The sequence below is a fragment of the Ochotona princeps genome, chromosome 23, assembly GCF_030435755.1.
Source record: "Ochotona princeps isolate mOchPri1 chromosome 23, mOchPri1.hap1, whole genome shotgun sequence".
Taxonomy (NCBI): domain Eukaryota; kingdom Metazoa; phylum Chordata; class Mammalia; order Lagomorpha; family Ochotonidae; genus Ochotona; species Ochotona princeps.
In genome coordinates, this window is record NC_080854.1 from 38,862,573 (window position 1) to 38,928,606 (window position 66,034).

General features: G+C 61.5%; 3 protein-coding genes across 6 annotated transcripts; all 3 read left to right on the forward strand.

The window, feature by feature from the left end:
- Positions 1-13,950: 13,950 nt before the first annotated feature.
- Positions 13,951-27,201, forward strand: LPCAT1 (lysophosphatidylcholine acyltransferase 1). The gene is made up of 14 exons (XM_036493773.2): positions 13,951-14,202; positions 17,820-17,962; positions 18,488-18,702; positions 18,935-19,047; positions 19,593-19,653; positions 20,832-20,890; positions 21,389-21,423; positions 22,173-22,227; positions 23,717-23,799; positions 24,706-24,831; positions 25,381-25,528; positions 25,759-25,857; positions 26,632-26,773; positions 26,882-27,201. Exons 1-14 carry the CDS (start codon positions 14,062-14,064, stop codon positions 27,064-27,066), a joined length of 1,605 nt encoding a protein of 534 aa, XP_036349666.2. The 5' UTR covers positions 13,951-14,061; the 3' UTR covers positions 27,067-27,201.
- A 7,334-nt stretch (positions 27,202-34,535) lies between these two features.
- On the forward strand, positions 34,536-48,565 carry SLC6A3 (solute carrier family 6 member 3). Of its 3 annotated transcripts, XM_004597922.2 has the most exons (14): positions 34,538-34,985; positions 35,514-35,645; positions 37,107-37,362; positions 39,441-39,579; positions 39,858-39,992; positions 40,451-40,554; positions 41,658-41,782; positions 42,426-42,538; positions 43,254-43,382; positions 43,799-43,898; positions 44,517-44,617; positions 45,989-46,156; positions 47,678-47,749; positions 48,377-48,565. In XM_004597922.2, the coding sequence occupies exons 1-14, from the start codon at positions 34,595-34,597 to the stop codon at positions 48,398-48,400; spliced, it is 1,989 nt and encodes a 662-aa protein (XP_004597979.2). In that variant the 5' UTR covers positions 34,538-34,594; the 3' UTR covers positions 48,401-48,565. The 3 variants fall into 3 exon arrangements, 2 of the variants coding, with proteins under 2 accessions (XP_058536188.1, XP_004597979.2); XM_058680205.1 differs by lacking the exon at positions 43,254-43,382 and having other exon boundaries at positions 34,537-34,985; XR_009247536.1 differs by lacking the exons at positions 47,678-47,749; positions 48,377-48,565 and having other exon boundaries at positions 34,536-34,985; positions 43,254-43,411; positions 45,989-46,126.
- A 5,645-nt stretch (positions 48,566-54,210) lies between these two features.
- On the forward strand, positions 54,211-63,819 carry CLPTM1L (CLPTM1 like). Of its 2 annotated transcripts, none has more exons than XM_058680106.1 (17): positions 54,211-54,472; positions 54,552-54,652; positions 55,583-55,772; positions 57,318-57,463; positions 57,812-57,890; positions 58,749-58,866; positions 59,106-59,200; positions 59,453-59,537; positions 60,197-60,300; positions 60,730-60,795; positions 61,280-61,330; positions 61,612-61,694; positions 61,878-61,912; positions 62,143-62,198; positions 62,423-62,467; positions 62,982-63,097; positions 63,567-63,819. In XM_058680106.1, the coding sequence occupies exons 1-17, from the start codon at positions 54,311-54,313 to the stop codon at positions 63,649-63,651; spliced, it is 1,617 nt and encodes a 538-aa protein (XP_058536089.1). In that variant the 5' UTR covers positions 54,211-54,310; the 3' UTR covers positions 63,652-63,819. The 2 variants fall into 2 exon arrangements, with proteins under 2 accessions (XP_058536089.1, XP_058536090.1); XM_058680107.1 differs by having other exon boundaries at positions 57,321-57,463.
- Positions 63,820-66,034: the final 2,215 nt, after the last annotated feature.

Genomic DNA, 66,034 nt, shown 5'->3' on the forward strand with positions numbered 1-66,034 from the left:
GGGTCAGCTCTCCTTTCCCTCAGAGAGTGACCCTGAGGTGAGAGTTCAGTGGGTTTTTATAGAAAGAGTGAGTTATACAGCCATGGGAACCAGGTGAACTGGGCAGCCACAGGAGGCTGCCATGGGGACAATGGGTGGGATTGAGCAGCCACAGGAAGCAGTCATAGGAACAATGAGTGAATAAATCATACAGTATTGATTTCTGCAACCAAGGATTGCTAGCAGGGCATGTTAGCCTAGTGATCTGGCCCAAAAATCAGGAAACTGGCAAAGCATTTTGTACAGAAGCATAAAGAGCAGGTTAACAAGCTTATGCAGGCCTGAAACAAAGTGACTCCATTTTGTGACTGGATTTCACAATCCCAGGCCTCCTGTTATCTCCTCTCATGACCCTTGGGCCCAGCTTCTGTGTTTCATTTATTTCTAAGAGAGCTGGAGGAGCTGTAAGAGGCCTCAGTCAGGAGCAAGACAGGCAAAACCCACCTCCTGCGGGCAGAGTTCAGCTGACACACAGGAGGCCAGTGTGCGAGGTGCAACAGGTCATGCCAGATGGGCTCCCAGGGAGGTCAGCTGGAGGGACAGCACAGAGAAATCATCCCCACAAGCGTCTTTCATCTCAGGGTCTTGAAGGCAAAGTCAGCTTATGGGAGACAGAATTCCTCCTTTCCTTGCTGTCCTTAACAATCCTGTCCAGCTTGAGCCAAAAACCATAGATGGATGGGTGAACTGATGGAAAGATGGATGATGGACAGACAATGGATGGTGGCTGGCTGGCTAGGTGGGTAGATGTATGAATGATGGATGGGTTTGTATCTGGCTGGGTGGCTGAATGGATTAATGGATGGTGTATGAATAATGGATGGGTGGGTAGATGGATGGTGAATGGATGGATGGAGGATGGATGGTGGATGGATAGATGGATGAATGAGTGGATGGATGAATGAGTGGATGGATGGATGTGTGGGTGGATGGATGGATAGGTGGATGTGGATGAATGAATGGCAGATGATGGATGGATTGGGTAGATTGATGGAAATATGGAGAATGGATTGTGGATGAATGAATGGATGAATGGGTGGGTGGATGAATGAATGGATGGCTGGAAGAATGAATGGTGGCTGGCTGTTGAGTAGATGGATGTGTGGATGTGTGACTGGCTGGATGGGTGGAAGGCTGGATGGTGGGTGCATGGCTAGCTGAATGGGTGAATGATTGATAGGTGGATGGGTGGATGGATGGCTGCATCAATGGATGAATGGCTAGATGGGTGGGAAGATGTACAGGTAGGTTAATGAATGGGTGGATGGTGGGTGGATGGATGGTGGATAGAAGGATGGGTGGGTGGGTGGATGGTCTAATTGGGTGGGTGGATGGATGGATTGATTGATTCTGGATGGATAGCAGATGGATTGATGAATTAATTAAGGCTGGGTAGATAAATAGATGCATAGATGTATGGGCAGGTAGATGGGTGGATTAGTGGATGATGAATGGGTGGTGGATGGGTGGGCTTATGTATGGCTACGTGGATGGGAGTGTGGGTGAATGGGTTGATGGATGAATGGATAGATGGGTGGCTAGATTGCTGGATGCGTAATGGCTGTGTTGATGGATAGTTGCATGAATGTGACAGTGGATGGATGATGGACGAGTGATTGGATGAGTGGGTGGATAGGTGGATGGTGGATGATTGGATTTATGAGTGGATAGATGATACATGGATTGGCTAAATGGAAAATATGAATAAATGGATAGTATGGAAAATATGGATAAATTTATAGATGCATAAATGTGAGGGTGGATGGATGATGAATGAGTGATTGAGTGAGTGGGTTGTGCATGAATGAGTGGACGGTTGGAAGGGTGAATAATGGATGGTAGATAGATGGTTGGGTGATGGATGGTGGATGGGTGATTAGGTGGCTGCATGGATGTGTGGATGAATGGTAGATAGATGGATAATTGGTGGGTAGATGGATGGCTGTGTTGAGGGATGGATGGGTGAATGATTGATAGTGGATGGATGACAGATGGCAGATCGATGGATGAATGGGTGGTTGAAAAATAATGGATGATGGGTGTGAGAGGGGATGGATGGTGCATTTGTAGGTGATGGATGGTGGTGGATGGGATGATGAAAGGATGGATGGTTTGATAGACGTGTGGGAAGATGGACTGATGGATTAATTGATGGGTGGATGGATGAGTCGGTGGCTGGCTGAGTGCAAGGGTGGACTGATGGATGGATGAATGGATGATAATGGATGGATACATGGATGGATGAGTGGGTGGGTGAATGGATTATGGATGGATGGTGATTAATGAATGTATGAATGAAAAGATCATGGGTTGATGGATGAATGAAAGGATTGATGAATGGTGAATTGATGAGTGGGTGATTAGATGAGTGGATGGATGGTGGATGGATTGACAATGAATGAATGATGGGTGGGTAAATGGATGATGGATGGATGAATGGATGGGTGGGTTAATGGATAGATGGATGGATAGATGGGTTGATGGGAAGATGGGTTTTGGCTGGCTGTTGAGTGGATTAATGAATGATGGATGGATGGATGAAAGGGTGGATGGATGGTGGGTGCATGGGTGGGTGGCTGGTTGGGTACAAGGGTGGATGGATGATGGATGGGTGGGTTAATTGTTGGATGGACAGATGGGTAGACAAGTAGATGGAGGTATGGATGTGTGGGTGGTTATATGGTGAATGGATTATGATGAATGAATGGATGGATGGTGGATGGATGAATGGATGATGGGTGGATAGGTGGATGGGTGGGTGAGCGGATGGATATTTGGATGTATGCTTGATTGTATGGTAGATAGATGCATTATGATGAGTGGATGATTGGATGGATGAAAAAGATGTTGGATCAATGGGTGGATGTATAAAGGATGATGGATGATGGATGGCGGGTGGATGATGGATGGTGGATAGGTGGATGAATGGATGATGGATGGATATATGGGTGGATGGATGGATGTGTGGACTGATGGATAGGTGAATGGATGGAGGATAGGTGGGTGGATGGATGAATGATGAATATGTAGATGGATGGATTGGTAGGTGGATGGGTGGATTGATGGATGGATGGATGGATGATGGATGGATTATGAGTGGGTAGATGGATAAATGGGTGCATGCCTGGGTGGATGGAATGATGAATGGATGATTGAACAGACAGATGTTGGATGGATGGATTGGAGGGAGGTATGGGTAGGTGGGTAGATGGCTGATGGATGTTTGGATGGATGCATGGATACATGGATAGATGGATGGTGGTTGTATGGCTAGTGAAAGGATGATGGATGGGTGATTGGTAGGTGGTACATAGTGGCTGGACTAATGGTCACACAGACGGAAGGATGGGTGGACAGAGCGTATTTTGCACAGATAAGGATGTATAGATGGGTGACGGGGTGGATGGACAGATGACTGATGGATCTGACCATAACCCTAACCCTAACTCATTGGTGGTCTTTGGTGTGGTGGTGGTTTGGTTGGTGGCGCAAACGGTGGCTACGGACTGAATGGTAAGAATGTCTTTTCTCAGTCTCTGAAGGCAGGAATGGGTGTCAGCCAGTCTGCCTGTTCCGTAGGCCTGTGTGTTAGGCTTGCTACTTGTCCTTCTCCCCATGTCCTGGCAGGGCTTGCCTCTCCCTGATGGCTCACAGAGCCATAACAAATCTGGGACAACACTGGGAAGAGCTGTGGGTGCTCCGAGTGGCACCCAGACCATCTTCACTCAGAGGAAAGTGGCCAACATCAGGGGTGGGTCCAGGGACACTGGTGACTCTGGGGCTGGGACCAGGACACAAATTGGGCAACCTTCAGCCCTTGCTCTTTGGCCTCGGCTCACGGTCATTTTTTCTGTGCACCACCTTCTTCCTGAGGGTGGTTCCTGGTTAACCTGGCTGACTTGGAGCATCAGCAGCCTGGACATCATGACCGTGTGTGCTTTGTTCTGACTTCAACGCCTGCTGCAGCTTCACCATACGTACACGGAAAGGCTCAGCCGTGTTCCTGGGCTTGCCATGTCCCCTGGTGGGACATGTGTACCCCTAAAGGCCTCACCATGTCTCCAGGGAGCCACATTTCACTGTACAATGTCCGCCCTTCTTGCCGCCTGTGGGGTGTAGTGGTTACATAATTAAAGAGTAGTGCTTCCAGCCCCCTCAGCTGTGCAGGGTGACAAACGTTGGCTATTTCCACACTCCAGAGCACCAGCTGCTACAAGCACTAAAAATTACTTAGAACATAAATTTATGGCAACATGATTACAATGCAGTGTGTTGTTGGAAGTGAACTGCACAGTAAATTGCCATTTTGAATGAAAATACAGCATATTAGGAGTGGCAGAAACCAATACAGAAAGAGGCAAGGGTTTGCATAATTGTCCCCAAATGCCTGTCCCTGCGGGAAGTGGTGGCCCGGAGCATCCCCTCCTGCTCTCCAGATGGCCAGGTGAAGTAGGCACAGCGTGTCGGGTGAGTCCTCCCCTGGCCCAGAGGAGGGCAGGCACGGAGCTGTGGGCGGGTGCTGGTCCGTCCCAGCTGAGGCCGAGGACTGCGGGGCAGCTCTAACAGGAATAACCCAGCGTTGGAGAGAACCACCCAACACCCGCGCCCACCCTGACAACACCTGTCACAGCCCAATCTGTGGCGCCACAGGTCAGACACCGGCCCTCGGGCCTAGGTGAGACAGGGCAGCAGGTACGGTCAGGGAGGCAGGGAGCGCGCAGCCCAGGCCTGGTGCGCCATGAGAAGCCGCTCCCGCCTGTGCACGTGTCCCCGGGCGCGGGATACCCCAGGAACGTGAGGGAAGCGCCCGGGCAGCGCCAAACTGCGGCAAACTGCGGCAAACCTCCACCCTGTCCACCTGTAGCCGCAGCCCCCACCCAGCCCGCTCCACCCTGGTGCCTCCTTGCGACCAGAAGCTCCACATTCCCGCGCGACACGCGACGTCCCCCCCCCCCCCCCCCGCTTCCCGCGTCCCCGGAATCCTCGCGGGCAAGGAGCCGAGAGCCCCACCTCACGTTGCGAGGGCAGCAGCTCCACCGCTGGACGGGCACGGAGAAAACGTCCGGTGGGTTGGAGGCCGGCCTCTGGTCTTGACTGCGAAATGGAGGTGGGACACGCACTGAGACCCCAGGGCGGTGGGCCGCTGGCGTGTTTGAGAGGGCCAGGTGAGACAGGCACTTGTAGCTCAGCTGAGAGCCACGCAGGGCAGCCTGGAGGAAGGCTTTGCTGAGGTGTTGTTTTTGAGTGTGAGCCTGTCTCAGGTGGGGTGATGACACCGCATGAGGTGTGAGCAGTGCAGAGACCTGGGTGCATCTTGAGCTGGGGGAGAGTGGAACATCGGCCACATGGAGCAGGTCACAAGTCCCAAGCGGGTAAGGCCGGAATCTGCACCACTAAAGAGTGGCCTGTGCGCAGAAAACTGGGCACTGAGCTCCCCGTTCTGCCCACTCCATCTGGGCAGGACACCCCGATCACACCCAAGACACCTGCTCTAGGACAGGCAGGGAGATGGGGCAGATGTAACTGGACCTGCTCAGCAGGGTACTGGAAGAGGAGGCAACTGGCTGGACCAATGGTGGCTGGGGAAGATCCAGGGCCAGTGTCCAGGGCCCAGGGTCAGTCCCTCCTGGACACAGTGTGGGCTCTCACTGCCTCCAGGTGCAGCAAGCCATACTACACCTGTGCACACCCACGACCCAGGGACCCAGTATGTGGAGTGGGAAGGGCCTTCTCACATCTGTGCCTTCTACCCCTCCCAAGCCATGTCTGCAGGGAGACCCCAGCGCACAGGACGCAGCTGTCTGGGTGGGTCTGGGGAAAAGACAGCCGTGGCCCTTGGAGAGATTTGGAGGCAGCATGGCAGGCCCTGGTCCCTCCTGGGCTGCCAGGGAGGGTCTGGTGGGAATCGAGGCTGACCTAGCAGGAGGGCTGCATAGGAGGCCCTCAGCCATGAACCTCAGCAGGTGTGGGGCTGTGGCCAGCCATCAGCATGGGGACAGGCCAGGCAGATGGGCGGGGGGGTAGGCTTTGCGCTGGGACATCGCATTTGCCGTGAGGAGGACATCCCTTGTCGGGGTACAGCCTGATGCCCCTTCCTGCTTGCTCACCGCATGAGTCCATGCCAGGCCCCGTGCCCCCTGCCAACTGGAGCAGCGTCGGGCCCAGGTACACAGAACAGGCTGTGACACATGCAATTACTGGAACATGGGGGCAGCAAGATTGCCCAGGGCCCGGGGAGGGTTTAATCAGAAAACACAGAGGCGTTCGGGCCCAACTCTAATTTTCCCATTTGCTATTCTTTTATGTTCCGTGTGTTCAGATAATTAGATACACCAGCTCCAGCTTCCCAAGAGGCCAGCAAAGGGCAACATTCCTATTCTCTTTACATTACAGAGATTAAATTATAATACAGGAAATCTGTAACTTTGGGTAGAAATGACAAATTCACACTACATTAATTTCCGTGCTTACGAAATGTTACAAATAATTTGTGTGTCTCTCGCTGCTCTTGTAGGTGTGCGTGAATTAATTACCTCTCCAATTGCAATGTCCTTCAGCACAGCTTGCCAGACGCTGCTGGATTGTAAGGGAAGGCGGTGGCTCACCGGTGTGGGTGTGCTTGGGTGCGCGACCATTTAGGCCTCTGAGCCAGCGTTGCCCAGGACAAATGGTGTGTGTTACAGGGCTCCGACCCACAGGATTTCCCCAGAGGAAACCCAAGAGGGGCAGGGTGGCAGAAGTTGGGGGACCAGCCTCAGAGCCAGCCAAGGGCTGCTTAAGGCCTGGAGCTGTCCACTGCCTTTGTGGCCTCTTCCTCCTACATGCACACCCCAGGACTTTGGCAAGCAGACCCCCGGGCAGGAGCACTGGAGTCTGAACCCCAGCCTCAGACCTCAACTTCTCAAGCCCCCAGCCAGGAGTCATTCTCCTCTCAGCTTCAAGACTGTGGGCTTCGGGATCAGGGAGGACCCCACTGGAGGCTGGGAGTTGAGATCCGGGAAGGGGTCAGGAGCCTCCCCGGTACAGACAGTCGCATGGCCCTGTGGCCTCCCTGTCCACCCCAGAAGGCTCTGTCCGTGGTCCAGGTGCTGTGGCCCCTGCATTGTCTCTGTGGACACAGAGGCAGTGGCCAGGGCCCTCCCTGCAGGAGTCCCTGGGACCAGGTGGGCGCTGGTGCTCCTAAGCCTGTGTGAGGAGCCCGGGGTGGGGGACGGGGGTGCTGCAGGGACACATTTGAGGGCCCCTTGGGAACCACGGGCAGGAGGGTGCTTCTGAGGGGCCTCAGCTCAGCCAGGAGCGTCCCCAAACCCGGGGCTGGCAGAAGCGGCTGCCTCCTCCACGCACAGCACCAGAGGGCGTTGTGGGCTCTGCTGCTGCCAGTGCGGTCGCCCGGAAACAGCGCTTGAGTCCCAGGACCCGAGGCGTCCCAGGACCCGAGGCGCAGCGCCGAGCAGGGGAGACCCCTCCCAGGCTGCCGTCGAGACGTGCAGCCACTGTCGCTGTCCGCCACTTTGCTCCCCGGATGCTCGCGGCCTCTGCTCCAAGCTGGGCCCAGGATGTCGAGGGGCCCCGCACGGCCCCCGCTGTCTGCCGGTTGATTTCCTCTGAGCCTCCCAGCAGCATGCAGTCCTGCTCGACGCCTCTTGGGGGCAGATGACGGGATGCTGCTTCTGGGAGCTCGGCCTGGCCGGCTGTGGTCACTTCCTGCACATCCGTCCCTGCCGTGGGCACTCCAGCCTCGGATGCGTACCGCTGTCTGAGCCCATGGGCATGCCCATCGTGCCCAGTGACCTTCCCCGGTTTAGCTGGGGACTTGGGTGAGCGGACTGTGGGCTTAGAGAGCGATGCTGGGCAGCAACCCAGAGAGGGCTGTCTGGGGTGGGGGTGCGGGTGCGGCAAGGGGCCTGGACAATCACTACATGTGTTCAGTCCAGCGCAGTAGCTCCTGTGTCACCCACAGCGCTCTCCACGAGGACTCCTGAGGGGAGGAGAAGGGGGGGCGTGCCAGAACATGCTGGAAGCAACAGGAGGTGGCCACTGCAGCCAAGCAACCGCCCTGGTCAGCTCTGCCAGGTGGGAGCCACAGAATGTGTTGGAAGCCTAGAAATCTGGCCTGGGCCTTGGCAGGCCACATGGCTGGACAAACCCCGGTGCCTGTGGCCACCACAGGCACCCAGCACCCAGGCAGGGAGCAACTCCAGGCTGGGCACCCTAGGGGCTATGGCATCGAATCAGGAGGAACATGCACCCAGGTGCAAAGGGAACTTGGAGGAAGCCCCCGTCCCTCTCTCTGGCCCCTCTCCCATGTCTCCTCCTCTGTCTCCCCCCCCGACCCCCCACAGATGTCAACCCTGATCATGTGGAGGGAGGGGCCTTCACCTGCGACCTCCTGGGCTGCAATAGCTCAGGTGTGGGACAAGGACGCAGATGTCCCCAGCAATGACCTGACCCCTGAGGCCAAGGCTTGTCCTGCACACGGCGCTGCTCTGAAGGCCACTGCCCTCCGACCTTCCAGGCTGTGCCCTCGCCCGTGTCACTGCCCTCCGGCCTCAACAGAGAGCCCTTGCTGGCCAGGTGGCCATGGGATTCCTGAAGGGGCTCCCGAGGGGGAGGAACTAGAGGAACCTATGGAAGGCCACCGTGCCATCCTGGTGGCCCCCAGTGCTCCAGGTCAATGCCCAGAGCAGGGCGCTGGCCCTGGCCCCGAGGGTGGAGGCTGCGCCAGGCTGGGATGGACCCTTTCTGGCAGTGCCCAGAGAAGCATCCAGGTCCTTGGCCAGCCATGGGGGCAGGGCCTGGGAAAGAAGCTGCAGAAGGGGCCAACAGCAGCTCCCACCACCACTCTGTCCAGCCTCACCCCATTCAGGAATGCCTGAGTACTCAGAGCAGGTGTGCATGGGGCAGGTGGGGGCAGCTGTGAGCAGTGTGTGAGGGCTGGTGGGGAGCAGCTGTGTGGGGGCATGTCGGGGACAGGTGTAGGGGGCAGCGTGGTGCTTGAGGTGGCTCCCAGACCTGTGTTGGCACCAGCCCCGGCCTTGGCTATGGGTTGACAGTGCTCACATGCTGGCGTGGAGCTCTGGCCGGGAGCTCTGTGGCCGGGCACTTGGCCAGCCCCGGCTCTCCCTGGCTCTCGTACTGTCTGTGTCTGCACTCCAGGGATATGCAGTGGAAAGCAGGGCCAGGCTTTGCGGGGTGGACCTGCCTCCCCATCCCCCGTTGGGAGCAACCACCAGAGGGTTGGCGTCTGGGGTGCCCACCCTCCCCTCCAGCATGGGCTGACCCATACACGAGGTCCCCACGCTGAGCTGGAAGCCAGTTCCTGAGAGTGTTTGCAGAGGGAGAGAGGGGCAGAGAAAGGCAGGGTGGGGCCTTCATCAGGCAGGAAGCTGGCTGGAGGGCCTCTAAGTGTTAGCACAGGTGCCCAGTTGGCGCAGGGGGCGGGGGCGTACAGCCCTGCCCTACAGGTTGGGACACAGTGTCCGGCACCAGGCCAGCCCCTAGGGCTGTGCTGCCCAAGCAGGCCCAGCTCCCACAGGGAAGTTGAGGGTGCTCCCAGGCCCCCTGCCCAGCAGCCCAGTCCCGGCACAGCCCTCAGCAGCAGTAGGAGTGTCTGACCCAGACTGGAAACCTAAAACAGAGATTTTTTTTTTTAAATATCCATTTATTTTTATTAGAAGGCAGATTTACAGAGAGAAGGATAGACAAAGATCTTCTGTCTGCTGATTCACTCCCCAGCCACAACAACCGAAGTTGAGCCAATCTGAAGCCAGGAGCTTCTTCCAGGTCTCCCACGTGGGTGCAGGGTCCCAAGGCTTTGGGCCGTCCTCGACTGCTTTCCCAGGCCACAAGCAGGGAGCTGGATGGGAAGTGGGGCCGCCGGGACAGGAACCAGCACCCACATGGGATCCCAACACATGCCAGGTGAGGATTTAGCCACTGAGTCACAGTGGGCCTGAACACGGGGATTTTGACAGCCAGGTTGAGTGACGCCCATTCTGATAGCAGACCCCTGTTCCCAGCAGCTGCACCCTGTCCATGCCTCCATCTCAGACCTTTGTCCACCTACAGAACCCTTCCTATGAGCCCACACCCCTCCCCGGGGGCCATGGTGCCTGTCAGCTCATGGTCTCCCAGCAGCCCTCCCTCCGCCACTGCCGGGGCTCAGCCCTGGTCATGGGGAGGGACAGGGGGGCACACTCCTGTCCCTTGGCCCTTCCCAGCCTCCCACCAGGAGCCACGCCAGCAGCTCCCGTCAAGGCCCCCCCAGAGAATGGCCGAAGGGGATAATCTACCCGCAGGGCCCAGTGTGGGCCTGGCGGGCAGCAACAGTTCAATTAGGCTGGATGGAATGGGAACTCAGTGCCAGCCGCTGGCAGCCAGAAGCGTTCCCCAACCCCCCCACGCCGACCTGGCCCGGCCCCCTGACCTAGTTAGAGGGGCTGGCAGTGGGGGAGGGGTGCTCTGTTCCGCAAGGGACACAGGCTTGTTGTCACTCTGGGGTTTCCTGGGCAGAGGCAGCTCCCTGGCCCAGGGCACCTGGCCAGTATCCAGCCAGGGGCAGTAGGATGGAGGCTGTGTGAATTCACATCGCTGCCCAGTCCTGGCTGCCACTGGCAGGTCCTAACCTCTCTGAGGAGCTTTGGCCGCACCCCCTCCTCTGCTGTCAGGCCTCACCAGGGCTGTCTAGGCTGGGCGTCCGCCAAGCCACAGCACTGCACCTCTGAATGAAAAGGTCCAGGACCAGAGCCTGCCAGTCAGCTGAACCCAGCCATGAAGTCCAGGATTAGAACCGGCGCCCAAATGGGATGCCGGTACTTGCAAGGCAAGAACTTTAGCCACTATGTTACTGTGCCTAGCCCTCCAATATGTTTTTTTTTTTTTTTTTTGAAGATTTATTTTTGTTTTTATTAGAAAGGCAGATATACAGAGAGAAGGAGAGAGAAAGATCTTCCATTTTCTGGTTCACTCCCCAAGTAACCATTATAGCTGGTGCTAAGCTGACCCAAAGCCAAGAGCCAGGAACTTCTTCAGGGTCTCCCATGTCGGTGAAGGAGCCCAACGACTTGGGCCATCTTCCACTGTCTTTCCATTAACAGGGAACTGGGTCTGAAATGGAGCAGCTGGGACTAGAACCAGAGCCCGTGTGGGATGCTGACATTGTAGGCACAGGCTTAGCCTATCATACCACTGTGCTGGCCCCTCTCAAATGACTCTGAAGCCAGAAAACCACACTGTATTGCAAAACACATAAGCCTGGGAGCAGAGGCAGGGATGGGGGGCAAGTTCTTGTGTTGGAGCAAAGCAAAAAAAAAAAAAACAAACTTACACGTGATCTGAGAGGTAGAGGCTCCCGAGGGGACCGGGAAGGAGTGCTCCCAGGCCTGCCACTTGCTCCTGGACAAAGGGGCTGCCAAGGCAGACCGGGTCAGTGCAGAGGCACCACTGAGGCCTTTCCACTGCACGCCAAGCAGCGGCCTCCAGGACAGCTCCTGGGAGCCTGTCCATTCCCAAGGCCGTGCATGTCTCTGTGGGAGCCATGCCATGGACCCTCCCCAACAGGGGCAGACCTCCCCGCAGTGTGGGTAACCTCAGCCCACTCCCTACCTGTGGCTGCAGGAGCTGTGACGGTCTCGGACAGCACCCAGTTAGTGTCCTGCTCTGCCTGCAGCTGCAGCCCAAGTCTTGCATGTGCAGGCGCCTGCACTGCACAGCTGAGTGCGTGGAGTCCCTCTGCTCCCGATGGTCAGGGGCAGCAGGCTGGCTCTAATGGGGCTGCTCCTGTGCTCCTGGCTTGGACCTGGCCCTGCCCCAGATGTGGGGCAACTGGGGAGGAAGCTGGACCTTCTTGCTCACTCTACCTTCCAGTGCCCTGAGTGCCGGTCCCATGGGCAGCAGGATACCCAATGCCTGCGGGTGGGGGTACCCCTGGGGGAGATATCCTTCCCAGAAAGGCTTCTGGGAACATTCTGGAAGGGAGGGGAGTACTGTGCTCCTGAAGGTTGTCACACAATGCTCATTGCAGCCAGCAGCTCTTGGGAAATCCATGCCTTGTTCTGCTGTGGGGAAGGTCAGAGCCCGCTGCCTGGCCTCCACCTTGCTGGTTTGGAGCCAGCTCAGGTCTGCAACAAGCTGGTGTTGCAGGGAAGGGAGGAAGGCCCATCCCAAACCCCAGATTCCCCGCGGCGAGGTGGAATGGCGGGCTGCCATCAGCCCTGCCAGGAAGTCCCACCCTCCTGACTCAGCCTGTGGGGACAACCCCTCCACTCAGCTGAGGAAACCTGTGATCCCATAAGAGTCCTCATCGTGTCCGCTGGAGCTGAAAGTTTGCACAAGGGCCCCATCGGTAAGGGTCAGGTGAGCCTGAGCAGGAACTGCAGCCTGGGGTGATGCTCAGGCCAGAGCTCCTGGCATGTATCCAGTGTGTTGGCAAGGTGGGCACCATGAGCAGCTCAGCAGGGTGTGTGTGTGCAAGTTTATGCACAGGTGTATACATGGATGTGTGAGCACATACAGATAGACTGTGAACAGTCCACTCATCCACACCCACTGCCCCTCATCTCCAGCAGTATGACAGACATCCCTCACCCCTGCAAAGAACATATCCAGACCCAAGCCCACGAGCTTGGGATCCGTGAGAGCCTCCCGCCAGGGTGCCCTAGTCTCAGTACTGCCCTCAGGGCATGTCAAAGCTGCTGTGCCTACTGTGCCAGCAGCACACAAGTGTGACGTTGACACAGCGTGCCATGGACAAAGCACTGCTCTGGCGGCCCAGCCCTGTCCACTCCTCAGCTCAGTCCTGCTCCTTTCCCTTGGGAGGGCCCCTCTGCGCCGGGGACCTCCCCCACAAACCCAGCTCAGGACCTGCACTGCTCTCCTCAGACCTGCTCTGGCCTTGGTCTAGCCTGTACCTCCCAACACTGCCTGTTGTGACTGGGCATAGCAGATGTCCACTCCTGGCTGTCCTGTCCAGAACGGTGGGGGGACAGGGTATGCCCTCCCCAGTGAGCACCAGTGAGACTGGACCAGTGGGAGATGACCCTGGGGAGGCACACAGGCACACGCGTACACACTCCTCCCACTGCACCTGGACCCTGGCCACCAGCCCCTCTCCAGGGCCAGCTCACCCACCTGCGGGCTCCAAGGACCAACATGGCAACCCCCTCAGGTCTAGGTCAAGCTTCCTAGGGCAGCCCAGATAGGGCAGGAAGTTGGGGGTTGGGGAGAACCTACTGGCCAGACCCCTTGCCCTCCCTTCTCCCCCTCCCCAGAAGTCACCACACACAGATCACAATGGAGCCAAGATCCCAGGAATCCCAGGCCCAGGTGTGGAGTCAGAGAAGGACCCTCAGCCTCCGCAGGTCCAGGTGTAGGTCGCAGGGGGCCGTCCCCTGGTCAAGTCTGTATTTGATTGACAGCAAAGACTGAGGGGTAGATCAGGGACTCAGGCAGCCTTTGGGGACCCTCGCTTCGGGCCAGGGGGCTTCCGACCTCTCAGGTGCCCCTGGGAGTCCCCACCCTGGACTTCCAGCGTGACTCCAGACCCCGGGGCCGGGCGGAGGACACTGGGAAGCTCCCGAGGCCAGCCCCTTCCTCTGCACTCCCGGCGCGGCCCTGCCCCCTTCCCGCGGGAATTAGCAAAATTCGACCAGGAAGTTGCTGGGTTCAGGCACAGGGACGCAGCCCGAGGGCTCCCCCGACCGCCCCCCGCGCGCCCGGGGGTCAGGGTCCGGCCCAACCCCTCGGACGCCGGCCACGGCGCGATGCGCACCCAGGACCCCCGAGCCCGGCGTCTGCGCCCGCGGGAGGAGGCTGCGCCGCCCGGGCTGGGCCGCCCTTCCCGCGGGCCGGGGGCGGCGCTCGACGGAGGCCCCGCCCGCGCCCCTCGCCGCGCCCCTCGCCCGCCCACGTCACGCCGCGCCGCGCCCGCGCCTGCGCCCGGCCCGCTCCCGCCGCGGCGCATCCTCGCCCGCGCCCCGGCCCCGGCCCCGCGGCGTCCTGCTCTCCTCCCGGCGGGCGCCGGCCATGCGGCTGCGGACGCGCGGGCCTCGGGCCGTCCCCACCTCCGCCTCCGGTGCGGGGGCCGGCGACGCGCCGCGCTTGGCGCCCCCGGGGCGGAACCCTTTCGTGCACGAGCTGCGCCTCGACGCTCTGCAGAAGGCCCAGGTGGGTGCGCGGGGCCCGCGGGGGCTGGGGCGGAGAAGCCGGGGAAGGGTCCTGGGGCGCGGGGAGATGTGGGGCCTGCGCTGGGGCCCGCCCCGCAGCCCCGATCCCCGATCCTCGCGCGCGCCCGCAGCCCCGCCCCCGGGCCCGGCGCGCGGGGACCCGGAGCTGGCTCGGCGGCTCGCCAGGCAGCGACTTTGTCTCGGGCGAGCCTCGTGTGTGGGACCCCGTCGGCCTGCGGTGAGAGTGGAAGGGTCCCGCCGGGCTGCCTGCTGCTTCCCGGTGCGCGCATCGTTCCGACCGCGGGGAACGCCCGCTCCCAGAGCCAACGCCTCCTGCGACGGACAGGGCCAGGGGCTGCTCGCCGGGCCGGCGCGGCCCGGAGCCTGAGGACGTGTGTCCCACCCCAGGGAACAAACTTCCTTCACGCCGGAACGCCTTGGACACGGTAGAGGGGGGCGGCGGCCGAGGGGGAGCCCCTGGAGTGCCCAGGCCACCCCCTCCACTCTTTGTGGCCCACAGGTGCGCCTGGCACATGCCTGGTCCCTCTCCCCCCACCTCACGCTATCCCCTGGGAGGCCGCACTGACCCCTCCCTCATGTGGGCTCCCCACGCAGGTCAAGACGCCCCTCCCGTCCCGGTCCCTGGAGTCCCCTTGTGTCCTGCCCAGAAGTGGGTGTCCACAGCCGCTTGGAGTGGGTCCAGCCTGGGTCAGATGCAGATCTCACTGAGTGAGGCTGGGGAAGGCCACTTCCGCAAATGAGGGCCCAGATGTGGGGATGCCCCCAGGGACTGCCCCAGTCCGCTGGGCTGGTGTTGGCAGCTCCTGGAGCTCAGGGACCCGGAAGAGATGCTGGAGCCCTGCTTGTCGTTTAAGATTTGTCTGTTCATTTGAAAGGCTGAGCTGGAGGAAGTCTCGCTCGGTTGGTTCTCTCCCCACATGGCTGCAGTGGCCGGAGCTGGGTCAGGCTGAAGGCTGATGCTCCTTCCTGGTCTCCCACATTGAGCCAGTGTCCTCCACTGCTTTCCCAGGCCGCAGGCAGGGAGCTGGATGGGAAGCTGAGCAGCTGGGACTGGAATGGATGCCTTTATGGGTTGCTGGCACTGTAGGTGGCAGATTAGCTTGCTGTGCCACAGCACCGCCCTAAGGGTCCCTGCTTTCTCAGCGAGGGTGTGGAGTGCAGGGTGATGGCATGGTGCATGGTGTAGGCCCCTAGTAGGGGGCTCATGTTTGAGCTGGTGACCGGCACATGGGGCTTCCTGGGCAGGCTGCCTCAGTGCCAACCAGCCAGGGAGCTCCCTTCCTGGTCCTGCTCAGCGCATCTCTGCCTAATCCACAGAGGATTACGGCCAGGGTCGGGCCAAGGGCAGATCCCTGCGCGGGCTGTGTCCAACACATTGCATGCCAGCCTCTCCACAGGGCCAGCTCCTCCTGAGTCTCGTAGGAGTGTACATTGAGACAAATATGGGGCTGAGGCCAGCCAGGGCAGAAGCCAGCCCAGGGGTCCCTGCTGGCCTCTCTGCTGGGCAGTAGCTGGGCCCTCATGCTGTATGTGCTTGCTCAGGGACCCTGGAAGTAGGGGAGCCTGAGGGGCACGCTGACCCTGGTCTGTGACCATGTCCAGGAGCTGGGACTGTGTATAACTTTGCCCTGCCCCACCTCAGCGCTGTGCCCCGTCCTCTACCCAGTGCCCCGTCCTCGGCGCTGTGCCCCATCCCCCACCCAGCGCCCCGACCTTGGCGCTGTGCCCCGTCCCCCACCCAGCGCCCCATCCTTGGCGCTGTGCCTCTGTCCAGCTTCCTGGACAGGCCTTCCTGCATGTTTGCTGATGCGCCCTGTGTTTTGCCAAAGGAGGGATTTGATTCCGTCCTCTTGTGGCTACTGGAGAGCTGGGTGCTTGGCTCACCTAGGCACATCAGATGCGTCAAAGCAGGCCCCCCCCCACAGCTGCACCCCTGCCCTGGAAATTCCCGAAGTCTTAGCTACCCCCAGACTTAGCTACTCTCCTGTTGGGGACCCTCATGGGACACAGCCAGCTCTTGGGTCACCTGTGTCCAGATTCAGTGACCCTGAGGGTCCCACGTGACTGTGGGTGACAGGTGACCCTGAGTGACCCCCAAGGCCCGGTCACTGTGGGTGACGGGTGGGTGACAGGTGACCCCGAGTGACCCCAGGGCCTGGGTCTCAGTGAAAGGGACATGCTGGTGTTGCAGGGCCTTCGCTTGCACTGAGCTGAGGCAGTGGGGCTGTGTGTGCGGGTGACGTGAGCTCAGGTGCCTGAGCAGGTGCCGCGGGAGACCTGTGGTTCCTGGGTGCGGGTGACGTGAGCTCAGGTGCCTGAGCAGGTGCCGCGGGAGACCTGTGGTTCCTGGGTTCTGCTTATTCTGGCCGGGTGAAGTCTGCTTTGCTGCACCCTATGCTGGCTTGGTGTGGGGGTGTCTCCCAAGCCCCCCACCCCGCCGTGTGGGCCTGAGGGCCTGCCCCTTCCTGCTGCGCTGGTCTCCTTGGGAGCAGTCCTCCTGCCCCGGTGTTCACTACACCGCCTATGCGGCTGAGCTTCACCCGAGCGGCCTTCCACTCCCCTTGCCCTGGGGCAGCCTCATGGGGTCCACCTGCTCCCCAAGGCGGCTCCCAGGGGTGGAGAAGGTGCACACCAGCACCCCAACAGCGCATCCGGCAGTAGCTTCTGGTTGGGCACCTAGAAGTGGGGGCCACTTCCTGACTAACCCCGCATGTCCCTGGACTGGCCAGAGTGGTGAGAACCGGTTGTGTGTTCTGTGTGCTCAGAGTAGAGGTGGGACCAGGAGGACAGAGATCTGCCCTTGAAGGCTGTGGGGAGCCAGAGGACAAGATCCCACAGGCATCACCAGGCACTGGTGGGGTGTGCAGACAGATGGGAGCATAGACCCCAAGGGCTATGGGCCACCTCTGATGTGGGTTCGGCAGCCCAGCTGCCATTATGGTAGACACAGTGGATCGGGAAGTGCCTGCTGATGACCTGGAGTAGGGGCACAGGAGCCAGGCTCCCAGCATGTCCATGGTCCTGCCCATCATGCTGTCCCCTCATGCTGTGTTCACCTGCTTATCCCCCAGGTGGTATCCACAGGTTCACAACTGCCTGTCCCCCAGGTGTCCCCATGAGCTCACACCTGCCTCTCCCCCAGGTGTCCCTGTGAGCTCACACCTGCCTGACCCCAGGTGGTTTTCATCGGCTTATACCTGCCTGTCTGCCAGGTGTCCCCATGAGCTCACGCCTGCCTCCCCCACAGGTGTTCCTGTGAACTCACGCCTGCCTGACCCCAGGTGGTCTTCATGGGTTCGCACCTGCCTCTCCCACAGGTGTCTCCTTGAGCTCACACCTGTCTGTCCCCCAGGTGTCCCCATGAGCTCACACCTGCCTCTCTCATAGGTGGTCTTCACTGGCTCACACCTGCCTGTCCCCCAGGTCTCCCCATGAGCTCACACCTGCCTCTCCCACAGGTGTCCCCATGAGCTCACACCTACCTCTCCCCCAGGTGTCCCCGTGAGCTCACACCTGCCACTCCCCCAGATGGTCTTTACAGGCTCACATCTGCCTGACCCCCAGGTGGTCTTCACAGCCTCACACCTGTCTCCCCAGGTGGTCTTCATGACGCTGACGCTCTTCCCCATCCGGCTCCTGTGCGCGGCCTTTATGATGTTGCTGGCCTGGCCCTTTGCGCTGCTGGCTTCTCTGGGACCTGCCGACCAGGAGCCTGAGCGGCCTCTGGCCTTGTGGCGTAGGTGAGTAGCAGCAACAGTTGCGTGTTGGCCCCAGTGTCTCACACGCACCCACACGGCCTGTCTGTCCTACCTGTTCTGCCCTGGAGCTGCCCGAGGCATGTCGTCTGCCGGCCCTGGGGCCAGGTGGGCTCCTTGCTGCCTGCCACCTCATTGGTGTTGGCCGTGTCTAGGCCATGCTGACTCCCTGGACCCTGGGGGCTGGCAGTGCCAGAAGTGGCCAAGTGTGAGCCAGCCACCACATCTTCACAGTCCAGAAATCACACTCCCGCATGGCCGTTTCTGGCCAGACTCAGGGGGAAGTACCAGCCTTGGGCAGCCACTGCTGGGACCAGGCTCAGTGCTGCCCTTAGCAGAGCACAGGATCTCAGCGGTCTGCCCACTGCATATGCAGTGGGACCAGGCCAGACCACAGTGACCTCCGTCTGCTGGACTTGCCATCCACTTGGTGTGTGTGAGGGCCCTTGGGTGTCTGCCTCCCTTGCATGACGGGCGTGCTGGACACTCGTGCCTTCCGTGTTGCTGCAGGGCTGTGGACCTCCTGCTCAGGGCCATCATGCGGGCCATGTGGTTCGCCGGCGGCTTCCACTGGGTGACCGTGAAGGGGCGGCAGGCGCTGCCCTCCGAGGCAGCTGTCTTCACGCTCGCCCCCCACTCCTCCTACTTTGATGCTATTCCCGTCACCATGACGATGTCGTCCATCGTGATGAAGGCTGAGAGCAGGGACATCCCGATCTGGGGAAGTGAGTGACCCCGCCCCTGGGGGAGTCCTGGGCTTGGACGGAGTCCCACCGAGCTGTGTGCTGGTCACACTGGGCTGTTGTCACTGTGGGCAGTGGGAAACGGATGCTTAGGGTTTGTGGTGGGTCCTGGCCCTGTGGGTGTCACCTGTCACCCTGTGAATCCAATACCCAGACTATGGCCTGGCCTGAGGATGTGGGGAGGCCCAGTCCCGCTCACCCTGTGCCCCCTCAGCTCTGATCAGGTACATCCGGCCAGTGTTCGTGTCCCGCGCTGACCAGGACTCTCGCAGGAAGACGGTGGAGGAGATCAAGCGGCGGGCGCAGTCCAAAGGGATATGGCCCCAGGTATTGACCAGCGCCTGCTCAGCCCGCCCATGCCGCTGACCGGCTCCCACTCGACCAGCCCCGAGCCGCTGGCGGGCGCAGTCCAAGGGGATGTGGCCCCAGGTATTGACCAGTGCCTGCTCAGCCCGCCCATGCCGCTGACCGGCGCCCACTCGACCAGCCCCGAGCCGCTGGCGGGCGCAGTCCAAGGGGATGTGGCCCCAGGTATTGACCAGTGCCTGCTCAGCCCGCCCATGCCGCTGACCGGCGCCCACTCGACCAGCCCCGTGCCACTGGCGGGCGCAGTCCAAGGGGATGTGGCCCCAGGTATTGACCAGCACCTGCTCAGCCCGCCCATGCCGCTGACCGGCCCCGAGCCGCTGGCGGGCGCGCACTCAGCCCGCCCGTGCCACTGACCCCTGCACTGGGTCCCACCTGTGGCTTCAGTGCTGACCTGACTGAGAGCGGGCAAGCTGGGCCCTGGCCCTTGTGCCAGATCGGGGGGCCTGGAGTGCCAGTTCCCACCTGTAGCCTCAGTGCTGATGCCCTGCCCCCCTCACCCCCAGATCATGATTTTCCCAGAAGGCACCTGCACCAATAGGACCTGCCTCATCACCTTCAAGCCTGGTAGGTACTGCCCCTCTGCTGCCTTTGGGGCCACATGGCCAGCCCTCCCCTGTGCTGGGGTCTCCCTGCTGGGTGGGTCCAGCCTGGGACCAGTAATTACCCTCCCCAGAGAGGCTCAAGAGAGGATGAGGCAAGCCATAAGCCCCTGGCCATGCGGGTCCACTGCTGCGTATGGCCCTGCCCGGCCGTGGGCTTGGCCAGTGGCTGCCAGGGCCAGGGCTACTCTGTCCACTTCCCCAAGGCTCACATTGGGCTCCTTGCGGTGTTGGTCCTCGCCTCTCCCACAGAGAGTCCTGGTAGACCATCACAGGCACGCAAGGGGTTCCACAAGGCCACATGTAGTGTCCTTCAGGAGTCTTTCTGAGGCCCCCAGTTCTCTCATCCCCCAGGGCTGCCTGCGTCCACATTGCTGTACTGGTGCCAGGCACAGGAGGAGCTGCCACCTGCGCCCATATCAGGCGGGGCAGGGACACGGGTCCTGCAGGGACACGGCGTCTCACCTGGCATTAGCAAGGGGTGGGGCTGGCATGTTCTCACTCAGGTGTGGCATGTGTGTCTAGAGGCCCGTCTTGTCTGGGTTCCCACTTTAGAAAATTGGATAGAAGCTTGGGTGTGGCCAAAGGTGCACAGATGGGATGGCTGAGCTGAGGGCATACCCACCGTTGTCAACCTCGACTGGGCCCGAGCACCCAGAGCGAGCTCCTGGGGCTGCGCGGAGAGATGCAGCCTAGCACTGGGCCCCATGGAGGAAGTGACCATAGGGCTTGGAGATGGCTGCTGCATACGACTGAGCAGACAACCTCCTGATGTGTAATGGTGTGGCCACAGCAGGACATGCGGGGGCCAGGCAGCAGGGTCCCCAGGACCAGGGGACGGCCCCAGGAGATCCAAGCTGCTCCCATTCCCTCAGGAGCCTGGCAGGTGTCTGGGACGAAAGGCAGATCCAGACTGGGCTGCGACCAGCCAAGATGAGGCTGGGAGGTAGTAGAGGGCCGAATCCTGGGGTGCATGTAGTTGTGGGCAGAGCAGACCCTAATGCAGCCAGGCGCGGGAGCCCGGGGGTCAGGCGCCCAGCAGTGACCCTACGCTACCTCGCACCCTGGGCAGTCAGTGCAGGGGCTGGGCAACGTGAGCAGGACCCCTGGCCAGTGGTACCCACGGCCTGGCTATCTCCACAGGTGCCTTCATTCCTGGGGTCCCCGTGCAGCCCGTGGTCCTGCGCTACCCAAACAGGCTGGTATGTTGTGGAAGAGGTCGGTAAAGGCGGGGTCCTGGTGTGTGCCTGTCGCCTTCCTAGCTCCCTGCTAGGGCTGGGGGCTCCCAGTGTGGCAACGGGGTCAGCGGCCAGCAGCTGACCTAGGGGGCACTGGTGGTGGGGAACTGGGGACGACAGGAGAGGACATATATTGTGGGGGGAGCTGGGGGGACAGGAAGGGGAGCGTGGTTGGTGGGCAGGAGGGGGCAGAGTTGGGACAGACTCAGGCAGCAAGGGCAGCACGGCAGGCTCCCCAGAGTCACCCCGATCCAGGAGGCAGCAGGAGGGAGGTGCAGGCTGGCAGTGGCTGTAGGGTCAGCTGAGTGGGCCTTGGGCAAAGACCTAGGGAACATCGAGGCAGGTGGTATGTCCCCTTTGCAGCCAGGATCGACTAGGCCATGTGGGGCAGCTACAAGGTCTCTGGGGGCCAGGGTGGTCTTTGCTGATCTCAAACCCCTTGGTCCCACCCCTCTACCCCAGGACACCATCACGTGGACGTGGCAGGGGCCTGGAGCGTAAGTTGGACACCACACCGCCATCTGCTGTCATGTCTCCAGTGGCTGCTCGGCGGGCGTCACAAGTGCATTTCGTAGCCATTGGGGGCTATGAACAGTGGGGGCTTGGTGCAGCAGCCCCGGCTGCCTCTACTGGCCCCACTTGCAGGAACTTCTCCCTCCCACCTGGGTTCTGCCTGGTGCTCGCTCCCTCTCACCCTCGCCATGGCCAGGGCAGGGACGGTGGTGGTGCAGGTGGCTGGCTCTGCGGTGGTGAGCATCCCACCCCAGACAGACGCCCAGGATTCATTGTGCTGTTTAGCAGGAGGAAGCTACCAAGGGAGCAAGTGGGCAGAGGTCGGGAGGGAGCCGGGCCCAGGGTGGACAGTGCTAAGAAGAGCCTGAGCACCAGGGAGGAATGAACAGACTTCCAGTACTCCCTGGCCAACGGTGGTCAGCTCCACTGAGGCCAGGGGCACAGACAGCAGGCCCAGGGGAGGCTGCAGCATGCGTACCTACGTGTCCACATGTCCGCGTGTCCACAGGATGTGGCTGCGGTGGCACAGTATCCCAGACGGGAAGGCAGCCGTTGGCCAGGCTATGGGCAGGTGCTAAGCAGACAGGCCAAGGGCCAGGCTTGGGCAGCTTCAGTTCTACGCACGGCTGTGGGACCCCAGGCCTGGGCTCTGGCCACTGGGACAGGCCAGCTGGGCTCACTGGGGAAGCTGGTCCACAGCCTGCCCTGACCCTCGTCCATTCCCTGTTTCAAGGTTGAAAATCCTGTGGCTGACGCTGTGCCAGTTCCATAATCGGGTAGAGATTGAGGTTGGTGCTGCAGTGGCATGGTCAGGCGACAGGTCACTGTGTGATGGGGTCCCTCGGGGGTGGGCATGGACAGGCGACAGGTCACTGTGTGACGGGGTCCCTCGGGGGTGGGCATGGTCAGGCGGCGGGTCACTGTGTGACGGGGTCCCTCGGGGGTGGGCATGGACAGGCGACAGGTCACTGTGTGACGGGGTCCCTCGGGGGTGGGCATGGACAGACAGGTCGCTGTGTGACGGGGTCCCTCGGGGGTGGGCATGGACAGACAGGTCGCTGTGTGACGGGGTCCCTCGGGGGTGGGCATGGACAGACAGGTCACTGTGTGACGGGGTCCCTCGGGGGTGGGATGCATAAGCCGGGCTCACTGCAGCATCCCACAGTGACCATGGGCAGGAGGACCGGGACATCACCGTGCATTTTCTGAGTTTCTCGGTGAACATCAGGAACCTGGGCCATCGTTGGGGGCCCCGAGCCACTGTCCGCATGCAGGACTGACACTGTGCCCCACCGTGACCTGCACTCCCAAGCAGAGGCTGTGGAGCTCCCTGTGGCGTAGCCAGGGCCTGTCTCCGGGGCTCGTTGCTGAGGTCCAGGTGCCTGCACTGCTCACTGCTGTGCAGTGCTGGCGTGGCCACAAAGTACGGTGGTTCCCACGAGCAAAGAGTAGGGTTTCCTGGGGCTTAATGGAACAGGAACTGAGTGAGGCTGTGGCCTGTCATGCGCATGTGCACAGAGTCACATGCATCTGGAGTGTGTGTTGTGATTTGCAGATGCAGGTATTCTATGGGCAGGAGAATGCATGTGTGTTCAGTGGGTGTGTGGCACACGTGGGTGTTGGAGCATGGCACACGTGGGTGTTGGTGTGTGGCACACGTGGGTGTTGGAGCGTGGCACATGCGGTGTTAGTGTGTGGCACACGTGGGTGTTGGTGTGTGGCACACGTGGGTGTTGGTGTGTGGCACATGCGGTGTTAATGTGTGGCACACATGGGTGTTGGTGTGTGGTACACGTGGGTGTTGGTGTGTGGCACACGTGGGTGTTGGAGCATGGCACACGTGGGTGTTGGTGTGTGGTACACGTGGGTGTTGGTGTGTGGCACACGTGGGTGTTGGAGCATGGCACACGTGGGTGTTGGTGTGTGGTACACGTGTATGTTGGTGTGTGGCACACGTGGGTGTTGGAGCGTGGCACATGTGGGTGTTGGTATGTGTGGTATACATGGGTGTTGGTGTGTGGCACATGTGGGTGTTGGTGTGTGGCACATGTGGGTGTTGGAGCTTGGCACATGCGGTGTTGGTGTGTGGCACACGTGGGTGTTGGTATGTGTGGTATACATGGGTGTTGGTGTGTGGTTAGCATGGATGTTGATCCCCACAGGGTCCCCCAGTGGGTCAGATCCTTCGGGACAGAGCACCATAGGGTCAGCCAGCCACTGGTCCCTTGTGGTGGCTCCAGGTGGCCCAGGGTAATGTGGCCACTCTGTCGTTCTCAGTTCCTGCCAGTGTACAACCCCTCGGAGGAGGAGAAGCGGGACCCCGCGCTGTTCGCTAGCAACGTGCGGCGCATTATGGCAGAGTGAGTGGCCCCTGCCCAGGTGCAGGCAGAATGGTACTTCAAAGCCCCCAGCTGCCAGCGCAGGGCTGGCAGGGCCCCCAGCCAGAGTCTGGGTGCAGGTGCCTGCTGAGGTCTTGGGGCTGCACAGAGTACCTCAGGGGGATGCTGTGGGTCTCCAGGCAGTTACAGCGTCCACTCTCTGTGAGCTTTGAGGCCCTCAGCCAGTGTGGTGCTGACTGGACCCTTCCTCTGAGTTCCTCCCTGGCTGCTGCCCGGCAAGGTCCGCCGCTGGTCTCTGGGAGTGTGAGGGGCAGGAAGGCCTGGCGTGGGGAGTCCTTGTCCTTGTGGGTCCTGTGATTGCCCCTGCTGGCCTGTGTCACTTGTATCTGAGCAGAGTCGCCAGGGGCAGGGTGGGGAAGGCAGCCTTGTGCTTATCCATGGACCCTGCTGGTCTGAGCCTTGCATCTATGGGATGGGCCAGGACAGCGCAGCCCCAGAGCTGGCTAAGGGTAGTCACAGTGTGGCCTGCAGGTCACCAAACTGTGTCCCCCACATGCTCAGGATGGAGTCTGTGACCCTGGGGGTTCTGGCCCTGTGGGTACTACGCCTGGGGGGTTCATGGGAAAGGCTGGCCCCTCAGGATTTGGGGATCCCAGGTTGCAGGGGCCTGTTGTGCAGGGGACCTGGGGTTCCCCCAGAGGGTGGCTTCTCCCATGTGAAGCCCCTGCTGAGCACTGGGCTGGGCCTTGGACCTCAAGGTTAAGTGAGCAGTGGGCACCTCAACTGTGCTACCCCCCACCCCCCAACCTCAGTCCTCACTGTGGCCCCACCCCATGCAGTGCACCCATGCTCAGTGTGCCTGCCCCTCACCCTGCCTGTCACCAAGGGCAAGGTGGGCGCAGGCTAATGGCGCCCCGTGTCTCACAGGGCCCTGGGTGTTGCTGTGACTGACTACACCTTTGAGGACTGCCAGCTGGCCCTCGCTGAGGGGCACCTGAGGCTGCCGGCCGACACCTGCCTGTTGGAGTTTGCACGGCTGGTGCGGGGCCTGGGGTGAGAGCATGCTGCACGGGGCAGGGACAGGGCCTGGGTGAATGCTCCCACAGGACAGGCAGGGCCTGGGTGAGTGCTCCCACAGGGGACAAGGCCTGGGTGAGTGCTCCCACAGGACAGAGGCAGGGCCTGGGTGAGTGCTCCCACAGGGGACAGGGCCTGGGTGAGTGCTCCCACAGGACAGGCATGGCCTGGGTGAGTGCTCCCACAGGACAGAGGCATGGCCTGGGTGAGTGCTCCCACAGGGGACAGGGCCTGGGTTAGTGCTCCCACAGGACAGGCAGGGCCTGGGTGAGTGCTCCGACAGGGGACAGGGCCTGGGTGAGTGCTCCCACAGAGGACAGAGGCAGGGCCTGGGTGAGTGCTCCCACAGGGGACAGGGCCTGGGTGAGTGCTCTCCCACAGGACAGAGGCAGGGACAGGTTGAGTGCTCCCACAGGGACAGGGTGTATGCTCCCACGGGGTGGTGCCAGCCCCTGTGCCCACCCTGGCCCTCTCCTGGGACTCAGTGTCCCCAGCGTCCACCTCCTCCCCGTCCACCCAATGCAGGCTGAAGCCCGAGAAACTGGAGCTGTGCAGGTACGCAGGGCGCGCCCAGCAACAGGGGCCCAATAAGGTCAACCTGGCGCAGTTCGCCAAGTGCCTGGAGGTGGCCGTGTCGCCAGCGCTAGAGGACCTGTTCGCGCTGTTTGATGAGGTAAGCACCTCCAGATGCCAGAGTGGGGACATGAGGCAGCTGTGGACAGGTGCACCAGGCGCCAGGGACCTCAGCCTGGCTTCATTTCCACTCCACGTGCCTAGCCCAGTGTAGTCACCACTGACTCGTGGGCTCTGCACTGTCTCCTGTGCTCTGTGGCCCAAGTGGAACACCAGCTCTGGGAGGACTGGGGGGAATCTGGGCCCCTACTGAGGCCATGTCTCCTGCAGGGCGGGGCCGGCGAGGTGGACCTGCGTGAGTACGTGGTCGCCCTGTCAGTGGTCTGCAGGCCATCCCAGACCCTGGACACCATGCAGCTGGCCTTCCAGGCAAGTGCAGGTGGTGGGTACCGTGATGCCTCAGTAGGGGAAGCCCCCGTGCTCCCAGATCTGCTCTGCCCATCCCCACAGTATGACCCAACATTGGGCACCTGGCTGGCCACGAATGCAGGAACGCGTGCTGCATACCACTCAGGCATCCCCCACGGCCTCTGGGGGTGCTGCAGGTGTAGCCCCTTCTTGGCACCTCTGAGCCCCCCATGTGTGGCCCCACACACCCAGGGACTTGGTGGAGGATGGGCAGCCAGGAGGTACGGAGCTCCTCAGGAATGGCCAGGCCCTAGGAAGCCCTTGGCTCTGATCAGACACCACAGGGTTGGCCCCGGGGCTTGGCAGCTTGGCTCAGTAACCCACGGGGTGGAAGAGTGGGACACCCCAGCAGCTCCCCTCCTGGCCACACTCCCGAGAAGTGGCCCACCATGCGGAAGGGTTAGCGGTCACCTGCAGCAGCCCAGAGCTCACCTCTGCTACCCGTGTGTCTCTTGTCCCTCAGCCCTGACCTGTTACCAGTCGTTCCCAGAAACACTCCCACTCCAGGGGACCCTCTGCTGAGGTCAGGGCTGTGCCAGGGACAGGCCTGTAGTGGGGACGGGATGTCTGACAGCTCAGGAGGCACCCAGAGGACCCCCCACCTTCCAGATGTTTCTGTGGGTGCTGGGCACTTGGAGCAGGTGCAGTCCCGCCTGTGACCACCAGGTGGCGCGCGGCGCTCTGGGTCCTGCAGCCCCCAAGCCTGGATGACCAGTGAGCACACCGGCCTCGCAGGTGTACGGCTCGCAGGAGGACGGCAGCATAGATGAGGACGCCCTGGGCAGCATCCTCAAGACCGCGCTGGGCGTGGCAGAGCTCGATGTGGCTGAGCTGTTCCAGGCCATCGATGCCAACAGCAAGGGCAGGATCGTGTTTGGTGAGTGGGCAGGCCTGTGTGGTGCAAGCAGTTGCCCCAGTCACCAGCTGCCCAGCGAGGGCAGCACCCCGCAAGACCCTGGGACCCACGCATGCCCTCTGTTTGCAGCTGACTTCCGCAGGTTCGCTGAGGCACACCCCGACTTTGCCAAGGAGTACCTGTCCACCGTGCGGGCATCCCCAGATGGCTGCTTGCTTGCTGTGCCCGTGCCCACACCCAATGGTTTCTGCGCTGACTTCAGCCCGGCCAGCACGTACCCGGGGCCAAGGCCACTCTCCAAGAAGCGGGACTAAGGGGACTTGGGAGCCGTGTGGCCCTCACAGGCTGCAGCCCAACGTTTTTTAATCTACAGAGACAGTTTTCTATGTCACTTCCTGTTGGGGCAGGACCGCCCCTTTTCAGATCCACTTTTCTACAGAGGCACTCCCCTGTGTTCCCAGGGAGGAGCCCTTCCTGCAGCCGTGCCAGGCCCCTCCCTCAGACTGCAGTGTGCAGGGTGTCCCCAGGCCCCCACGGGGCAGATGCCAGGTTGTGGATGCTGTGATGGAGGTGAACAAGCCAAGATGCTGGGGGGGCAGCCCCCTCCCCAACGGCACATGAAGGGGTTTCCAGTGAAGTCCCTGATGCCAGACCCAGCGGATGCTTGCCCTCCTGACCCCTGCCCTGCAGCAACCCTGGGCCAGGTCTGCCCATGGTCAATAAAACCCGACGACTTGGGACTGGTGGCCTTGTGTCATGTCCTTGGTGTGACTCTCAAAGGGAACAGATGGGAAGGGGCACAGTTTGTCCCTGTGGTCAGACACAGTGGTCAGTGTGTGCTGGGTCCCTCTGGCCACCAAAGCAGCCTGGACCTGCTGGCAACCCCAGCTTGCGGGTTTTGGACATTCTGGGATCCGTGGGTGATGCTGCACATGAACCTGCTGCTGGCTGCTCTGCTGCTTACTGATGCGCCTGTGGAAGTGGCTGACAAGGCTCGCTACAACCTGCAGGGGACTCGGGTGCAGGTCCTGGCCACCATAGCCTCCTGGGGGTGACCCAGCAATGAAAGTCCTCTCCCCTGCGGCCTGTCAGGGCTGAGCCTCCTAGGGGTCAGATGAGCCCCAGCGTCTTAAGGAGCCATGTTTTTGCCAACGAGGGGCCAAGGCATGTTCCCTCTGCTGTGTCCTGGTCCAGATGCCAGCCAAGGCTGGGGCTGGGCAGAGCCAGGGGCACCATACAAGCGTCCTGGTAGTCCCTGGCTGCCACCTCGGCAGAGCAGGGGCAGCACAGATGCCAGCAAAGTCTGGGACTGGGCAGAGCCAGGGGTACCATACAGGCATCCTGGTAGTCCCTGGCTGCCACTTCGGCAGAGCAGGGGTGACACAGCTTGAGCCATCACCTGGCAGGACCACCAGTGGGCTCCACAGTAACACGGTTGACAGGTGCTGCCTGGGGCAGGTTTGTTCAAGCACTCTTAGGTAGAACTAGCTGAGCTGGAAGCCACCTCGGGCAAGCGGCCAGCCCAGGTTGCAGGGTCAAGCAGAACCCTGGCTCAGGACTCCCGAAGTCTTTTCAGGAGAGGCCTCCAGGCACCAGGGCCAGAAAGTCCCTCCTGCGCCTCCACGCATGTCCCTCCTGTGCCTCCACGCATGTCCCTGGCCCTGCTTCTAATCAGCCCGGGTTGCGTGCTGAGCCCCTGAGTCCCATCCACTCTGCATGGTTCAGCAGGTTAGCATCAGGATCGAGGCGGCCAGTGTTCACCTGCATACCTGTGTGGCAGGCCGGGCTGCAGGCAGCAGCGTGGAGCACACTGACCGGAGAAAGGCCGATGGAGGCCACAGCAGAGCCATTGCCTATGTGGCAGCTGGGACCAGCTAGCCGTGCACAACACCGGCATCTCCGTGTGGACCCTGGACTGGCAGGGCGTGGACAACAGTCGGCACCATGCCCTTTCCTGCGTGGGCGCGTGGGCCCGACCACAGCCGCCCACCTGCAAGTGTGCACGTGCCTTCCACCGTGCAGCGGGATCTAGGTGGAGCCTACAAAGCAGGTCATGCAATTACACTTGGAGATTTAAACACGCCTCTCCCAGCGCAGAGCAAACATGCGAGACCTTTAGGGATGCGGCAGGCGCGGGGCGGGCCGAGGCCCAGCCGGCCGGCTGTTTGCCCAGCGGCTCCCCCGACACTACCTGTGCCAAGCCAGCGGCCGCGGCCCGCGCCCAGCCGCTAGCCTCAGCACATCTTAAATGACTCGGCTGATGCACTCCGCGCACTAATAAAAGGGCAAACAGACGTCCTGTCAATGCAAGGTGCCCGTCTGAGAAAACAGAAGCAGCATTCACGTGTCCAGCCAAGTCCTCAGGCATTTGAAGAGTAATCACTTATCCAAATAACAGTGCGTCCAAGAAAATATCAGAGGGAAGCGGGTTAGGCCACGAGCTCTGAAGGCGAGCAGGCGGGTCCCCATTGCTCCCTGCCGCAGGCCCGGGACCCAGACATGCTGGTCCCCTGCACCGGGGAGCCCCACAAGGAGTTCCCGGCTCCCGCCTTCCGCCTGGCCCAGCCACAGCTGTCGCGGCCATTTAAGAGAAGACCAGCAGATGGAAGGCCTTTCCGTGTCACTCCACCTCTCTGTAGCTCTCCCTTTCGAATAAAAAAAATATTTTACAAGATTTATTTATCTTTATTTGGAAGGCAGAGTTACAGAGAGAAGGAGATAAAAATCTTTTATTCTCTGGTTTTCTCCCAAAACGACTTCAACCACCAGAGCTGAGCTAATCCAAAGCCAGAAGCTTCTTCTGGGTCTCCCATGTGTGCAGGAGCCTAAGGACTTGAGCTATGCTCTGCTGCTTCCCAGTTGGCTGGCAGTACACTAAATCAGAAGCGGAGCAGCTCACATGGGATGCCAGCACCACAGGCTGAGGCTTAACTTGCTACATCACACATGCATAAATCTAGAAACAAAACTTAAGAAAGTCAGAGCTTTGGTGCTGCATTGAACCTGGGGGGAGGGAAGGTAGGGGCAAGGTGCCCCGTTTCTCTACTTACTCAGGACCAGTGTTGTAACATGCTAGGTGAAGCTGTCACCTGCCATCCCACATAGGCTCCGGTTCAAATCCCAGCTGCTCCACTTCCCATCCAGCTACCTGCTAAAGCACTTGACCCAGGTCCTCAGCCCTCGCCACTGGAGACTGGGTGGAATGCCAAGCTCCTGGCATTGCCTGGCCCAGCCCTGGCCACTGTGGCCCTCAGGGAGTGAACCGGTGGTTAGATTTTTTTTTTATCTCTGCAAATGAATAAAAAATTTGAACAGCTGCAAATTTTAGCTGCGCACTGTACTTGTTTGTGCATGAACATTTTGGCACACATGCATGCACAGCCAAAATGTACAGGCACACACATTTACACACAGCACTGTGCAGTCTCACCCTTGACCTGGCAGGCCCTACTAAGGGGGGGCTGGCTCTGTCCATCCCCTCCTCCAGCCAGGACCACCAAGGCTGTTGGGCTGCAGCTGGTTCTCACTGGCCAGGCACACAGTGCCAGGCCACATAGGAAGACTAATGCCAGGTGCTTGCGGCTGCAGGTCTGGCGTGGACGCGACAGGGAGGGTGTGCAGGGCCCTGAGCCAGCCTGCCCTGGAGGTGGCTGCCAGGTAGAGGCTTCCTGAGGCACACGGAGGGAGGACGCTCGGCCCTTCCGGGCCCCTTGTGGAGAGGCTGCCCCACATCCTGCGTTCATGCAGCAGGCCCCTGCTGTCCCCGGTCTTGGTGCTGCTTGGCAGACGTGGTCCTGTGCCTGTTCCTCGGCTCTGGCTCCCACCCCCTTGGCCCGGGCTTTGGTCACCAAGCACCCTGCTGGAGCCTGCCTTCTGACTCTGCTAACAATGAGCAGCGGCCCTGCTTGATCCCCGGTGAGCCAGACCAGCCGGGAAAGGCTGGGAATTAGTGCGGTTCTGGGTCAGCGTCTGGCACCCCAGACCCTGGACTTTCCCTTTCCAGGGCTTGATCACCCCCTCAGGACCCCTGCCAAGGGCGGGACTGCCGTGGGAGCCGTCAGCCAGTCTCAGCCAGCGCCAGACAACAGGACAGACAGCTGCCAATCACTGCAAGCAAGGCGGCAGCAGAGCAGGTGAAGCGTCACAGCTTGAACACTCAGTTGGGCTGTTTCCAGGGAACCTGAGGACAGTCACCTGGAAGAGTAGCCGGCGGCAGATAAGCAATCACTACAGGAAAGCTCCCCCATTGGAGTGCCCTGCCTGGTGGGCTGAGTGGCCCCGCAGTGCCCACACCCTGGCTGCTCCCTGCTGACGGCCCAGGTGCCTGAGCCCCTGCACCCATGTGGCAGACTGAGCTCCTGGCTCAGTCTGGCACAGTCCTGGCTCAGCCTGGCACAGTCCTGGCTGTGGGGCCATTTGGGGAGTGAACCGACTGATGAAAGATCTCTTTTTCTCTGCACTTCTGCCTTTCAAATCAATAAAAATAAGTAATGCGAATACCTCCACCTGGAGTAGAAGGTCCCATACAAATAGCAAGCCAGGGATGGAGTGCAGAGAACTGGGTTGAAGCCTAATGAAGACTTGGGGTGGTGTTGACCACAGGGGCTCCTGGCGCTGGCCCACAAGCTCTCAGGGCATTTGGGCTCTGCAGGGCAGAGAGCAGAGCAGATCCCCTGGGACAGGTGCCCCGCAGCCCTGGGGCCCACCGTTCTAGGCCCTCCTCATCTGCTCCACCGCAGAGCTAGCTGGAGGCAGGTGAGGAGGAATGAAGCGTGCGGAGAGGGCCCCCGAGGCCCAGTCTGGCTACGCCATGTGCCCTGGCCACTGCCCTGCTGGCCACCCGCATGCCCATCAGGCCGATCAGGCACAGCAGAGCACCGCTTGCCGCTGAGGGAAGTCCTGGAGGCCTGACAGTACGTGGACCTGCAAACGAGTGGACCAAGGCCACCAGTGCAGAGATGACCTGGAGGACACCCTAAGAGGTCAAGGTCAGGAGCTGTTGGGGTACGTATCTGCAGCCCCCAGAAGTGGAGACAGGCAGTCCAGGGCCCCAGGGTTAGGGGACATGTGGAAGGCCAAGTTGTCGGTCACAGGGTCAAGGGAAAGAGCCCTGCCCTCTCCTTGACCTTACAGCCCTGGCCTCCAGTGAGCTGCCAGGCTGTGATACCAGACCCCTGGTTTCCTTGGGCTGTCCTGTCTGTGTGCCTACCCTGTGTGGCTGGGCCAGGAGTCCAGTAGGACCATGAGGGACCCACCTCCTGTTTCCTGTTCACATAGGCTTGGGGGGATAGGGTGGGCTCTCGTCCCTAACCCTGCCTGGCTCTGCAGGCTGGTCCCAATATTTGGCAGGAGGAGGATCTGTGCGTCCCACCCCCATCGTCAAACTCCGATGAAGAGGGTATCCACAGCTGTAATGGGGACAGCACAGTCCTGGCCAAGTGTCCACAGCTGTAACGGGCTCAGCACACAGCCGTGGCTGGGCAGGGTCAGGGGGTGTCCACAGCTGTAACGGGTCCAGCACAGCCCTGGCCAGGTGGTGGTGGTGGGGTGTCCACAGCTGTAACGGGCCCAGCACACAGCCCTGGCCAGGAGGTGGCACTTCAGAGCAACACAGGCCACTCCTCTCCATCCACAGCTTGGGGCCAGCATGACCGGAGCAGCCGTACCCACAATGCAACTGGCTTGGCATTTAGGCGCAAGCTCCGGGCACGCTGAGGTCGGCCATTTAATCAACTTGAATCAACTCACAACCCGACTGGCGCTGCCTGCGCAAGCAGTGGGAGCACAAGGTCTGTGGGTCTGGGGGCTCTGTCCACTGCCCCTCACTCTCAGTCAGGGGCCGGCAGATGTCAGAAGGTGGTAGGGACGGGCATGGGAGTGGGATCATGCAGGCCCGTTCTCCCTGCCGGGCTGTGGTCACAGGTTCATCCCTCCCCCGGAGGCTGGCCTCCCTGGAGCTCAGTGGTCACCCTCCCCGCAGTCCCTGCGGGCTTCCTCCTCAAATGGACATTGGCTTGGATACTAGCTCCTGGCCCATGGTGGAAGGCCAGTGGCCACCTCCCTCCTCGGCACTGGGAGCCTCTGGGATGCTAGCAGTGGGTGGTTAAGGCCACACGGGAGACACTCTCCTCCAAACCGGGAAGCCAGCTGGGAGCTGCCCTCAAGGGCACAGATCTGCCTGCATTAGACCTTTGGCCTCCGGGCTGGGGACGGTGAGAAATGGGGTGAGGCTGAGACAGTAGCAGGGACCAGGGGACCAGGAAGTCCACGAGGGCTCAACCAGGCAGGAAGAGATGGAGAGCCGGAGGGGTAGCTGTGGTGCAGCGGGCTTCCTGCACCTGGCGCGGGAGCTTGCGGGCTCCATCCCCCCCCCCCCCCCCCCCCCCGCAATGGGCAGGTCGCTCTTGCCCTGGTCTCTACCAAGGAGGACTCAGGGTTCACCCGCATTAGAGTGGCATCGACCCGCCCTGGTTGCCCAGGCCCGCCCTGGAAAGCGCTTTCCAATGTGAGTGTGATCCCAGCCCCTGGGTTCCCACCGGGCTGCGTGCAACGCTGGTACCCGTGTCTCCACAGACGGCATGCGTGTGCCCTGAGATCCCAGGTGCGCGATCGGACAAAGGGAAGACGAGCAGGCAGTGGACGGGTTGGAGAGATACTCCCGGGGTACGGGAGGACAGCAGGGTAGGGGTCAGTGACTGGATGGGGCTGCGGGGAGAGTGTCCCCACCATGATTTCCAATTTCCTGGCTCGCCGGGGCGCTGAACCCTAAAGGATACAGTCTGCGTGGGGCAGTGCTGGCGGAGACCCCACCTGTTGGCAAGGGCCAGGCTGGGTGCGGGAGATCCGAGAGCTCCGTGGCCACCGCAGCCTCCCGGAGCTCCTGCGGTGCGGGGCGCGTCCTGGGCTCGTCTCCCGCCCACCCGGGGCGGAGCAGAGGCGGAGCTGGGGAGGAGGGGGCGCCTCCGACGGCGGGCGGGGCGGACCCGGGCGACCTGATAAGAGCTCCGATCCCGCGACCGCGCCCCACGGCAGAGCTGGAGCCCGGGGTGTTGTGGAGCTGATCGCCTCTGGCAGCGAGAGGACAGGTAAGGCCGGGATGGGGGGTCCAGCGCGCCGCCCCCTCGAAAACCCTGGAGGCTGGGCCAGTGTGGCACCAGACAGCGGCGGCTGCTGTCGGGTGCGGAGCGTGGCCACACGCTCCGTCTGCACCAGAGGTGGCGGCGGGGTGGTCTGTTGGGAAGGAGGGTGCTGGGTCTGATTGTAACACAGGAAGTGGGGGCTCTAGCGGTGAGGTCAGAGCACCCAGGCCCCCGAGGCGGGTGGAGCACATCAGGAACTTCTGTGTCCTGCTTTGGTGCCTTGAGGCCGAGGGCTTGGCCCTGGTACGCTGCTGGGGCCGTGGAGGGAGGCGGAGTGGGTGAGCTCGGCCCTCCCTCGGGCCCTGTGGACCTGCCCCAGCAGCTGCTCCCTGGAGGCGCAGGGGTTTATCGCTGAATGGTGAACGCAGGGAAGCGCGCAGTGTTCAAACTCCAGGAGGGCACACCTCAGAGCCGCTGCTCCCATTGGGCTGTGTGCATGGCTGTGTCTATGGGTATGCATGTATATGCACATACGCATGCACACCTGTGTGCACTTGTGTGAACAGAGCAGGAAAGTGGTGGTGCAGCTCAAAGCAGCCCCTCTGTAAATCTGCCCCCACACACACACACGCACTGTCCTGGCAGTGTGGGAGCCAGCCTGAGCCTTAGGTGTAGACCCTGCCAAGCCCTGCCCCCTGTGATGCCCGGGGCCCCTCAGCAGGTGAATACTACAGAGTCAGCTAGTCTTGTCAGTGAAGTGGGGATGGACACGGCTCCCCCAGCCCTGGCTGTGTCCGAGGTGTGCCTCAAGCCACAGCCCTGCCTGCTAAGCTTCTGCCTACGTGTGTCTCTTTCTGCTCAGTGCCTGTCAAGGAGTCCCAGGATCCCAGTCGGCATGAGCAAGTGCTCTGTGGCTCCAGCGTCGCCCACCACGGCCTTGATGCGGGAGCCCAATGCCGCGGGCCCCAGGGCCGTGGAGCTGACGCTGGTCAAGGAGCAGAATGGAGTGCAGCTCACCCACTCTGCCCTCATCGGGGCTCCAGAGCGTGAGACCTGGGGCAAGAAGATTGACTTCCTCCTCTCTGTCATTGGCTTCGCCGTGGACCTGGCCAATGTCTGGCGGTTTCCCTACCTGTGCTACAAGAACGGCGGAGGTGCATGTGTGGGCTGGGCTGGGGGTGAGGGACGGTGGTGTGGACGCAGCTGTCCTGGTGGGGGCCAAGTGAGACCAGGCAACCAGCGAATGTGGGGGAGGGGAAGGAAGCAGCTCAGAGGCTCAGGGCAGTGCCTCTGGTAGACTTGAGATGTGGGGACCCCCGAACCCAGTGCCGGACCCATGGCCATGTCTGTCAGTGCGTTGGGAGTCACGTTTCCCACAGCTCCTCTCATCTCCTCAGGGCCACCTGCCCCACCCCACCTGATCTCTGCCCACGTCAGGGAAGACAAGATGAGGCCTCTGCGGGGCAGTGAATGACCCAGAGGCGGCGCTGAGGGGCTCCATGCCTCCCACTCCCGTGTCCACCTAGGGGGAGCAGGGACTCAGAGATCGCCTTGCCGGGGAGGGGCAGGAGCCCCCTGCAGCCCCCGCCAGCAGCCAGGGTCTGAGGGCTCTGGGGAAACTGAGTCAGGGTGGGGCAAGGCCGGTGGGGAGGGACAGCAGCCCAGCACTGTGCTGCCCACAGGAGCCTTCCTGGTGCCCTACCTGCTCTTCATGGTCATCGCGGGGATGCCACTGTTCTATATGGAGCTGGCCCTGGGACAGTTCAACAGGGAAGGGGCGGCTGGCGTCTGGAAGATCTGCCCCCTGCTGAAAGGTGATGAGTGGGGATATGCGGTGGGATGTGGGGACGCGGGGACATATGGGAGTGGAGAGGTTGTGCTGGGGTCGACATACATGCTGGCCGCCCAGCCCTGCTCTGCGAACTGTGTGCAGCCTGCCCTTGCACAGGGTATTGTTGGGCAGAAGACTCCTTGAGTGGTCTGTGGGCCGAGAGCTGGGGCACAGGGTCCCCCTTCCTGGAGAGGCTGGCTGGCCTGCAGTTCCCTTGCTGTGCTGTCAAGGTGTGGGTGAGCTGGAACATCCGTCTGTCCATGAGTGGGTGATCCACACCCTTGCCTCATCCACCTATCTCTATATCTCATGTCTGTCCATCACCCGGTCTTACATTCCCCACCACCCACCCATCCTCTGTCGCTCATGCGTGTTTCTAGAACCTACCATTCGTCTGTCCAGGTGTAAATAACACACATCCATCCATCCATCCTGTTGCCCGCCCGTGTTTTTAAAAACCACGTGCCTCCCCGAGTCCTCTCAGTCACCTCTCCCCCCACTTCAATGCCCGGAACCCAATCAGATACCCAGCCAAGTGCAGGTGTGTGCCCAGCAGCTCACCTGTCCAGGTGTCCCCACCTCCGTCCCCATATGAGCTGTCTCTTTATTAGAGACCCAGGCCCCAGACTAGCCTGAGTCGGTGGCCTGGCAGCAGCAGAGTGGAATCTGATCTCAGGCCTTCAGGCCCGGGCAGACACTGCTCCCACAGCGCCCACAGGCTCACCCTGACACCCAGACCCTGCCACGCCTGCCCCTCAGCCGACGCTGCTCCCACAGCACCCACAGGCTCACCCTGACACCCAGACACTGTCACGCCTGCCCTGAGCTGACGCTAGCCCCATGGCACCCTGACAAGTGGCCCCAGGAGCCTGTGGTTTCCAGCCCATCAGGCTGACCCTGGATCCAGTGCTCTGAGCAGTGCAGGGAAGAGAGGCTGAGGAATCTCCCATAGGTGGCTCCTGGACACCAAATCAGACCAAGTCCACTTGGGGGACAGACCAGGACAGGGTGATCTGGTCCTGGCTGGACAGACACTGTTCAGGGCTTGACCAAATACTCAACCCCCACTGGGTGGTCTGGGGAGACCCTGGTTGCACGTGTGCATGTCAGGTGTTCCTGAGTGGATCAAGACTGTGCTGTTTGCCTGGGCAGTCTTGGCTTTGGGAGCTGCAGGAGGCCATGGATAGCCCATCTCATATTTGGATGGCGCTGTTGGACATGGCTGGACAGTGCAGGTGGCCTGGGCCGGCCTGAATGGGCTGTGGAGGCCTCAGTGGAGACCCCAGGGGACCCTGGGTGACCTTCGATGACCCTGAGAGGCCGTGGGTGGCTTGTCTGAGCCTGGCCATCAGGCCTGGGCCCTGTGGCCTCTGACCCCCTGGGTGACCGAGACGTGGGGAAGCAGAGCCGCCAGCCGCTGTCCCAGCTTTCGCTCCGGCCACAGGCGTGGGCTTCAGCGTCATCTTGATCTCGCTCTACGTCGGCTTCTTCTACAACGTCATCATCGCCTGGGCGCTGCACTACCTCTTCTCCTCCTTCACGGCCGAACTGCCCTGGACCCACTGTAACAACAGCTGGAACAGCCCGAGCTGCGCCGACGCCCTCTCCGGCAACGCCAGCCACGCCCCCGGCAACGCCAGCCACACCCCGGGCAACGCCAGCCACGCCTTTGCCACCACGCCCGCGGCCGAGTACTTCGAGTAAGGGGGCAAAGGGGCGGGATCCTGCACCCAAACCCCCTCTCCCTCCCCCTAGCCCTAATCCTGGTTCCTTCACCCCCGCAGGAGGTTCACAGTGCAGCTCTGCCCTGGGACCGGGGCGGGGCCGCCCAGCGGTGGGCGGGGCCTTATTGGGAAGGGTGTGGCTGAACCACAGTGGGCGGGGCCGCCTAGCGATGAGACTGGCCTTGGTGTGGCCTTCTCGTGGTGGGTGTGGTTTGAGTCGCAGTGGGTGGAACCTCTGGCGTGGCCTCCTAGTGATGGGCGTGACTGAGTCGCGGTGGGCGGGACCTCTCGTTGTGGGTGTGGTCTTCTTGTGGTGGGCGTGGCTGAGTCGCCATGGTGGGGCCTCCTCGCGCTGGGCGTGGCCTTGCGTTGGGTGCGCCATCCCCGTGGTGGGCGGGGCCGTGTCGTGGTGGGCGGAGCCTCCTCTTGCAGGCCTGGCCGCCTCCTCAGAGCCTGGGTCGCCTTCCTCTGGTTGCTCTCCCAGGCACTTCCCGCGTTGCGGGTGACTGTCGCGGGGGCTGGGATGGGAGGCCCTGACGCAGCGCACATGGCGGCACCTTGGAGACAGCCAGGCCGTTTATCCCAGCGCTGACCCTCTCCGTGCCACGGCCTCCGCACCCGTCTAACGGGGCCCAGGGTGACCGCCTCACGGGCCTGTCGTCATCCGGACTTGGGGGGATTGACCTTCGCTAGGCTACTGACCCTCCCAGGCCTCCAGAAACTTACGTGGGGGGCAGCCCCAGTGCACCTTGCGCAGACGTCCATGGTCAACCTCTGGCCTGGCGCTGCCCCTGGGCTGGCCGGTCCCCCTCTGTGGTTCCCACGTGCCCTCAGGCCTCGGAAGGGACTCCAGCCAGAACCGATAGGGTGACAGGCGCCAGGGCCTGTGGGAGCTGTGGTTCCAGTGGCGCTGACCTGCAGGTGTCTGCTCAGCCAGGTGTAAGCGAGAGGAAGGGGTGCTCTGGAGGACCCTGCCCCAGGTGGCTAGGGGGTCCTGACCACCACCCGCACCATGCACTGTGCCCGCTGGGCTGTGCAGCCTGTGGCCCTGCCCCCAGCCCTCTCGGGGCCGTGATGGTGGCTCTGAGATCACACCACGCAGCATGACGCTGCATGCCGAACATACCCAGGGGCCCACGCACCCCCTCACGGCTGCTGGAATGAGCCAGGCTTGTTGACAGGGAGCCCAGCTGACCCACTGTCAGAAGAAACAAACTCTTCCGGGTTGTTGTTTTCTGTTTTTCAAGATTTATCTGTTTTGAAAGTTGGAGTTAGAGGGAGCGGGGGGAGAGAGAGCTCAAGCTTCCATCTGCTGTTTAGGTGCCACCCGAAGCCTGCAGCCCACAGCTTCTTCCAGGTCTCCCATGTGGGTGCAGGGACCCAGGGGCTTGGGCCGTCCGCCACTGCTTTCCCACAGCACAAGCAGAGAGCCAGGGGAAGTGGGCCCACTGGCACACAAACTGCATCGGATGCAGGCATTGCAGGCTGTGGCTTTGCTGGTTGCCCCGCAGTGCCAGCTGCAGCCTCTGCGTCCACCGTGTGGCTCCCCACTCTCCAGGATAGGGGTGCCACCTCTGTGGCCAGCCTGTGCAGGTGTCATCTGTCTGCTGGCCACTGCCCCCCTCTGTATGGCCCAGGCAGTCACCAGGCTCTTAGGCGATGGATCAGCTGCAAGTACTCTTTGCTGGGCCTCCTACACTGCCCGGGAGGGTGGATGCCTCAAATGAGGGCGAGGACCACACGTGGCTACTGACGGAAGCTGGGAAGGCCCCTGCCCTCATCTGAACCCCCGCGTCCCCCACGGAGCGGTCGGAAGCACAGACACCCGAGTGTCCTGTGGCACTGCTCAGGGGGTACCCCACACACACTGCTGAGCACACCGGAGCACTTTGACCTGGCTGTGATTTTCCTCCATGGTGCCCGGTCCCCCTGCAACTTAGGAGCCAGGGCTGGGTCTTTTGTGGGGCCCCAGCAGGCCACAGCGTTCTCTCCATGGAGGTCTTCCTGGCTTGACCAGTGTGACTGCTTAGCACCCCCTTGCTACCCCTCTGCAGGCGTGGGGTGCTGCATGTGCACCAAAGCCATGGCCTTGATGATCTGGGCCCCCCGCGCTGGGAGCTGGCCGCGTGCCTGGTGCTGGTCATCTCGCTGCTCTACTTCAGCCTGTGGAAAGGTGTGAAGACCTCGGGGAAGGTGAGGAGCCTCGGCCAGCCCCAAGGGGACGCCTGCCCTGGGGGGAGGGCAGCAAGGGTGGGTCATGCTAGGCCGTGCAGGGCCCGCATGCAGCAGTTGGCCTGGAGGGACACCCAGCGGGCAGCGCCTGCTACAGCATGTGCCAAGCTAGAAGGAGCAGGACTTGTGTCTTTGGGGCCCCTGGGCATTTCTGACCACACGGGCCCTCCCTGTCCTGTGCTTGTGGTGTGGCCTCGCTGGTTTGTCCAGGCCACCCACCGACGCTGCCTCTTCCCCAGGTGGTGTGGGTTACGGCCACCATGCCCTACGTGGTCCTCATGGCCCTGCTGCTGCGGGGCCTCACCCTACCTGGTGCCATGGATGGCATCAGTGCGTACCTGAGCGTTGACTTTCACCGGCTCTGCGAGGCGTCCGTGAGTCCCCACCTGCCATGAGTGCTCACTGGCCTGCTCTCCTTGGGGACTTGCCTGGGCCAGGAGTTTGTGGGGATCATGACCTGGGAGCACACACCCCCATGGAGCCACTGCCTGCTGTGGGCTCAGGCAGGGGGAACCCCTTCTCATGAGCTCCCTCAGAAGCGCTGAGGTGGGCCTGTGCATGGCACAGCCCTGCTCTGTGGCTGCGTGTCCAGCACCCAGCGTAGCCATCAGGGCTGCTGACAGGGACACAGAGCCCCAGTGGTGTGCCATGAGCTGTGGATCCTCCCACCATCAGGTCGCTGGGGTCAGGGAAGGCCTGGCGCTTGGAGCTGGTCCCCAGGGCGGGGCAGGGCAGGGGCCCAGGGCAGAGGTGGCCCCAGTGGGAAGCAGGTGAGGGGCAGCTCTCTGGGGCCTGTGGGGTGTGTGTATAACTGTCCCCTCTGCTCTGGCAGGTCTGGATAGACGCAGCCACCCAGGTGTGCTTCTCCCTCGGCGTGGGCTTCGGGGTGCTGATTGCCTTCTCCAGCTACAATAAATTCACCAACAACTGCTACAGGTGAACCCCACAGAAGGCTGCTGCTGGGCATGGGATTTTGGAAGGGAAAGTGAGGGCCCCTTGTGAAGCTGTGAGGCCGTCTGAGTCCTGGGAAGGCCAGAATGGACAGGCAGATCCCTGCTCCCTGCCTCTTACCCCACGTGCCCACAACAGCTGGGGCAGGAACCGCGTGGGCCGTGTGTGAGCTGCAAGACGTCTGCCCGAGCATGCCAGCTTGGAGTTGGGAGTGGGGCTAGAGCCAGGGCTTGAGCGCCTGTGTCTGAGGTGAGGTGAGGTGCAGTTGCCAAATGCCTGCTTCCTGTGGCAGCTGCCAGCAAAGTCGTGAACCTCTGGCCACAGAGGCCTGTGTGGCACCTCACGGAGGAAGCACCCGGACTGGATGTTCAGCCACCCAACTCCATCCCAGGACAGCCCTCCCACTCCCTCCAACCCAGCCAGGCCCCCCGTGGGCCTTCCCTATCATCTCTGCACTCTCAGGACCTCTCACCTTGGGAGCACAACCCCTCCCCTATGCATGACCTGGCCAGGCCACCCAAGACACCGGTGAACCACCTAATGGACACCAGAGCCTTCTAGAAACAGAAGCAGAATGTTGTGTGAGGCATCTGGCATTTATGGCTGTGTTTACTTACACATCATGAGGATGCCAACACAGGGCACATGGCGTGTGCAGTGCCTGGTAGAGACCACTGCAGGCAGGGACTGACTGGACTGGGCATGAGGGCTGGTCCCAGAAGCCCCTGCCCAGGTCCCACCCTGTGTGCTGCTGGACTGGCCCTCCACAAGGGAGGCCCAGAGTCCTTGGGGTCCCCTGACGCAGCTCAAGCACCCAGAGGGGTCATGGGAAATACAGCTTTGGGACTTGCTGCATTCACCCCAGCATTTGCCTGGTTGCAGGGTCTGGGGGCCATGTATGCACCTGGTTCTAGATGCCCTGCCTGGCACCCTCCCTCCTCCCTGCAGTGAGGAGGGTGGGGCTGTCCTCCTGCTCCCACTCAGCAGCAGAGCCACAGCACGCTGCAGAGCCTCCAACAGGAAATTGCAAATAATGACTGGAAATTGCAGCTGTGGCTGGGCCCAGCACAGCCTGTCTGTTCTCACAGGGATGCGCTTGTCACCACCGCCATCAACTCCCTGACCAGCTTCTCCTCCGGCTTCGTGGTGTTCTCCTTCCTGGGGTACATGGCACAGAAACACAACGTGCCCATCCGGGAAGTGGCCAAGGATGGTGAGTGCCTCCTGCCCTGTCCCACCGCAATATACCACACCCTGCCACACCACGCCCCATCCTGCCTTGCCCTGCACCACCCTACTGCACCATGCCTTGCCAGTCTCTCCCTGCCACACCATGGCCTGGCCTGCCCTGCCCCACTGGTCCTTCTACACTTCGTCCTGCCATGCCATGCCCGGCCCTGCCCCACTGGTCCTTCCACACTTCGCCCTGCCATGCCATGCCCAGCCTTGCCCCACCACACCATGCTCCACCACACTACACCCTGCCATACCTTACTCTGCCATGCCATATCATGCCTTTCCTCACCGCACCACACCCTACCACACTTGCCCTGCCATGCCTTTCCCCTGCCATGCTATGCCTTGACTCACCATACCATGCTTTGCTACACCCTGCCACACACCTGCCACACTTCACCACACCACACCTCGCTACATGTTTCCCAAAGCAGGAGGGAGGGGTACAAGGCTGTGGATGTACATGACGCTCAGGCACAGGTGAGGTGCTGAGGGCTTTGGGGCCAGTTGTGGGCTGTGGCCGTGGGTCAGCCTTAAGACTGCCTAGCAGCCTGGCTTCCCATGGAACCTGGCACAGGTCCCCAAGGGCCGAGGTGGGCAGCTGTGTTGTGTGCTTGCAGGCCCGGGCCTCATCTTCATCATCTACCCAGAGGCCATCGCCACGCTGCCACTCTCATCGGCATGGGCTGTGTTGTTCTTCACCATGCTGCTGACCCTGGGCATCGACAGTGCCGTGAGTGACCCATGGCGCCCTGCCAGCTCTGTGAGCATGTCCATGGTCCCCCAGCCTCGTATCCCTGCCCCAGCAAATGTGTATCCTGTGGGTAGAGGTGGTCTCCACCAGACCATGGGACACCCTTACTGAGGAGGGTTTGGCCCTGTGGAGCCAGTGTCCATCTGTCCCAGATGGCAGCAGACAGTGTTTGTGTCATGTCACAGCCCTGTGACCTCCAGCACCTGTGGCACCCTAAGAAGGAAGCCCTGTCCCCAGGCTGTCCTCACTTGGGAACTCCTGCATCCCAGCTGCCGGCTGGATCCCTGCTCCACACGTGACCCTGAGTGACAGCAAGTCCTGAGTGGGCACTAGGCATTCTGGGCTGCGATGAACAGGTCCTGGTTGGGTCCTGGGCAGGTGCTAGGGCTGTGACAGGCAGTCCTGGTTGGGTCCTGGGCAGGCACTGAGTGTTAGGGCTGTGACAGGCAGTCCTGGTTGGGTCCTGGGCAGGTGATGGACTGTGACAGGCAGTCCTGGTTGGGTCCTGGGCAGGCACTGAGTGTTAGGGCTGTGACAGGCAGTCCTGGTTGGGTCCTGGGCAGGTGCTGAGTGTTAGGGCTGTGACAGGCAGTCCTGGTTGGGTCCTGGGCAGGTGCTGAGTGTTAGGGCTGTGACAGGCAGTCCTGTGCGGATCCCAGTGGGTGCCAGGTGTCCCGTGCTATGTGCCCTGCAGATGGGCGGGATGGAGTCGGTGATCACCGGGCTTGTGGATGAGTTCCGGCTGCTGCACAGACACCGCAAGCTCTTCACTCTCTTCATTGTGCTGGCCACTTTCCTGCTGTCCCTCTTCTGTGTCACCAATGTACGTCCAGGGCTCCGGCCCACGTGGATGTAGGTGTGCAGCCCCAGGGGCGAGGGTGCCTGGTGCTGCTATCAGGCCGGAGACCTGAATTCCCAGGAGCGTCCCCACCACCCTACTCCACCCCCCTAACCCACCCCCATAACCCCTGTAACTGCCTGTGGAGCAGTTTCAGCACCTGGACAGCTCCCCGGCTGCCGCCTTCTGCAGCCAAGGGCCAGAGGGGAGGGTCCGTGCTCCTGCAGCCCAGGGTGGGGACAGGAACCTGCCCTGGTTTCTCCAGGGGCTGCGAGTGGCCTAGGCCCAGTGACCATGGTCAGACATGGCACTTGCCCTGCCCTGCCATGGCTTAGTGTGTCCGCGGGAGGAAACTGTTGGCCAGGCAGGCCTCACTGAGCAGGCCCCACCCCCTGCTCCAGGGTGGCATCTACGTCCTCACGCTGCTGGACCACTTCGTGGCTGGCACATCCATCCTGTTCGGGGTGCTCGTTGAAGCCATCGGGGTGGCCTGGTTCTACGGTGAGTCCCTGACAACCCGTCCTTTACCCTCTGCTTCCTTCCTTGGCAAAGCCATCCGGAAAAGAGGTGGATGAGAGCTTTGGCTGCCACGGAATGGCCAGGCTGGGCTGGCACATGGGCAGAGGGCCACAGGCATGTGCCAAGTGCGGGCCCTCGTTGGTCCCCAGTGAGGTGACAGCTGCTGGCCACGAGGCCCCACTGGCTGGCATTGAGACTGTGAGCTTCACCCAGGCAAGGAAGTGGCCGAGCCCTCTCCTGTGCTGGCTTAGACTGGAACATCAGATGCTCCAGGGGCTCCTCCATGAGTGAGAGCTGTGGGCCTGGAGGGGGAATGGGCGGAGCTGTGGAGCTGGAAGGGATGGGAGGAGCTGCGGGCCTGGGAGGGATGGGCGGAGCTGTGGGCCTGGGAGGGGATTAGGGTAGCGGTGCCCATTACACACCAGGCTGGACTAGGCAGAAGGTGCTGGACTGGGTGTAGTGAAGGTTGGGCCGGGCAGGGGCTGACTGGATTGGGTGGGGGCAGGCTGGAGCAGACGGGGCAGCGGGCTGGGCTGGGGGCAGGTGAAATGGCTGTTGAGTGGAGAGGGGAAGCGTGCATGAGGCCACTGTTTTCCCTAGGTGTCGGGCAGTTCAGCGATGACATCAAGCAGATGACCGGGCAGCGACCCAGCCTGTACTGGCGGCTGTGCTGGAAGCTGGTCAGTCCCTGCTTCCTGCTGGTAAGGGAACCCTGGGGCTGCCTCCCCACCCCATACCCACCCCATGCCTGCCCTGCCACATCACCACGCTGTCCCATCACTGCTCACCCCACCTCGTGCATGCCCCGCCTGTGCATGCCACATGCCCACTCTACCCGTTAACCACCCTGCTTGTGCCTACCCTGCCCCCATGTCCAACCTGCCCTGTACATACCCTGCCTTGTGCAAACTCATGCCCACCCTACCCCATACCTGCTCCATGCCTGACCTACCCCATAAACACCCTGGCCCATGCATGTCCTGCTCCGCCCTGTGCCCGCCTCTTGCCTGACTTGCCCCATGCCCACCTTGTGCTTGTTGCTCTCTGCCTTTCACCACGTGAAGCTATAGCTGGGACAGGGTGGCTGCACAGTGGTCAGCATCTCAGAACCTGGCCACTCCCGAGGAGCCTCCCCTCTTGCCCTCTACACCCAAAAGAAAAAATCAGAGCGACCCATGTGGGCTTGGGCCAGAGTAAGACCTGGTGAGCCCTGCCATGGGCTATGCATTTGTGTTGGAGAGGCTGAGAACTCCTATGCCAGCCGTGTCTGCCCTGGGGAAGGAGGGGGGCCCAGGGACACCATGCTGACTCCCACACAGTAGTGGCCTGCCCTTGGACCCCCCACTGCAGCAGGGCGAGCAGTGCTCTGGCTTAGAACCACACCAAAGCTATGTCCAGGTTTGGGTCCACATGGTGGCTGTGTCCAGGCCCCAGGAGCCACATGGGGATGTGCCCATTGCTGAGCATCCCTGGGCATGAAAATCCATAACACAGGAGCTTCCATCCCTCTGCTGTGAGACATCCCTATTAGCCAGGGATTCAGAACATTCACAGGGCCACAACACTGTGAGCAGGCAGCACGTGGGTGGACACGGCACTGTGAGCAGGTAGCACGCGTGTGAACACACAGCACAGGTATGTCTGGTAGGTACCAGTATGTGTCAGTTTGCGCAGCACACTCAGGCACACAGTACACATGCAGGTACACAGGACACATGTAAGGCTGCAGCCTGGCATGCCCATGGTGCATGTTGCCACTGCATGTTGAGTGACTGAACTGCATTGACAGAACTCTCCAGAAGGCAGGAAGCTGCCTCTCAAGGGTCTCCCTGCACCCATCACGTGGAGCTCCCCGTGGAGCTCTGGGCAGGCACATAGTGTCCCTGTGACAGTAGGCTCTGTCCCCTTAGTCCCAGCGCTGACAGGGTGTCTCCAGACCACGGGCCATGGACGCCACAAGCTGCCGGCTTTGCTCTGGCCCCCAGATGGAACTACGGGTAGCAACACCCACCCAGCCACCACTGCACAAGGCCGGCCGCTCAGCAGCCACAGGTCTTCCTGCTCTGTTTCAGTTTGTGGTTGTGGTCAGCATCGTGACCTTCAAACCTCCTCACTACGGAGCCTATGTCTTCCCCAACTGGGCCAACGCGCTGGGCTGGGCCATTGCCTTGTCCTCCATGGTCATGGTGCCTGTGTATGCAGCCTACAAGTTCTGCAGCCTGCCTGGGTCCTTTCGAGAGGTGGGTGTGCCTGGGCCTCGCCCCGCAGTCTCCCCGAGAGCATCACTCGGGAGGTGTCCTCAGCCCACTTCTGCCCATGGGCAGTATGTGCGTGTGTCTATGGGCCTGTGTGTGTGTGTGTGTCCGTGGACCTGTTTGTGTTCCTGGGCCTATATGTGTATGTGTTTGTGGACCTCTGTGTGTGTGTCTGTGTGCCCATGGGCCTGTGTGTGTGTCTTAGGGCCCGTGTGTCTATGTGTCTGTGGGCCTGTGTGTGTGTGTCTGTGGGCCTGTGTGTGTGTGTCTGTGGGCCTCTGTGTGTGGGGGGCCTGTGAACCTGTGTGTGTGTGTGTATTTGTGGACCTCTGTGTGTGCGTGCCCATGGGCCTGTGTATGTGCATGTCCATGGACCTGTGTATCTGTGTGTCCATTGCCTGTGTGTGTGCTGTGGGCATGTGTGGGTGTGTGTGTTGGTGGGTCTGTGTGTGTCTGTGGACCTGTGTGTGTGCATGTCCATGGGCGTGTGTGTGCCCAGGTGTGTCTGGGCATGTCCAGGCCTGTTTGCAGTGCTGCGTGGGTCTGTGTATCCAGGTGTGTCCGTGAGCCTGTATCTGTTTCCATGTGTCCTCTGGCACGGGACCCATGATCTGTGTGGTCACCAGCAGCACCCATTACTCACAGTTGTGGCCAACCATGAAGGCAGTTGTGGAGCCTGTGTCTGGTGAGCGCCTCTTGTGGCCCAGGTCACACAGAGCCGGGGCAGGGCCCCGGGTTCCCCTCAGGAGGGCTCTGTCCCAATGGCCTGGTCACCTGCTAACACGGTCACCTGGGGTGAGCACCAGGCAAGGTCCCTGACACAGAGACCACCTCTGCAGCCTGCTTGTATATTCACTGTGGGTGCTGTGTGTACCCCAATGTTAAGACAGTGTCAGGGTGGGGTGAGGGGTCCCAGGACCCTCCAGGGGATTCTAGCACCTCTGGCTGGGATGTCCTGGGGCTGGGCAGGCTCCAGGCCTTCTCCACACTCCTGGGTTCTGCCTTCTATGAAAAAGGCAGCTGAGCAGACCAGGCAGCCCTTCTCTGTTCACCTCCTGCACTGTAACTCCAGCAGGGTGAGGGCCAAGCCTGCTTGGAGATCATCCATGCCTAAGGCCGTGCTGGACCCTCTGGCATTCTGCCACGTGTGAGAGACCCAGCACAGCATGAGGCCAGGGCTGCCCCTGGGCCTGCCTGGCAGCTTAGGAGGGGTAGTCCTAGGCATCTGCACTGCAACAGGCCTGTGCTGCTGCAGCTGGAGGCAGGAGAGTCTTCAGGGTGCTATTGTGCCAGCTGAACACAGCCGAGTGAAGGCTCAATGGTCAGAGGCTCCCAGGCAGCCAGGTGGCTGCTCCTGGGAGCTGCACCCATCCTGTGGGCTTGCCTAGGGTGGCCTTTATCATGCTTCTGCCTGGATTTGGCCTCTCCCTGGAGTCGAAAGCCAAGTGGGCTCTTGCCCTGGAGCCACCATGTATATCAGTGGGCAGCAGTCTTGTTCCCTTCTAGAAACTGGCCCATGCCATTGCGCCTGAGAAGGACCGTGTGCTGGTGGACAGAGGGGAGGTGCGCCAGTTTACGGTGAGTCCTAGGGTTCTGGGCATGTGGATCAGCAAAGGGGCAAGGGCCACATCCTCTGGAGGGCACAGGTCCCAGGTGTGGCTGGGATCTCTGGGAAGCCAGGCTGTGGGGACAACACAAGCAGAGATGCAGAGGGAGGGGTGATATGGGGTGTGCCTGTGTGAGGCAGGGGGCTGAACCCCTTTGTGTGTGTGTGTGTGTGTGTGTGTGTGTGTGTGTGGACAAAGTGAACATGGGATCACCAAGAGCACCGCCACATCATGGGGACAATCAGGAGAAGCTGCTGCAGACCACAGGGGCAACGGCCCAGGGTGGTGGAGTGGACGGGCACGGAGGGGTCTGTTGCTGGAGCAGATCCATCAGGGAGGCTGGAGGGCCCAGGTTGGGTTCTAGGTGGGATAGTGATCATGTGTGATAGGGTAACCGCTTGTGGATAATGGCCACACGTGGGGGTGAGAACATGTGAGAGGTGACACGTGTGTGAGGATGGCCACACGTGGGAGGGTGACCCTTGTTTTCCAGCCCTGCCACTGGTTCATGGTGTAGGGGGAACGGGCTGGGCAGGGGTGTGGGGAACTGGCACGCTCACCTTCACCTCTGCTCTAAACATGGCCCCTTGTCTTCCAGCTCCGCCACTGGCTCATGGTGTAGGGAGCACAGGTGTGGAGACTGAAGACCCACGGAGGCATCCTTCACACCAGAGGGAGGAAGGTGGGAGTCCCAGGTTTCCAGAGAGGGTGCTCTGCTTGTCACCTCACCGAGATGCTGCCAGAGGCCCCCATGATCCATGTCTGGCCTGAGTGCCAAGGCCAGTCCTCCTCCGCCAGCGGAAACTCCTCTCCTGTCTTGTGTGTGTGATGCAGGGTCCTGAAGCGAGGGCCACAGACATTGTAGATGACGCATTGGTAGACCTCGCATTGGTCCCCGTCACTTCCTTTGCTCGTAGCTAAATACCCAGTATCCTGCCTTGTCTGTGGACCACGGAGGGAAGGATTCGTGTGCGGGAGAGGTTCCTCCTATGCCACTGGAGTCCCACAGTTCCAGGTCCCAGGTGCCAGGGCTGAGGGTGTCGGCCTGCTTCATAGCTGAGAGAAATAAAACTCCGTGTGGAGCATGGGCTGCTGCCATTCCTGCAAGCATGGACCCTGGTCTGCACCTGCCCACAGGCCGGGTGGCCCCAAGGCAGCACCTGCAGCTGTCCCCGCTCAGCCTCCAGCGAGGCCACCCCATCTCCCCCTGGGGAGGGGGAGCCCCACGACCCCCTGGGGCTTCATGTCTCTGGGGTGAGCTGCGCACACAATGCAGTCCCCGTGTGTGGGGTGGCCCCTTAGCAATACCAGCTAAAGCAGCACCTGCCCCTCAGGGTCTGCATGGCGCATGACCTGGGCAGCCCTTGCAGGTGCCCCTGGTATGCAGGGCGGGGACTGGCACTGGGCGAGTGTTGGCAACCTGTGCCCGTGGGTGCGTTCCCACAGGGGAGCTGCTGGGAGGAACCATGAGGTGGGGTGTGTGCTTGTCCTGTGTCTATCCATCGTGGGTCCCTAGAAACAATAAAGAAGCTTGGGGGAGAGCGGTGCAGCTGCCTTCTTCTGGGGCACAGACTCCGCCCACCTGGAGACCCCTTCCCCCACTGCGTCCCGGCTCTGACGTGCCTGCCGATTTCCATCACACCTTCTGTACCAGCTCCTGGCAGAGGGGCTAGCCAACTTTCCCTCTGGGCTAGCCAACTTTTTCTTTCTTTTCTTTTTTGTTAAGATTATTTATTTATTTATGTATTTATTTATGAAAAGGTAGATTTACAAAGAGAAGAAGAGACAGAGAGAAATATCTTTTGTTCCCTGGTTCACTCCCCAAGTGGCCACAACAGCTGAAGCTGAGCCAATCCAAAGCCAGGAGCCAGGAGCTTCTTCCGGGTCTCCCATGTGCATGCAGGGTCTCAAGGCTTTGGGCTATCCTCTGATGCTTTCCCAGGCCACAAACAGGGAGCTGGATAGGAAGTGGAGCAGTCAGGACATGAACCAGTTCCCATATGAGATCCTGGCGAGTGCAAGGGTGAGGATTAGCCACTAGGCCACTGTGCTGCCCCAGGGCTAGTCCACACTCAAGGGACTTGCTCCCTCATTAGTGTCCCTATGCATGCCCCAGCCAAACCCCTCCTCCAGGATCCCTCTGGGCTCTATGTAGCCCATGTCCAGAGGAGCCCTTCTCATACTTAGGGGACATACCAATGTCCTTGACCCGGTCCAAGATAGGACAGCTGTCATTCCAGCCACCCCACCCCAGGACGACACCAGCCCTAGGTCCCAAGAGAGCTTGCTGGCTTCTGGCTCAGCCCCCATAGTGAGCACCGAGTCTGCCCTGCCCTGACACCTACACTGCCAGTAAGGGCCAGCTCCACATAAGGCCCCAAGCAACCGAACGTACAGGGGCCTCAGGAAGGGGGGTTCCCAGCCTCTCAGACCTGTGTCCCAAGAGCATCCCAGGCTCTCCAAGACATCCCCAAAGTGCACCATACCCCACTACCACTGGCTACTCACCAGCCTGTGAGTACTACAGGCTACCAGAAGAGATGAATGGGTCAGTAAGAAGAGGTGGAACGTGGACAGCCACCCCAGCTGAGCCTTGGACGAATGGGTCACTGTACAAGGGCACACTCGGTGGTGGTTGCTCATGACCAGTGCCGGGGCGGTCAGGCATGCTGGACCTGCGGGCCTGGACTCTGGGTCTCTGTCCCCAGAACTTGGGGTTGATAACTCCCTGCTGTGCACCTCACAACTTTGCTGCTAAAGCTGGGATGGGGACACAAGGACTCTGCCAGGGTCGGGGGCTGGGCTCACCAGAGGGGGCGGTTCCCAGGGCACCCATCAACTTCACCCTCCCCTCGTGCCCCTGCTCCCTGTGTCTGCAGCAACCTCATCCTTTCTAACATCACCTGCTGGCCTGATCTCCTCCTAGCTTTCCTTGGCCGCTCTGGTGGGGTGGGGAGCGGGGACACACCTCCGACTCCACCCCTGCCTAATGATCCTGGAAGTCCCCAGCCCCACTCTGCCACATTGAAGGACATTGATCAATCTTCCCCTCTCCAGTTCAACCAGCAGAGACTGGGCCAGTCTGGTTCACTTCAACCAGTGTGTAAGCACACTCCCAGACACCTGTCAATGCACAAGTGGGTGGCTGAGTGGGTGGGTGAATGGGTGAGTGGGTGGGTGGATGGATGGGTGAGCAAGGAGTGTTCAGGGGAGGGAGTGGGTGGATGATCTCTGTCACAGTAGCCATCCTGGTTCAAATCAGATCCCATGTGGGCTGGACATGGCAGGTCCCATCGGGTACTCACTCGCCATCAAGAGTGGATGTACTGCCCACACCCGGTGCAGGAGCCGAGCTCACAGCATGGAGGCCACCCACTCTGCCTGCACTTCACGCCCATCTCTGCTCTGTGCAAGTGACCTTTAGATGCAGAGCCTAGCGTCGGAGCCGGGGAAGCCCGCAGTCCCTCCTGAGAGCATATTTAATAACAGCTTGGCCGTGGTGAGCGCATGCTCCGAGGGTGAGCGGAGCCTCTGTATTTGGCTTTGTTTGCGTCTACTCCACGATCCTCCCTTAATCTCCACAGAGCCAGGTGCCTGCCCAGAGGTCTGTCTTCAGCCACTTCCTGGCTCCTGAGTGCAGGGGAGGCGCTTCCTCTGGACTGTGGCCTCCACTGGCCACCTGCTGCCCTCAGCAGGAGTGGGGTTGGGGTCTGATCATGCCATGGCCAGTTATGTGGCTGGGGGAGTTGAGGGGGCAGAAAAATCTCTGTAAAAAGCAGGAAGAAGTCCAGCCAAAGCACCGGGCAGCATCCCCGGCCCATGGTGCCTGTGGTGCCCAGGGCTCCTGGGGACCCTTGTCCCCCTCATGCTTAGCCCTGGCTAGCCCCAATCAACCCTGAGTTCAGCAGGAGGCCCAGACGGGGTTCTGAGAGCTCAGAGGCAGCTGCGGGGTGAACAGGCAGTGAGAATGGGTCCAAGCACAGCCTGCAGGTGGGATTTTCTCTCGAGCGCGTGCGGGGCTCCAGGCACCCATGTTGGACACACGTAGGTGCCTGGCTGGAGGCTGGGGCCCTCCAGTGCCCATCAGCATAGCCAGTGCTGGCTGTGTCCAGCCCCAGTGTGCTTCCCGGAATCTGGATCATTCTTGGCCATGCCCCTAAGTGCCCCCCTCTGCCCACTGGTACAGGTAGGTGAAGTTTCCACCAGGTGGCATGGTCAGCTCACTGAAACCTGGGCAGGGAGCATATTTACCCAGCATTAATGCTTCAGAAGGCCCCGAGCCCCTGTTGAGAATCCGAGGTTAACATTTGGAGTAGCTTAGCTGGGCTAGCATGCTGGGAGGCGTATCTGAGATTCGAAGCAGCTCAGGACGCAAAGTGATGGAAATGCCAAGGTCCAGAGGAAAGCAGGCAGACTTAGCACAGTTTCATTGACCAAGCTGGCTCCAGGACAGGCCCGTCGGCCAGCCAATCCAATCCTAGCCCCGGAGTCAGGGGCCCCAGCATAGGTGAGGTCTCACCTCCACTCTGTGCCCCACCCCTGGTAGTTCCCAGCTGCCTGTGCCTCAGTTTAGCCCCTTCATCAGGTTGGGATGCTGTCATAGTTGCTGGACAGGTCCATGTGTGGGAGGTGATGTCCAGAGAGCTGTGCCCCAGAGCTGCTCTCGTCAGTCCTCTAGGGGTTAAAGAACGAAGGCCAATGTGGGGGTGCAGTAGGCTAACCCTCCTCGCAGCAGGGCAGGGGAAGGGGCCCTCACCCAGGGCCAGAGTGAGCAATTCTGAAATTGCTCTTGGTTGACACAACACTTGGGGTTGTCAGCACCATAACTGAGCATGGAAGAGTGTTTAGGGATGCAGGTGGCCGGAGGTGGTGTGCTGGGGAGGCACCTCACTCCAGCATTGGGAGCTGGGGGTGCACCAGGCTGAGGCCATGCAGCACAGCCCTGACCCTGCCCACTGTGCACCCAGATCAAGGGCCAAACCCCCTGCCTCCGCAAGAGGTTGGGAGCACTCCTTGTACCTCATAAGGAAGGCGTGTCAGTGAACCCAGAGCCAATCCGAGGGCTGGGAGAGGCATCTCACACTCTTGCGGTATCCCAGCGGCGAGGATGGATCCCAGGACTTGGATGGGGGGTCACCCAGGTGCCTCCTGCAGGCGAGCAGAGCCCAGGGCAGCCCCTTTCCCATGGAGATCTTCAGAATGCTGGTTCACTCCTTCGATGGCCTCAAGGGCCAGGGTTGGGCTGGTCAGCAGCCAGGAGCCTCTTGCAGGGCTCCGAGGCACCAGCGCCATCCTCTGCTACTTTCCCAGCTGTGTTGCAGGGAGCTAGCTAGACGGCGGATGGCTTGTTAATCATTCATTCTATAAATACGTGCCCTGGCTCTACAAGTGGGCGGCTGGCTGCAACAGCTTTCCTGGAGACCTGGAGACCCCCAGCTGCTGCGCACTCCCGCCAATACTGAGAAGCACCAGGGTCCGGGGGTACTGCGTCCCGCTGCCCCGGCCTGGCGTGTGCTCATTGGTCCTCACACTCGCCATGAGCTGGCACACCAACTGCATCACTCAAACTTTACCTGCCCTAACTTGGGGTGTCCTCCGCATGACCAAAGAGGAAGTGGAGTGACAGGGGGCGCTGGCATGGCCAGCTGGGGTGCCTGGGTGCCCCTGCCACGCTCCTCTGCTGTCCATTCAGCTGCTTGACGGTGCTCCTGGTCCAGATACCTGGGCCCCGGAGCAGTGGGAGAAGCAGAGACCGGCAAGGAATGACCAGCAGGTGGAAGACCGCTGTCTCTCCCTGCCTTTCCAGTAGCTGAGAGAATTGATTGACTGGATGAGACCCCACTGCTCAGCCCTGCACGCCTGCTCTGCTGCCTGGAGGACCCCGTTCCTTCCCCGCACTCCCTGAAGAGTGCGTCTCGCCAGCAGGGAGGCTCAGGGACAAGGCTGCCAAGCAGGGAGGCTAGGGGTGTGGGGCGCCACGCTGACCCCTTCCCATCTGACCCACGACCACAGTTCTCCCCGCAGCCGGCCGGGTCAGCCTCAGTCCCCCAGGCCCAGCCTTGCCAGCAAGCCACCATGAGTAACGCTGACCATGAGCAGTGGATGCTGATCACGAAGAAGTGGGCGGTGACCACCAGGGGGTGGGCGGTGACCACGGGGGGGACAGTAAGCACGAGCGGGCGGTCAGTGACGATCGTGGGTGGGCGGTAAGCACGAGGCACTGGCCCAGAGCCTCGCCCCCTACAAGGCTGCAGCCTCGCGGCCCCCTCAGGGTGACAGGCGTGGCCAGTGCGGAGGCAGCCGACGGCGGAACCGGCGCGCGAAGTTCGCCTCGCGGGCCGCACAGGCCACCGTCTCCGACCCGGGAGCGCGGCGCGAGCGGGTGACGTCCACGGGCGACGCGGCGCGCGTGCGCGGTGTCGGCCGCCCGGCTTCCGGCAGGCGCGGGCCCGGAAGCGCGGCCATGGCGGGCGGCCGGGGGCGGCGGGGCCGGCGGACGGCTTGGGCCTGAGCGCGGCGGGCGGGCGGCGCCATGTGGCGCGGCCGCAGCTCCTTCACCACCCTGGTGGTGGGCGTGTTCGTGGTCTACGTGCTGCACACCTGCTGGGTCATGTACGGCATCGTCTACACCCGCCCGTGCACCGACTCCGCCAACTGCATCCAGCCCTACCTCGCGCGGCGGCCCAAGCTGCAGGTGGGCGGCGGGCCGGGAGGGCCGGGGTGCCGGGAGCGCCGGGGCCGGGAGCGCCGCGCTGACCACTCCCCCTCCGCAGCTGAGCGTGTACACAGCCACGCGGTCCAGCCTAGGTGCCGAGAACAGCGTGGACCTGGTGTTGAACGTGGAAGACTTTGACGTGGAGTCCAAGTTCGAAAGGTGGGGAAGGCTCGGAGCTGGTGCGTGAGGGTGCCCAGGGTGTGAGGGTGCGGAGCCGGTGCCTGAGGGTGCCCAGGCGCAGAGGGGGCAGGGGTGCCTGAGGGTGCCCAGGGCGCAGAGGGTGCGGAGCCGGTGCCTGAGGGTGCCCAGGGCGCAGAGGGTGCGGAGCCGGTGCCTGAGGGTGCCCAGGCGCAGAGGGGGCAGGGGTGCCTGAGGGTGCCCAGGCGCAGAGGGGGCAGGGGTGCCTGAGGGTGCCCAGGGCGCAGAGGGTGCGGAGCCGGTGCCTGAGGGTGCTCAGGCGCAGAGGGGGCAGGGGTGCCTGAGGGTGCCCAGGCGCAGAGGGGGCAGGGGTGCCTGAGGGTGCCCAGGGCGCAGAGGGGGCAGGGGTGCCTGAGGGTGCCCAGGGCGCAGAGGGGGCAGGGGTGCCTGAGGGTGCCCAGGGCGCAGAGGGTGCGGAGCCGGTGCCTGAGGGTGCTCAGGCGCAGAGGGGGCAGGGGTGCCTGAGGGTGCCCAGGCGCAGAGGGGGCAGGGGTGCCTGAGGGTGCCCAGGGCGCAGAGGGGGCTGGAGCTGGTCTCCCTGGGGCCAGCTGAAGGTCGTGGAAAGCCCAAGCCTTGCCGTATGCTGGGGCCTGAGGGTTCCGGAAGTCGGGGGAGCAGGTGCTGTGGTCTGCACTAGGCAGTGGTGGGTGTGGAGCTGAGGACTGCTTCACAGAGTGACTCCCGTGGGCTGTGCCCACCTCTCCCTGAGCCTGATCCAACTCCCTCCCTGCCCCGCCACTATGACCTTGCGGGTACCGCCATGGCTGTTGCTGGGCGGGGCAGGTGGGTTTGGAATCGAGTGTGTCCTGGCTGAAGCTGGCGGGTGGGCGGGGCAGCTCTTCGCTGAGGGTTTCTGAGCCGGCGGGTCTGACACGGCCGCCGCATGTCCAGGACTGTGAACGTGTCTGTGCCCAAGAAGACGAGGAACAATGGCACACTGTACGCCTACATCTTCCTGCACCACGCTGGGGTGCTGCCCTGGCACGACGGCAAGGAGGTGCACCTGGTCAGCTCCCTGACCACCTACATGGTGCCCAGGCCAGAGGAGGTCAGCCTACTGGCCGCGGAGCCTGCTGCACAGGTGAGCACGTAGAGACAGCCCGTGTGGGTGGCTGTGGCTAGCAGGGGTCTCACTTCTCCCCGACTCACATCAGGGTGGTGCCCAGGGGTTCACCTCTGCATTACAGTGGTCTGCCAAGCTGGGCATGCAGTGTGGGGGCCGGCTGGCATTCTTGGTCCCTCAGTGGACGGAGCCTGTGCCGTCTGAGCCCCGTCCAGGTGACCTCGTGCTTGGGGCCACACGAGCCTTATGTTGGTTGTTTTTTTTAAGGATTGATTGCCTCTCAGTCCTTCTCCTTTCAAACCAGAGACAGACTTCCACCTTTTGGTTCACTCCCCAAAGGACTCCCACCCAGCCAGGAGCCAGGAAACCCTTTTGGCTCCCCATGTGGGTGCAGGGCTGGGCACTAGGGCTGTCCTCTGTCAGGGTTGATCAAACAATGAGAAGAGGCCTAACAGGGAAATGTTTATTAAACTACACTGGGGCCGCCTTCCGTGCTTTCAGGATGACACACCTAGTCTAAGAACATACATACTTACATCCCAAAAAGCCTGGGTGACAAAGGCCAGGATATGCAAGCTTTTGTTAACCACTAGCTTGGGTGGAATTAAGAGTCTAAGATTGGTTTCGCTGTTAATTAAACTTGAACAAAGTCAAAAGGGAAGAGCAGCGTAGCTCACCTGAAAAAGGGAGAGGGGAGGAGATTAGGGGTTAGGGAGATGTGAAGGAGAGATGGTGTTGGGACGGGTCACACCAGGTGTTCTTGGCTGCTGATGAGCCTCCAGTCCACTGACACTCTTGGCTCCTTACTTTCATCAGGAGCTGATTGGTATGTGGAGTGGCCCGGTGCTCTGATAAGGGAAAAGGGGTGCGGGCACTGCAGCTTGACCAGCTGGGATCTGGAGGAGTGGGCGGAAGGTGTGCATGTGGGGTCTTTGGCAGGAGGCCAGGTGTCCTCCCCAGGTCCCCAGAGTTTGTGGGGTTCAGGCAGTGGGCACCTGGCCCTTCCCATTTGCTTTGGATGTACTCTTGCTCGTGTCCTGTCAGCCATGGGCTGGTCCCCTCCAGGCCAGCCAGACAGCCCCGAGGCACACCTCCCTGGGTTCTGTGGCCTGGCTGTAGCCACCACCAATGGCCTCCTTTGAGAACGCGGGTGTGGCCAGTGTAAGATTCGCCAACCACAAAGGAAGGAATTTATCAGCCAAATGTAGGAAAAGAATTGAGATGACTTTTATTCCGGGAAGCGCAGTCCCGGGCCTCCGTTCTCGGTGCAGTGGGACTCCTCCCTGCCTGCCGACGTGCACCGGTCCCTGAAGGCAGACGAGGAGGAGGCTGCAAAGGGTAGAAAAGCCAGGAAGAGCCGTGTAAGCAGGTTTTAATCTCCCCTCAACACGGAGGCTGAAACAGGTCGCTTCCGCCTGTCCTGATGCCTCAGGCCCGCCAGAATTCCGGGCCTGTTCAGGCTCTAAGCAAGCTCCGCCCTCCTCCGGTTACCAGGGCACCCATCAGCAGGTCTGAGGGGTAGGCAGGCCCGCCCAGCACCGGCCTCACATCCCTTGTCCCCAGCAGGAGGACGTGGAGAGGAAGCCACCAAGCACTCTGGACGAGCCTGTGTCCCACTGGAGGCCAAAGCTGACGCTGAACGTGATGGTGGATGACTTTGTGTTCGACGGCTCCTCCCTGCCTGCCGACGTGCACCGGTACATGAAGATGTAAGTGTGTCCGCATGCTCCCAGTGGGCGGCATGGGGTGGCCCTGCCCAGCCACACCATCACTGTTGTTCCCTAGGGAGCCGCATAAAGGAGGAGGGTGCCTTGGAGTCTTGGCCCTTGGCCCAGATTCCTGCAGGGTGGTTTGGATTTGCGGGTCCCATAGCCCCAAGGCCCTGGCTGTGGATCGGAGCTCATTAGGGAGGGTATCACCTGTGACACTCGCATATTGTGCTGTGCCTGAGCTTCTGTCTCCCAACCTCGCCATGGGAGGGTGGCCGAGGTGTGACTGGCCTGAGCCTCTCCCCAGTCGTGTGTGAGCACCACGCTAACCTGGCCCCCGTCCCCCAGGATCCAGCTGGGAAAGACAGTGCACTACCTCCCCATCCTCTTCATAGACCAGCTCAGCAGCCGCGTGAAAGATCTCATGGTGAGGGGCACCCTGGCCTGGCCTGGCTCCCAAAGCTTCTGGGGTGTGTGCACAGGGGTGTCAGAATGCCTGAGCTGGCCCCCACTGACTGAGGCAGCTGTGGCGAGGCCGCAGAGGTAAGGTGTGGTGCCAAATGACGGTTGCTACTAATGACACCTGCCACAACACCTGGCAGACGTGCCCAGCAGTGCCACTGTGTCCCTGTCGATGTCCTCGTCCCCACCCTATGGCTGAGGCAACGCAGGGTGAAGGGTGGGCTCTGGCCAGGCTCACGTACAGGCTGTTCCAGGAGCTAGGCCATGCCTCACTCTAGCCTGGCAGTAGCTTGAGGGGGACCTCTGTATCTTAGAGACCAGGACACTGAGCTTAGAGGGGTAGGGAACCTGCCACTCCTCTGCAGGATCCCCAGGCACCATGGGGCTCTGCTGCTTGCACCCTGTGGCCCACCTGGCTCTGTCTGAACTCAGCAGGTGTGTGCCGCTTGGGTGCACAAGGAATGCAAAACAGTGGCTGGGGTCTGCAAGGTGGAGGTTGTGTGCCAGGGTGTGTGTACAGGAAGCAGCAGGTGTCCACATTGTGGCTGATGTCTGCAGGTGTGTGTGTGTACAAGTATGAGTCTTCAGGCAGAAGTTGTGTGTAAGTGTGTGGGTCTACAAGGGGAGGTGTGTTTCTGCATTGGAGGGATGTGTGTACAGGTGTGTGTGTGTGTGTGTGTGTGTGCAGGATGCAGCAGCCTCTGCTGGGGCTATGTGGGGTGCAGAGGAGCGGGTCTGCTGGCTGGAGCCCCTGCATGTGCACAGGGCCCCAGCAGTCAGGGCTGCCCGCGGGGGGCAGGTGTTCAGGGCAGCTCTGCTGCAGGTCATCAACCGCTCCACCACGGAGCTGCCGCTCACCGTGAGCTACGACAAGATCTCGCTGGGCCGCCTGCGCTTCTGGATCCACATGCAGGATGCCGTGTACTCCCTGCAGCAGTTTGGTGGGTGCTGGGGGGAGGCTGTGGCCCCCGGGCCTGCTGGGGTCTGCTATTGTCCATGTGCACTGCCGTGCCCCGGAGCAGCCCCGCCTCTGGCGCTGATCGCCCACTCTGGGGTGCAGGTCTTCCACCTTGGGACACACTGGGGTGCAGGTCCCCTGCTGCCACTCCTCGTCTGGGAGCTGCCGTGCTCACGTTTTGGCCGGCCCCAGCCTGAGCTCACCTGGCCCTCCCATCCCCAGGGTTTTCAGAAAAGGACGCAGATGAGGTGAAGGGCATCTTCGTGGATACCAACTTGTACTTCCTGGCTCTGACCTTTCTTGTCGCAGCATTCCACGTGAGTTATGGCGGGGGGCTGCCAGGGAGCCTGGGGGAACCTGCCACCTCATTGCGGTGTCCCCGTCCATCCCCGGCCCTTGTGTGACACCGTGTGCATGATGAACTCTGGTTCCGTGTGTGGGAATGTGAGCAGGGAATCTCCACTTCCCTGCAGGCTCGGGCTGAGCAGGGGCCACCTTGCTGGGCGTCCCTGCGACCTGGGGCAGGGTGGCAGGCCAGCGGTGCAGATGGCACCCTCCATCTTTTCTAGCTGCTTTTTGACTTCCTGGCGTTCAAGAATGACATCAGCTTCTGGAAGAAAAAGAAGAGCCTGACTGGAATGTCCACCAAGGCAGGTGGGTGCTGGGGCGTGCCTGCCCGGGTGGCCATGCCCAAGGCCTCTGCAGGGTAGCTGGGGCACCAGGGGCTGTTGCAGCGGGTGCTCAGTGGTGAGCAAGGAGTCACAGGTCATGAGGAGCTGGGGGTCCCGTGGCCATGGGGTGGGGTGCCGGTCCTCCTGCCTTGTTGGCTGGGAGCTGGGTGTGGCTGCCGGTACTAGGCCCACAGCCCCTGCAAGCACTTCCTGAGGGCCCCGCCTGCTGTCCTGCCAACCCGGCTTCATGCCCCCAGGAAGTGGTTCTCACAGGCAGCAGTGTGTGCAGTGTGGCACTCGTGGACACCAGGGTGCAGTATCAGAACATACGTGACACTTGTCACCAAGCACACTGGCACGGGAACCGGCAGGTGTGAAGCAAGGCCACAGGAGAGCAGCCCCATAGCCCAGGGCCACCCTGGGTGCTGCTTGTCTCCCAAGTAGGCTGGCCAGCTGCTGGAGCTACAGGGGCTGTGAGGGGAGTCAGGGGCCATGAATTGTGTAGAGGCTGTGAAGGCTGTGAGGGGTGTGGACACTGAGGGGCGTGGGGCTGTGCGCAGCGTCGCAGTGTGGAGGCTGTGAGAGCATGCCTCCTCGAGCCCGGGTTCTCCGGCTGGCCTCACACACTGTCCGTCCGCACAGTGCTCTGGCGCTGCTTCAGCACGGTGGTCATCTTCCTGTTCCTGCTGGATGAGCAGACAAGCCTGCTGGTGCTCGTCCCTGCGGGCATCGGGGCTGCCATTGAGGTGAGGCCAGGCGAGCCAACAGGAGTGTCTGGGGCCGTGCGGCCACCCTGGGGCTGGGCATCCTGTTCTGAGCAGACAGATGCAGCTGCTGGGAGGGGTGTGGGGATGGAGTTCCCAGGGCCTCAAGACCACATCCCGGCAGGTGGATTTGCTGCATCCACAAGAAGGGGGTGAGTGCCCACAGAGCTTTGAAGTGAGATGCTGCAGCGTGGGCAGTGACCGGGGCGGGCTGTGCCAGCCATGACAACGGTGCCTGGCCTACCTTTCAGTTCCTGATGAGGAGGAAGGTCCAAGTGACACCGACCAGGTGACCATCCTGGTCTCGGTGTGCAAAACGACCCAAAGCGGTGCATCTGCAACTGAGGGTGGGCGTGGGGATGTCACAGGTGCAAGCATGCCCTTCCTCCATGCGCTGGGTCTCTCCCATAGCTGTGGAAGGTAAAGAAAGCTTTGAAGATGAGCGTCAGGTGGCGAGGCCTACGGCCCACATTTGAGGTGAGTCCCTTCTAGCCCCATGTCCACCCTAATCTCGAACCCCCCAAGGCCCAGCCATTCAGCCTGATGGTTACCCCCTGGTCACCCAGGGACTGAGCCTTGCACCTGCCAGAGGCAGAAGCTGCTGGCAGCCGTGCTGGGGTCTGCAGAGCTCCTGAGCTGCCTGCAGCAGGCTTCCTGCGCTCACCCCAGTTGGCCCAGGCACAAGAGCAGCGCCCACATGTGCCTGAGTAGATGTGTGGGAGAAGGATTAGGTGCCTGAGCCCACGGCCCAGGCAGTGAGAAGTCAGGCTGGCATAGAGGCGTCCCTCTGTCGTGGCCATGGTGAGCAGAGTGCCCTCCCATGTGCCAGACGTGTGACTGTGGCTTCTGCCCACACACAACACCTAGTTACACCGTGCACATACCCTGCAGACCAGGCCGGGTCCACGAGCCAGTGCCCTCAGACTCTGCATTGGCTAACGTGGGCGTTTTGTCCCCCTAGTTTGGCACCTACAGCGAGTCTGAGAGGAGGACAGAGGAGTATGACACGCAGGTAGGCCAGGGGTGGGGTGACGGCCTCAGTGCCTGGAGGCCACCTGAGGAGGCGGACACAGGGGGGCACGCAGCAGCCCCAGTCTCTCCCTGTAGGGACTGGGGCCACTGAGGCCTGTGCCCATGTGGGTGGCCCCGTGTTCTGAGTCCACCTGATGCTCACCCAGGCCCCTCCGCATTGCGGTGTCCCCTGTCCATCCCCGGCCCTTGTGTGACACTGTGCATGATGAACTCTGGCTCCATGTGTGGGAATGTGAGCAGGGAATCTCCACTTCCCTGCAGGCCATGAAGTATTTATCCTACCTGCTGTATCCTCTGTGTGTGGGTGGAGCCGTCTACTCGCTGCTCAACATCAAGTACAAGAGGTAGGAGGAGCTGCCCAACCTCCCTGTCCCTGACTGGCAGTATTGAAAGGAACAGGCTGGCAGACGCTCGGCTGCACTTCCCGGAGGCCCACAGCCCGGCTCTTGGGGGCCGTCCTAGGGGTGAGGGGATGTGGCCCAGAGATCAGTGTCTGAGCACGTTCCTGCCTCCCACGTCTCTTGCAGCTGGTACTCCTGGTTGATCAACAGTTTTGTCAATGGTGAGTGCCGGCTGGACTCGGGCCAGGAGCCGAGTGTCCTCTGATGCAGGCCAGGCCCTGGGCACAGCCTCTCTGCCTCCAGCCCCATGGAGAGGGGTGCCCAAAGTCACCCCACTGTGGGACTGTGGCAGTGAGCTTTTCGGCTCTGCCCTGGGCGGGTGTGTGGACACTGCACGTGTGGACGCTGGTGTGTGTGGCCATGTTCTCACTGCGGCCTCTGCTCTTTGCAGGCGTCTACGCCTTTGGCTTCCTCTTCATGCTGCCCCAGCTGTTTGTGAACTACAAGGTGAGGCGACAGGGTCCCTGGACCCATTGCGACCAAGGCTCCCGTGTCCCTGTGCCCACGCCGACCGCGGCCCCCTTGTCCCTGTGCCCACGCCAGCCGCAGCTCCCCGCGTGTCCCTGTGCCCACGCCGACCACGGCCCCCGTGTCCATGTGCCCACGCCGACCGCGGCCCCCGTGTCCCTATGCCCGCATGCCCATGCTGACTGCACTCTCTCCTGTCCCAGATGAAGTCAGTTGCACATCTGCCCTGGAAAGCCTTCACCTACAAGGTAGGGCTTCCTGGGGAGGGTCCATGGCAGACAGCAGCTTTTCTGTTGGGGTTAATGGCTCCCTGTCACAGTCTCAGTCCTCGGGGAGCGGCTGCAGGGCCAGGAGCCAGGGTGGACCCTGCTGTGGCCTTGACCAGGGTCCTGGGGACAGCATTCCGGCTTGGATGTGGGACCCCCAGCCGGGGTGTGCTCAGACATCCTGCAATGTAGATCTCAGTATAGACGGAAACCACAGACCCACAGTGCAGACACAGACCCTCAGTGTAGACACAGACCCACAGTGTAGACGGAGAACAGACCCTCAGTGTAGACGCAGACCCTCAGTGTAGATGGAGAATGCAGATCCACAGTGTAGACACAGACCCTCAGTGTAGACACAGACCCAGAGTGTACATGGTATAGGACCCACTGCCCCCTGCTCTGCTGCCACCCTGGGAGGCCCCAACAGGGGTGGGGTCTGCAGCAGTGGGCTCTACGCATCGGCAGCCCCGGCCGCCCCCCCAACTCCCTACAGGCCTTCAACACCTTCATCGACGACGTCTTTGCCTTCATCATCACCATGCCCACATCCCACCGGCTGGCCTGCTTCAGGGACGATGTGGTCTTCCTGGTCTACCTTTACCAGCGATGGTGAGTGGTGTTGGCAGGAACCACCCACGGGACCGTGTCCTGTCCCCACTCCCTCCAGCTGTGGAGGCAAGGCTCCCAGTTGAGTCACCAAGGTCCCCAGGGGCAGCTCTAGGTTGAGGGGCACCCGCATTGGGCCCTGTGACCCCTCCACTTGGTCTTGTCAGGGCAGGGAATGGCCATGGAGGTTCCTTCAGATGCAGACCCCCCCCAACTCCCCCGAGCTGAGCCTGCAGAAGAGCCTGGGGCCGGAGGCTGCTGGTCCTGCTGCACCACCACCTGTGCTGGGCTCCGAAGGGCTCCCCATGAAGCCAGCACCCTATGAGCTCTCGGCTCTGCTTGCTCCCCAAGGCTTCCAGCCCTTCTCCCTGTCACGCCTCACTGTCTGCCGGCCACACCCCCACACCCTCTGCCCCGCCCACTCAGTCCACCGGCCCCTCCCTAAGGCTCCAGCTGCGCCCCTCCCTCGCAGGCTTTATCCCGTGGATAAGAGCAGAGTGAATGAGTTCGGGGAGTCCTATGAGGAGAGTCCTGGGCGGAAATCCCACGCAGACTGACCCTCCTGCCCAGTGCGTTGGAGCCAAGTTCGGGCCACCTCCTGCCTGCCCACGGGCTTGGGAGCCATGGAGGCGGTCCCACAGTGCATCTTCTGCGTTGCCAAATCCCAGAATGTCCCTACGCCCCCTGCAATGACGTGTTTGCGAAGAGCTCGGCACCCCCACGCCTGCCGGTGCAAGTGTGCGCCTCCCGGGCGCTGGGCACCCCCAAAGGCCACAAGGGGCTGGGCAGCCGGGCTGAGCGCGCCTCAGTACCCTTCCACAGCTCGGGGTGACGCCTCTGCTGGACTCAAATCAATGGCCCTTTGCCCCTTTTGTTGAGAGCCTTGTAAAGTTGAGGTCTACATGTTTCTATTTTAAAGTAAACTGACTTTGTAACGTGGCGCTGGTGTGTGCTGGTCCCAGCAGCTGGTGTGGCTGGATCCCTGGGGTTGGGGGTGCAGAGAGCAAACCACGGCCAGAAACAGCGTGTGGAGGCGGCACATGCTGTCACGGCTTGGGGCCCTGCAGGGAGGAGGTACCTGGTGTGGCTGAGCCTGAGCCACTGGCCCCTGCCCCTGAACTGCAGGGTCCCACGGCCAGTGCCTGGCCCGGTCCACGCACAGGCTCCCCGCAGCCACTGAAGGCCACAGAACAAGCACCCAGAAAGGCGGATGACGCAGCACAGCCCAACCTGCTGGAAGGCCTGGGCCTTCCTTCCAGCATTCTGGAAACCAAGAGTGGATGGAGTCCATGAATGACCACTAGGTTCCTTCGTGGGAGTCCTGTGAGGAACGCAGCCTGGGACAGCTGCCTGATGCATAAGGGAAGCCACAGCACGGAGTCGGCCGCTGACCGCAGGGCCATGTGCTCACTATAGCCGCTGACCACAGGGCCATGTGCTCACTACGGCCGCTGACCGCAGGGCCATGTGCTCACTACGGCCGCTGACCGCAGGGCCATGTGCTCACTACGGCCGCTGACCGCAGGGCCATGTGCTCACTACAGCCGCTGACCGCAGGGCCGAGGACCGAGCGGGAGGTGATAACCCCTGAGGGGAACCTGCGCTGATTCAGAGGCCCATTTGAGATGATTTCACTGAGCTGCCTAAGTGGCAGGTGTGGGCTGTGAGGTTGGAGGCACAGCTGCTGGACCCCAAGCAGCCAAGGTGTTGACAGACTAACCCTTCCAAGGAAGGTGGGTCAGCACTGCACGCAGGCCTCCTGCGTCTGAGAAGTGTGAGTGACATGGGGCGAGAAGAGGCAAGTGCTGCCCATTTGCCCAGCACTGAGGCTGGAACTACCCCCCCGCCTCGGGCCAGAGCCACCCGCTGGAACACGGGGGAGTCTCAGTGCTCCCCTGCACACACACCTGCACCCCTCACCTGCTGGACGCACGGCGTGGTTTCCAGTCCCTGTCTGTGGTGCCTGGGCAAGCTGTGTGAGTGCCTGCCCTCTCTGCAGCACGCCCCCTTGGCTGTAACCCAGGCAGACGTAGGCATGGGGAGGTGGTAGGTTCGTGGCCCGGCCTGGTCCAAGTCACAGCCTCGTTCATCTTGGGTACTGTAAATCCGAGGTCTGTGGATGAGACCCGCGCCCTGGCTGGCACCGAGACAGGACGAGCTGGCCGGGTCACGGGTGACCCTGCGGTGAAGCAAGATCCACCGTGGGCGGTGGGGCCCGCATTGTCCCCCTCTGCAGTTTTTGCCAGCCATGGGCACTGCGGACAAGGTCCCCGGGGCCACAGTCCCTGCAGGTGCTATGCCAGCTGCCCATTCCTGCCCAGGGCCTATATCACAGGGTATCCTGAGCAGAACCGAGCCTGACCCAGGTCCAGGAGCTCTAAGGCAGCCATGAAGACATGTGCAGTGACGTCACAGGGCAGGCGCGGCTTCCCCAGGAGCTGCCTCCTGTTTTGAGTAAGAGATTTATTTACTGGTTTGAAAGGAGAGTTAAAGGGAATAGAGAGAAGGGACCGAGCCTCCCTCATCCACTCCTCTTCTTCCAGGTGGCAGACCCAAGCCAGTAATCCCAGGAGACACTGGCTGCCCAGTACCACCCACGGGCCCTTCCTTCCCTTTCTGAGTGCCTGGTCTAGGGGTCCAGGCTGTGCTGGCTTCCAGAGCCCTGGCGCAGCCAAAGCAGCAGGGAGTGGCGGGAAAGCCCCAAGCTTTGTCCTGGCAGTTGTGGGCACAGGCCCCTGGGCATCTTCCACGAGGTAAGTGTGGCACGGGACCCCGAGTCAGAACCATTCCCTTTTCTGCCAAGAAGGGCGATTTTCTGCACAAGTAACATTTGCTAGCTCTGTCTAAATTTAAGTTCCTCGGCCGGTGGGCGAGTCCGCACTCCACCCTCAACCATGGCAACACCGGCTGAGCTCCGGGGTCCGACATCGCCCGCCACCC

Excerpts from the sequence above, each read along its gene's own strand:
- LPCAT1 (XM_036493773.2), top strand. The coding sequence starts at position 14,062 with ATGCGGCTGCGGACGCGCGGGCCTCGGGCCGTCCCCACCTCCGCCTCC. Across the intron at positions 19,654-20,831 it reads CCTCATCACCTTCAAGCCTG|GTGCCTTCATTCCTGGGGTC; the intron begins GTAGGTACTGCC and ends CTATCTCCACAG. Across the intron at positions 26,774-26,881 it reads CAAGGGCAGGATCGTGTTTG|CTGACTTCCGCAGGTTCGCT; the intron begins GTGAGTGGGCAG and ends CTCTGTTTGCAG.
- SLC6A3 (XM_004597922.2), top strand. The coding sequence starts at position 34,595 with ATGGACACGGCTCCCCCAGCCCTGGCTGTGTCCGAGGTGTGCCTCAAG. Across the intron at positions 43,383-43,798 it reads CCCTCTTCTGTGTCACCAAT|GGTGGCATCTACGTCCTCAC; the intron begins GTACGTCCAGGG and ends CCCCTGCTCCAG. Across the intron at positions 44,618-45,988 it reads TCAGTCCCTGCTTCCTGCTG|TTTGTGGTTGTGGTCAGCAT; the intron begins GTAAGGGAACCC and ends GCTCTGTTTCAG.
- CLPTM1L (XM_058680106.1), top strand. The coding sequence starts at position 54,311 with ATGTGGCGCGGCCGCAGCTCCTTCACCACCCTGGTGGTGGGCGTGTTC. Across the intron at positions 58,867-59,105 it reads GTACTCCCTGCAGCAGTTTG|GGTTTTCAGAAAAGGACGCA; the intron begins GTGGGTGCTGGG and ends TCCCATCCCCAG. Across the intron at positions 63,098-63,566 it reads GTCTACCTTTACCAGCGATG|GCTTTATCCCGTGGATAAGA; the intron begins GTGAGTGGTGTT and ends CCTCCCTCGCAG.